Here is a 64669-nt window from a genome sequence, read left to right as displayed (position 1 = left end):
AATTTCCTTATACTCCTTTATAACCACTTTATCCTGTTCTGTTCCTCCTCCATTCTCAGGGAACTGATGACATGTTTTCTGTTCCTGTAGACTATTTTGTATTTTCTGGAATATTATAGAAATGGAATTTTTTTCTATATTATGCTCAGCATAATTATTTTAAGATTTATCCATGTATAATTACTTTGTGATTTATCTATTCTGTAGATATACTAATAATTTATTCTTTTTTGGTATCATAATTCCATAATTTTAAACTTTTATTATTTAAAATTTTGTGTGTTTATTTAAGGAATACAACACAATGTTATGGGATACATATAGATAGTAAAATGGTTACTATGGTGAAGCAAATTAACATATCCATCATTTCACATAGTTACCATTTTTCTTGTTTTTTGTGGCAAGAACAGATAAAATTTACTTGTTTAGCAGAAATCCTAAATATAGGACAATTTTTTCATTTTAAAATATTTATTTATTTTTAATGGACACAATTGTACATATTTCTGAAGTACATACTAGTGTTTCAATACATATAATGTATAATGATCAGATCAGGGTAATTAGCATATTCATCATCTCAGACATTTATCATTCATTTGTTTTGGCAATATCCAATATCCGCTCTTCTAGATATATGAAAATATAAATTCTTGTTACCTATAGTCATCCTATAGTGCTGTAGAACACTAGAACTCATTCCTCCTATCTGGTTGTAATTTTGTGTCCTTTAACAAATATCTCTCTATCCTTCCCTTCCCCCATCCTTCCCAGTCTCTAATATCTTCTGCTGTGTCCTTTATACAGTACAATTTGATAACCTATAGTCCTTTCACGTGGTACATTAGATATCTAGGTTTTTTCACCCTACACATCTGCTACTTTATATCCTCTCACCTATATCTCCCCATGTCCTCCCCCCACATCCCCACTGGCTCCTGGTAACCACTATTTGACTCTCTATCTTTGTAAATTTGACTTTTTGTTTTTAGATTCCACATATAAGTGAGATCGTGCAATATTTGTCTTTCTGTGTCTGGCTTATTTCACTCAGCACAATGTCTTCCAGTTTCATCCACGTTGTGGCAAATGGCTGGATTTCCTCTTTTTTTTTGAGTCGGAGTCTCACTCTGTCACCCAGCCTGGAGTGCAGTGGCATGCTCACGGCCACTGCATCTTTGACCTGCTGGGCTTAGGCAATCCTATCACCTCAGCCTGCCAAGTAGCTGGAACTACAGGCATGCGCTACCACACCCAGCTAATTTTTTTATTTATTGTAGAGACCAGGTCTTGTTAAGTTGCCCAGGCTAGTCTCGAACCTGTGGGCTCAGACAGTCCTCTCACCTCGGCTTCCCAAAGTGCTGAAATTATAGGCGTGAGCCACCACACCCAGCCAGGATTTCCTTTTTTAAGGCTGAATAATATTCATATATATAATTATATACATTATATATAATATTCATAAACCAGGGGTGCCAAAAATGTATATACATTTTAAGAGATGTTATCTATGTATTACTTTTCAAAGTTGAATTGAATTACTGTAGCAGTGTGTAGTATGATCTTCGCTGAAAAGATGGCTAGTCAAGTGAGCACTAGCATCACCCTCTGGCAAGCAGGACAAAGAAAATGGCAGAGACATGGTTTTCGTTGGAGAAGTGCAAGACCATTTAAAAAATTTATTTATTGGCCGGGCTTGGTGGCTCAGCCTGTAATTCCAGCGCTTTGGGAGGCCGAGGTGAGTGGATTGCCTGAGACTGTGGCTTCGAGACCCGCCCGGGCAACTTGGCAAGACCTCATCTCTACAATAAATCAAAAATTAGTCAGGCGTGGTAGTGCGCGTCTGTAGTTCCGACTACTTGGAAGACTGAGGCAGAAGGATTGCTGGAGCCCAGCAGGTTGAGGCTGTGATGGCTGGGAGCATGTCACTGCACTCCAGTCTGGGTGACAGAATGAAACTCCAACTCAAAAAATTATTTATTTATTTATTTATTCTCTTGAATCCATCAACAAGAACTATCCATCCTAAACATACATGAGACCATTTTGAAGTGGCATTTGAAATTTGAGGACAATGACAATGGTGGTATGAGTATGCAACAGAACCTCTAGCACACCTAAAAACCGCACACATTTGTGATACATTTGAGATGCATGGAACTGTGTATTGGGTGCAGGAGGCAGGATCGAAAGGTTTTGTAGAGCAACAAGTCCTGCACTAGTTCATGGTCACTAGAAGTGTCTGGATGCTGCCGTGTCCACTTTGAGCACCTCTGGTAATTGCAGAAGTCAAACATGACTTGTATTTATCTTTTGTTATCAGTATATATTGAGTATTACAATTTTAATCATTTTTTTCCTTTCTTAAAATGTGTATACATTTAATGTATGTATGTATATATGTATGTGTATGTATTACATAGTCATTACCATACATACTGTTTGGGTTATTATATCTTTGTGACATAATTTTAAAAAGGGAAGTGTCATGGCTCCAATTTTGTTTTTCTTTTTCATAATTGTCTTGGCTATTTGGGATCTTCTGTGGTCCTATACAAATTTTAGGATTTTTTTTTTTCTATTTCTGTGAAGAATGACATTGGAATTTTGACAGGCATTGTGTTGAATCTGTATATGGATTTGGGAAGTATGGACATTTTAACAATATTTATTCTTCTGATTCATGAGCATGGAATATCTTTCCATTTATTTGTGTCTTTTTCAGTTTCTTTCATCAGTGTTTCACAGTTTTCAATGTACAGACGGTTCACCTCCTTGCCTAAATTTATTCCTGAGTATTTTTAATGCTATTTAAATGGAATTGTTTTCTTAATTTCTTTTTTCAGTTAGGTTGTTATTGGTGTATAAGGATACTACTGGCTTTTGTATGTTTATTTTATATCCTGCAAATTTACTGATTTCATTTATTAATTATGACAGTTTTGTGGAATCATTGGGGTTTTCTATAGTATCATGTCATCTGCAAATAGAGATAATTTTAGTTTTTCCTTTCTTATTTGCATGACTTTCATTTCTTATTTCTTTTTCTTTCTGATTGCTCTGGCTAGTAATTTCAGTACTATGTTGAACAGAGGCAGTGAGAGTGGGCATCCTTACCTTGTACTGGATCTTAGTGGAAAAGCTTTTGTTTTTTTCTCATTGATTAAAATGCTAGCTGTGAGTGGGTGTTTCATAAATGGCTTTTATTATGTTGAGAAACTTTCTTTCTGTAACTAATTTTTGTGCATGGTGTAAGACAAAGGTCCAATTTCATTCTTTTGCATGTGGAAATTCAGCGTTCTCAGAACCATTTTTAAAGAGACTATCCTTTCCCCATTGTGCCTCTTGGTACTCTTGTCAAAAATCAATTGACCCTGTATATGTTTGGATTTATTTCTGGGCCCCTATTCTGTTCTGTTAGCTTTTAGGAAGAAAGGAGGTTGGGGGGGAGGGAGAAAAAAGAAAGGATGTTGGATTTTGTCAGATGATTTTGCCAAGAAAAATGAGATGACCATGTAGTTTTTATCTTTCATTCTGCTAATGTGATGTATTACATTGATTGATTTGTGTATATTAAACCAGACTTGCATGCCAGGGGATAAATACCACTTGGTCATAATGTGTAATTTTTTTAATGTGTGGTTGAATTCCATTTGATAATATTTTATGGAGGATTTTGGTACTAGTGCTCATTTGAGAAATCAGTCTGTCATTTTCTGTAATGTCTTTAGTTTTGGTGTGAAGATGATGCAAACACATAAAAATGTGTTTGGAAGTATTCTTTATGACAATATACTTTGGAAGAATTTAAGAAGTATTGTGTTAATTCTTCTTTGAATATTTGGTAGAATTCAGCTGTGAAGCCATTTGGTCCTGGACTTTTCTTTATTGGGAGGTTTTTAAAATTACTTCTTCAATCACTTGATTTGTTATTGGTCTGTTCAAGCTTTCAATTTCTTCCTGATTCAAGTTTAGTAGGTTGTATTTTTCTAGGAATTACTCCATTTCCTCTAAGTCATTCAATTTGTTGGCATATAATCGTTCATAATAGTCCTTTATAATCCTTTTTTATTTCTGAGACAACTGTTGTAATGTCTTCACTTTCATTTTTGATTTTTATTTATTTGAATTTCCCCTCTCTTTTCTTAGTTAACTACCTAAGAGTTTGTCAATTTTGTATTTTTTAAAAACCAAGTCTTAGTTTTTTTAAAAGAAGTTTTCTAGTTTTTTTTTCCTGTTTATTTGATTTCTGTTCTGATCTTTATTATTTCCTTTCTTTTGCTAATTTTGGGTTTAATTTTTTTCTAATTCCTTGAGGTGTAATGTCAAACTATTTATTTAGGATCTTTCTTCTTTTTAAATGTAGGCTTTTATTGCTATAAATTTGCCTCTTAAAACTACTTGTGCCACAACCCATGGGTTTTGGTATGTTATGTTACCATTGTCATTTGTGTGAAGGTATTTTTCTAGTTTTGCTTTTGATTTATTCTTTGCCTCATTGGTTGTTTAGGATAATGTTGTTTAACTTGTACATATCTGTTTCAATATTTATCTTGTTATTGATACCGATATGATTTCAATTTTCTTAAATATAAGACTCATTTTGTGGTCTAACATATAGTCTATCCTGGAGAATGTCCCAAGTGCCTTACAGAAAGATGGGTATTCTGTTGCTGTTGGATGGTATGTTCTGTATGTCTGCTAGGTCATTTGGGTTAAAGTGCAATTCATGTCCAGTATTTCCTTACTAATTTCTGTCTGACTGATTTACCCACTGTTGAAAGAGGGCTATTCCTACTACTGTTGTATTGCTATCTATTTCTCCCTTCATGTCTGTTAATGTTTGTTGCGAGTAGTTAGGTGCTCCAATGTTGGGTGCATATATATTTACAGTGGTTATGTTCTCTTGATGAACTGACCCCTTTATCACTAGACAATGATCTTCTTTGTCTCTTGTTACAGTTTACTTTAAGTCTATTTGTTACATAATTTTTAAAGGAAAGATCTGCAACAAGAAAGAGTAAAAATGAGCAGACTAGATACTACATACAACACTGAAATGTTGCCATCCATTTTTAAATGTTACTTAAAAGTTTGCTAAAAGATAGCATTGCCCTGCCTCACAGTTCCATTTCCAGCAGCAAACACAGATGAGAGTTTGTGAATGCTTCTAAATGTATGAGTAGAAGATTTGTAAAAATAGGCATATTTCTTGATTATAAAAGCAATACACGCTCAAGGATACGTGTTAAAGAAAATACAGCAAGTGTAAATATTAGCCATATTTCACAACTCATGGAACTGTGTTCCTTGACTGAACTCTGTCCATGCCCAAGGTCAATGCCCTTCATTTCCTACTCCGAGACCCAGCCCCAGCCCCCCGGAACGCAGAAATGGGCCCAGGCCTCCCTGAAGTGGCAGAAATGGGTCGCCAGGTGGTGCTGCGGAACAGAGCCAGGAGCTCAGTGGGAAGAAAGAAGCGGGCGGGGGAGGGAGCACGTGACCCGGGCCTCGAATCACGTGACAAGGCCCGGAAGCGGCTGCCGGGCCGCCCTGGAGGCTGGCTTAGGGGTGGGTGCTGAAGGCGGGAGGGTGGGCTGTGCTGCCGGCAGAACCGGGCTGGAACCCGACTGCGCGTCCCTGCGCCGACCGTCCGGCCGGCGGCGGCATCCCTCGGGCAGGACCCACGTCGCCCTCCCGCGGCAGATGCTCCAGGTCAGGCTCCGGGCCGGGCTGCGGGTCCAGCTCGCGGCGGGCATCTCCGGGATGGGGACAGGTGGAGACCCCTCGCCCCGCGCACCATCTCCCTGGACTTCACGGGGTTGGGGGCTCCCTGTGCTATGTGACAGGCGGGGAGACTGAGGCCCGGAGGTGGGCAAGATCACCCAGAGACCGCGCTTCCCAGAGAGCTCCGTCCTGCTGTTAAGAGCAAGTGTCCCCTCCGCCGCGGATCTCTGCTCGGGACTTGCCAGTAATGGGACTTTGGGTCATAGAGTATCAGTCCTGCAGGTACCCCGGGAGTCGCCTGGTGCAACCCCCTCCTAGGGCAGTTGGGGAAACCGAGGCCCAGAAAGGGGCCAGGGCTTGCCTGAGGTCACCCAGTGAGTGAGTCGCCGACCTGCGACTAGAATCCAAGTGTCCTGAGCGCCAGCAACTGTTTGCTTTCCACCACGCTGCCTCCTGGAGACTTGACATGCGAAAGGGCACCCCACCTTGCTTTCCTTTCTCTCTCCGTCCTTTCCCTTTTTAGCCGCCTGCATTCTCCATAGCCCGGGGTGGGTTGGCTCTGGGTGTGGTCTCCTGTTGGTTCGTGATTTTTCTGCAAACTCATCGTTCTGTAGGTTTGGTAGGAACCATTCTGCAGTTCTGTGTAAGTCATACCAAAATATGAGATGTGAATCGGAGTGACAGATTTGGGAAACTTGGGGAACTTGGCAGATTGGGGTAAGACCAGCTGTCTGGATGGGTGTTTTGCAGTTATTTGAGGCTTGCTGACCTAAGATAGCAGCTTGTCCATGGAAAGAGCTGAGATTGGGGAATTAGGAGTCTTGTTTTAACGCTGCACTTGGCAACCTGAGGTGACTTAGTTTAGGTTTCTCGGTCGCTGCAGTGATGGAGTTGAATCCCTAAGGGTCCTCTCTGCTCTGATCTGGATGGGCCTGGGTCTGTTTTTCACTCAATTTTTTTTCTTATGTACATTTCGCAACAAGACTTAATCCAGTTGTCCAGGAAGCACTTTCCTGTACTGCACTCATTTCTACATTGCCATGACGTCCTCCTCTTTCTTCCCATCTCTGTATTATGTCTTAGCTTAATACCAACAGATGAAAATGATTTTGACTGTATTAGTTTAAGCACGATCAGGACCCTCTTTTGACTCTGGTCTAGAACCTAGCTTATGGTTATGAACGTGTACATTTAGAACGTGTTTTCTTTACAGATGTTCTTGAAGTCAAGAAGAAAGCAGCACAAAAGGCTCCCACATGGGCGCTGAGTTCAGACTCAGGGTTTGACTGGGAGCGGAGGCTACATGGGTAAATGCTGTTCTGATAACAGTGTTGTCTCTCTCCCTTTGTTTCTGATTGTATCATTTATAATTGCCTGCTCTGGAGTCCTTATTTTCCTTTTAAGTCACTAGCTGTTCATTTCCACCTCATCCTGTGGCAGCTTCAAGTGCTCAGGGGGGTCTTTGTTCCAAAGGCAGTGTAAGGAAGAAGGATTCCATTTATTGGATAATATTCCAGAGGCTACAGCTAGGACCAAGGGATGGAACTGCCATAGGGAGTGGTGTTTGGTGAGCATGAAAACCTTCTAAGAATGAGTGGTCTGCCTCGTTAGAACACGGAACCTGGAGTTCCCTGTCTCTGGAGGTAACCGTCATAGGACAGTTACTTTGGGGACATTGTAGATGAAATTATAGTATTGTAGACAGCTGAACCAGGTAACGTTTTAAGTTTTCTTCCAACAGAGGTTCTGGGACATTCTAGGAGTGGACTTAGTAGATGTCCTCTTTGTGACTGCTTTATTTTTATTTTTTCCTGGCCTCATCACTATTCTCATGTTAAATTCTCCTCTTCCTCCTCCTCTTTTTTTTTTTTTTAAATCACATCTCCCTATCCCCTAGTGAGTGTCTCAGTTCTTGAAATGCTTGACTTCTCTTCAAGGATCAGATGTGTGAACAGACTTCTGCTTCTATTTTTGCTGGGTTATCATAACCCCTTCAGAAATGCATGAATGATGGATGCCACTGACATTCAGGCCAATATTTCCAGTAGAAGAGACTCCCGTTGAGCTTGTTTACCTCAACCCAGGCCCTGGGGGAATCCTGTACTCCTTGGCCTGAGTGGGTTGAGCACACAAAGGTAGCCTGTGTTTAACGGGCGTGGGGTGGGATTGAGGGGGCGTTGTAAATAGGCCAATATAGGAGCCACGTGGTGCTCCATTTGGGACTGGCTCTTCTTTTATCCTCCAGAACATCTTTCTTGGGAGTCGTGACACCCAGGGCCAGTTCTTAGTGACCTTCTCTAGCAGGGGACGCTCCTCTGGTGCTTCCCTTGTCCATGGACTTAGGAAATCTATCTATGCAGGTGACTGAGATGCTGATGGCACTTAGGTCACTATTTCAAGATAGGGCCCTGCCTCAGCTCTCCAGAGTATTAAACAGGGAAAGGACTACAGAGTTTTATAGTGAATTTCTATACAGTAATGATCACAATTGCTACCATTAATGAGGGTCTATTGTGTGCTCAAAAACATATCTAACAAGCATTTGTTTTTTCCTCATATCTTCATGGCAATATTGTGATATAGGTGTTAGGAATGATATCTTTCAGTTGAGGAAACTGAGGCCAAGGGAGATTCATTAACTTGCTCAGAGTCATGCTACCAGGCTCCAAACTCATGTACTTTTTATTGTGGAGAATACCCCCTGAAGACCTATTTCTGCCCCAGGCTCTGAGGCCAGTTCTGTTCCCAGGGTGATTTTAGGGAGAATAGGTGATTTATGACATGGTAGAAAGAACCCTGGTTCTTGGAACTGGGACTCTGGTTTGCTGGATTCTGATCCCAAGTCTTTGACCTGCTAGGGCGTAGACGAATTGGCCTTTCTGTGTGGTCCTTGGTTTTCTCAACATGGGAAGCTGTTGCTGGATCTTCTCTGAAGTCATGACTTTGTCCTAATATTTAGTGGTCTTTATGATTATGGGTAAGAAGCGAGTGTGTTTGCCCATTCAGCAACCTCCGAAGAGGCTGCTGAGGTCAGCAACTGCCCTGTGTCTGGCCCCAGACTTTAGGCAGAAGCCTTGGCTTCATGAAACATGCTTTTACGGTAGGTTAGCCATTTTTAAAACGAATCATGAGCACTTTGGGAGGCTGCGGTGGGAGGATTGCTTGAACCCAGGGTTTTGAGATCAGCCTGGGCAACATAGTGAGACTTCGTCTCTAAAAAAAAAAATTCTTAAAAGAAAATCATGTAGAAGGTGTCCTATATTTTACTTCTCTTCAACTGTCTATGTCCTTGGTCACATCTTTAGAACTCCAGCAACAGAGAAGGGAAGATGCTGCTCCTCTGTTTCATTTACTGCTGCTCTGATTTCAGAATGTTGGGTGGCACTTTTAGTTTGCACACAAGTGTCACCAGTGCATGCACTCTGGCCCTCTGGTCGGAGATGAGGCCTGGGGTTTCCCTACCATATTAAGATCATTTTTTTTGGTAGTGCTTTATATAAATCTGCCTATCACCAGGATCACCTGGGAGGGTGGTTAAAACTAAAATGCTCAGGTAGAATTGGACTAGGCCCAGAAATCTGTTTGATTTTTTTTCCTCTTTTTTTTTGAGTTGGAGTCTCACTCTGTCACCCAGACTGGAGTGCAGTGGCCGCTCCCGGCCACCGCAGCCTCAACCTACTGGGCTCCGGTGATCCTTCCTCCTCAGCCTTCCGAGTAGCTGGAATTATAGGTGCGCGCTACCACGCCCGGCTAATTTTTTGATTTATTGTAGAGATGAGGTCTCGCTGCCCAGTTGGGTCTCGAACCCGCGAGCTCAGGCAATCCACTCACCTCAGCCTCCCAAGGCGTGGGATTACAGGCTGAGCCACCGAGCCCGGCTTTTTTTTTTTCATTTAATGGTTTAGTTAACCCAGGATATCCAAGATATTGTCCTTACAACATATAATCAATATAAAACATTAATTTATGAGATATATCTCAATTTCAGAAGTATAGTTCATTGAAATCTAGAGTGTACACATTTCAGTTTTGCCCAACTGTATTTCTAGTGCTAAACAGCCACTTGTCGCTAGTGGCTATGGTGCTGGATGGTACACCTTTAGCATGTTACCATCTATTGAGTCTTCACCCTCTTTTATTTTGAACAAACCCAGCTACTAAAGAATTGAAATGGGAATCCTGGAATTTCAGAAGTGAAAGTGTACTTAGAAATCAGCTAATGCCATCCTCCCAATTCTATCCCAACACGATTACATAAGCCTGGGATTGGAGTGCAGATTTTTGACAGCCAGGTAACGTTCTCCTGAATCCTGAATCTGCTACTGTTTTAAAGTGGGAATGTTAGTCACTGAATTTATAAAAAGAAAGTCTGGGCTGGGTGCACTGGCTCATGCCTATAATCCTAGCACTTTGGGAGGCTGATGTGAGAGGATTACCTGAGCCCATGGGTTCAAGACCAGCCAGGGCAACTTGGCGAGACCTCATCTCTACAATAAGTCAAAAAATTAGCCAGACATGGTGGCGCATGACTGTAGTTCCAGCTACTTGGAAGACTGAGACAGAAGGATCACCTGAGCCCAGCAGGTCGAGGCTGCGGTGGCTGTGAGCGTGCCACTGCACTCCAACCTGGGCAATGGAATGAGACTTCAACTCAAAAATAAAAATTTTTAAAAAGAATGTCTGACTTTACCTGTAAAACAGAAATCACTACAGAATTCCCCTTAAAAATTATCCACCTCCAGAAAATTTAACACATTTTTTTTGTACAAATTCAAGTTGCAAACACATTTTCTACACTACATCCCTTGCGCAAAGTGATTCCACCTGCTTATTTTTAGTGCCAAGCTAAAAACAGCGCATGTTATGTAGATTAAAGAGCAACTCTTATCTATTAAACGACTATCAACAGATACATCCTTATTTAAATATTTATAATTTATATCCTTAGAAGGAAACGCTATTCTTTTATATATAGTTTAAGTCTCCATGTAAGTCATATATAACTAACTATATATGTTCTTTTATATTTAGTTTATATTGCAGAAACCCTTTCTCTGAGTGGTAGCATAAGCATTATATAAATATGAAGATATTAAACTATATATAAAAGTATAGAGTTTCCTTATGTAAACTGAAAATACGTTATTTGAAAAATTTTTAATTTTAAAGATGTAGGGTACAATTCAGGGTTAAGTATACAAGCAGTCATTGTGCAGATAAAGTTTGGGCCTCACTTTGGTCCCCACGTCACCTGGTTTGAGATCAGGTACACTTATTGACGAAGTATGCCCCCACACTCCCTGCCCTGGCAGTTTCCCACTACTGCCAATCCCTTTCTTATTGTATTATGATAATTGTTCAGGGTCCATTTATGAGTGAGAACATGTGGTATTCAGTTCTTTGTTTCTGTGATAGATCACTGAGTATTACAGACTCTAACTCCATCCAAGTTGCTGCAAAGTTCTTAATTTTGTCCTTTATGGCTGCGTAATATTCCATCATATATATGTACCACATTTTTTTAATCCAGTCTACTTTCAATGGGCAGCACGGTTGGTTCCATGGTTTTGCTATTGTGATTAGTGCTGCAATAAACATGTGTGTGCAGATATCTTTTTTGCAGAATGATTTGAATTCCTTCTGGTTTATTCCCAGAAGGGAGATTGCTGGGTCATATGGAAGGTTGATTTTGAGATCTTTTAGGAATCACCACACTGTTTCCCACAGAGGTTGTACTAGTTTACACTCCCATCAACAGTGTAGAAGTGTTCCCTTTTCCCCGCATCTGCCGTTCTAAAAATACTTTATATAAAAGTGGAGGTGATTATGATTATGGGTGAGAGGTAAGTGTGCTTGCCTGTTCAGCAAAATTTGCCTGCCTATATTTTTATATATGAACTTATAGATTTTATATTTACATGTAAGCTAATATATGAATATTATATATATAAACTAAGAATAGTTTATATAAGGAAAAAGAAGGAAGTATTTCAGTGTTATACAAATAGTTGATATTTTAGTGCAATTTTGGTTGAATGCACACTTGAATTTTCATTTTTCTTTTTTTTTTTTTTTTTGCCACCAAACAGGCAAACTTTTCTTAGTCATTCACTCTTTTGGGTCTTAATATATATCTTGTAGAGATGTTGACTTTGATGGATCACAGCACAGAGATGCATAAGCCCTGCTTGTTGTCCTCAAGAGTCTCAAGGACAAGCTTGCCTTCACCTCTCACATAGTCAAAGCCTTGTTTCAGCAGTTTACAGGAACTATTAAAATCTTTCACAGGGCAGGTCTGCAATTGCTCCAATAGACTGGGATGTCAGGTTTCATCAAAGGGAGCTCAGGGGCAGGTCGCTGTGGAAACTGCCACTCATGGGGACAGGGAGCGAGAAGGGAAGGCGCCTTGGTTGCTGTAAGGAGCCAAAGAAGCAACCGCAGGGAGTGGCTGGGCCCACCCTCTCTGAGGCTTTCGTAACTGTCAGAGAAAGGGCTTCTGCTTGGACCCTCCAGAGATAGTGAGCACACGTTCTTCCAGAACGATTTGTTCCACTTGGACAACTGTCTTTGATAGAAAGTTCTTCCTTATGTCTAGCCAAAGATCTACCTCCCTTTACTTTTCATCTATCGATCCTAGCTCTGACTGGTCTTTGAGGCCCCAAAGAGCAAGTCTGATCCACGTGATAGCTTTTAAAGACAGTTTTGTGCCTCTCAAGTTGCCAGGTAGAACCTTCTCAGGGTTTCCAGCCATTCTTCATTTAGTTGACTTCCCCTTGATCCTAGTGCTGACCCTGTATATATGCATTTTGTCGTGATTCCCTTTAAAATATGCAGCTGAGCAGAATCCAGCCCTAGCGAATCTGAGTGGGCTGTCATCTCTCTGTGATTATCCCATGTCCTGATGCAGCCTAGAGTTGTATTCATCGATTTGGCATCTGTTATTATAGCACTGACTTCTGTTGAGCTTATCATCTGCCAGAACTCCTAAGTAGCATATTCTTTTTTGGTTTTCAATATGCACACAATAAGTCATATCTTATAATGTCCTGCAGTCATTGGTTGGACTTTAGAACTATAGCTATCAGCTTCTTTTTGAACAGTTTTCTTAGCAGCATTCTGCTGTGGGTGACTTCAGTCTCTAAACACAGCATAAAGAATGTTTGAGGTAAGTCGAGCATCTGTGTGCCACAAGGTGGTTTTTTGGTTGGTAGGAGGAACTGGGGAGCCTCTCAGTCTGTATTCATCCCTTCACCTTCAGTGATATAAAGGTGTCAACCTAAAAGTAGGAACTGAGGCACAAAATATAATTGTGAAGAGTTTACTTGAGCCAAAGGGAGGACATACTTCCCAGTGACTTGGGGAGTGCTGTCTTCCGCCTTTGTTACAGCAGGTTTGGAAAGGCAAAAGGGGACAAGGAGGGGGCTGATACAAAGTCGTTTGACAGGAATTGTCAGTCGTCTACAGAGAAGACATTGGTATTGGCTAGGTATTGGCCCTTCACTGCTGAACTATGGGGTATGAGTTACGGTGTTCAGCGTATGGCATTTATGACTTTGTGGCATCAGTTAATCTAAAACCCTCTATAGCAAGTGACCTCAGGAGGTAATTATTTAGCCTAAGGGGGGAGTGAGATGTGACTGTTGTCACATGTTAGTGCCTCTCTGGGCCTGATCATTTAAAGTGGCTCCCATCCCTCAGATAAACCTTTCTCGCAAGATTTACTTGGAAGCTTCTACTCGTCAGATACTTTTGGTATGTTGGAAGAGACTGGACATTAACTGTTGCTTGCATGATTACATTAGTTGATTCCTAGAATGTAGGTGCTAGAGGGGAACTGAGAGGTATTTTAGTCCCTGCCCCCTCCCCCCTCCCCCGCTTTTGCACATTTGGAAGCTAAGAATAAATAACATTGTTCAAAACCACTAAGTAAGCTGGTGATGGAGACAGGCCTAGCACCCAGATCTCTGCCATGCCTGTAAACTCACTTACCAAGTCGTTCTTCCGTCTGCATGGCAAGGTTTCCAACTGCTGCTGTGAAGACACTTCATAGATTTTTCCCTGGTCCTTCAGTGAGTGCAGGTGTCCCAGAGCTGGGTGGCGTCCTGGGGTTCCTCTAGCTTGTGAGTAATGAAGTGTGAGAATTTTTAGCCAAGTGACTCTGGCAGTGAAGGAGGTGGGCTCCTCCCTGGGGTTCCTAGGTCTTTACTGGCTTTCCGCCCAGCACTTTCCTTGTGAGATGGCCCAGGTCCTGGGAGAAAATGGGATCTCACCTGGATCACTCTGGTGCCGGTTTCCAGGAGGCCTGAACTGGGAGTGGACCTGAGGGGAGCCCTGGGCTGCGTGTCCTCCTCTGGCGCTGATCTTAGGTCTTGGGCGGGTGGGGTGTTGCGGAGGCAGTTGGAGAGCCTGTCTCCTCACGAGGTATCTGAGAGCACCTCACACTCAGGGTGGGCGTCCAGCTATTGCTGGAGGAGTCCTTGCAGGCAGGCAGCAATGCCAGTCTGCCTAGTGTCGAGATTTTTGTGTGTTATTTGTAACGTTTAATATACCTTTTCCCCCCACTTGATTGCAGATCCTTGAAGGTCAGGAAGTTGACTCTTTCATTGTAATGCAATACTCCCTCGTAGCAACTGGCACTGCATTGCGTAGATGTTTCCAGATTAGGGCATCAGGAGACATGTTTTCTGCTTTGCTGCTGCCGAGGCGTAGCAGGACAGGTCACCTCATCTTTGGGGGTCAATTCTTTATCTGTAAAATGAGGAGCTTAAAGCGAAGTCTCTTTTAACAGAGTTCTCTAGGATTCAAGGGGCTGACACAACTCCCAAAATGTATCCTTACTGTATATTTTAAAGAAACCCTTTTGAGGCTGGGCACGTGACTCACACTTAAAGTCCCAGCACTTTGGGAGGCCGAAGTGAGAGGATTGCCTGAGACCACGGGTTCGAGACCAGCCTGGGTAACTTGGCAAGACCTCATCTCTACAATAAATCAAAAAATTAGCCGAGCGTGGTGGCACATGCCTGTAGTTCCAGCTACTTGGAAGGCTGAGGTGGAAGGATCACCTGAACCCAGCAGGTCGAGGTTGTGGTGGCCGTGAGCATGCCACTGCACTCCAGTCTGGGCGATGGAGTGAGACTCTGACTCAAAAAAAAAAAAAAAAAAAAAGCCCTTTTGTGGTAGGGCTTCCTGAGAAAGGCTACCCAGGGGACACCACCTTCACCATCACCCAGCAGGAAGAACTTCTTTTCTCGCTGTCTTTTTTTTTTTAACTTAATTTATTTTAATTTTTATAGATTCAGGATGTACATATGCAGGTTTGTTACATGGATATATTGCGTGAAGGTGAGGTTTGGGCTTCTGGGTTCTTATACTCGAATAGTGAACATTGTACTGAATAGGTAATTTTTCAACCCTCATCCCCTTATACCTACCCCCCTTTTGGAGTCCTCAATATCTATTATTTTCCTCTGTATGTCCATGTGTACCCATTGTTTACCTCCTACCTATAAGTGGGAGCATGTGGTATTTGATTTTCTGTCTCTGAGTCATTTCATTTAGGATAATGGCCTTTGGCTCCATCCATGTTGCTGCAAAAGACATGATTTCCTTTTTTATGGCTGTACAGTATTCCATGGTGTATTAATATCGCATTTTCTTTATTTACTCATCTGTTGATGGACACTTAGGTTGGTTCCATGATTTTGCTCTTGTGAATAGTGCTGTGATAAATATATGAGTGCAGGTGTCTTTTTGATATAATGATTTCTTTTCCTTTGTATACCCAGTAGTGGGATTGCGAGGTAAAATGGTTGTTCTTTGAGAAATTTTTATACTGTTTTCCATAGAGGTTGAACTCATTTACATCCCTACCAACATCCTTTTTCTCCACATCATCCCCAGCATCTGTTGTTTTTTGACCTTTGAATAGTAGTCATTCTGATTGGTGTGAGATGGTATCTCATTGTGATTTTAATTTGCATTTCTCTGATGGTTTGTGATGTTGCACCTTTTTTCATGTTTGTTGGCTGCTTGTATGTCATCTTTTAAGACATATCTGTTCATATACACGATGGAATAGTACACAGTCATAAAGTAGGACAAACATATGGACTTTGCAGCAACTTGGATGGATTTAGTCTATCATACTTAGTGATCTATCACAGAAACAAAGAACCGAGTACCACATGTTCTCACTCATAAGTAGGCCCTGAACATTTACCATAATACTATAAGAAAGGGACTGGCAATAGTGGGACACTGCCAGAGGAGGGAAAGGGGCACATAACATCAATAAGCGTACCTGATCTCAAACCAGGCGAATTGAGGATAGACCAATGGAAGGCCCAAACTTTACCTGTACAATGACTACTTGTATACCTCATCCTGAATTGTACCCTACATCTTTAAAATTTGAAAAAAAAAAGATGTCTGTTCATGTCCTTTGTCCCTGTTTTAATGTGTTTTTTTTTTTTCTTATTGAATTGTTGAGTTACTCACAGATTCTGGATATTAGTCCTTTGTTGGATACATAGTTTGCAAATATTTTCTCCCATTCTGTAGGTTGTCTGTTTACTTTACTGATTATTTCATTTGCTCTGCAGAAGCTTTTAAGTTTAATTAAGTCCCATTTTTCTATTTTTTGTTTTGGTTGAATTTGCTTTTGAGGTCTTAGTCATAAATTCTTTGCCTAGGTTGAAATACAAAGGGTTTTTTTTCCAGGTTTTCTTCTCCTAGGATTTTTATAGTTTTTGGTCTTACATTGAAGTCTTTAATTCATTTTGAGTTAATTTTTTTATATGGTGACAGTTGGGGGTCCAGTTTCATTCTTCTGCATATGGTAAGCCGCTTTTCCCAGCACCAATTATCAAATAGGGTGTCCTTTCCCCAGTGTATATTTTTGTTGACTTTGTCAAAGATTAGTTGATCGTAGGTAGATGACTTTATTTCTGGGTTCTCCATTCTGTTTCATTGATCTGTGTAACTTATACCAGTAACATGCTGTTTTGGTTACTATAGCCTTGTATAATTTGAAGTCAGGTAATGTGATGTTTCTAGCTTTGTGTTTTTTACTTAGGACTACTTTGGCTATTCTGGCTCTTTTTTAGTTCCTTTTGAATTTTAGGATTGTTTTTCTAATTCTATGAAAAATGGCATTGGTAATTTGATAGGGATTGCATTGACTCTGTAGATTTCTTTGGGCAGTATGGTCTTGTTCATGGTATTGATTCTTCTGATCCATGGACATGGAATATTTTTCCATTTGTTGTGTCATCTACACTTTCCTTTATCAGTGTTTTGTAGTTATCCTTGTAGAGATCTTTCTTCTCCTTGGTTAAATGTATTTCTAGGTATTTTAATTTTTTTGTGGCTATCATAAATGTGATTGTGTTCTTGATTTGGTTCTCAGCTTGAGCATTACTGGTGTATAGAAATGCTACTACTGATTTTTGTACATTGATTTGTATTTTTACTGAAGTCGTTTATCAAGTCCAGGAGTCTTTTGGAGGAATCTTTAGCATTTTCGAGGTATAAGATCTTTTCATCAGTGAACAGAGATAATTTGACTTCTACTTTTCCAATTTGAATAGCTTTTATTTCTTTCTCTTGCCTGATTGCTCTGGCTACAATTTTCAGGACTATGTTGAACAGGAGGATGAAAGTGGGCATCTTTATCTTGTTCCAGTTCTTAAGAGGAATGCTTCAATTTTTCCCTATTCAGTATGATGTTAGCTGTGGTTTTATCATAAGTGGTTTTTATTATTTTGAAATATTTTCCTTTGATGCCTAGTTTGTTCAAGGTTTTTATCATGAAGGGATGATGGACTTTATCAAATACTTTTTCTGCATCTATTGAATTGACCATATGATTTTTGTTCTTAATTCTGTCTGTGGTGAATTGCATATGTTGAACCATTCTTGTATCCTTGGACTGAAACCCACTTGATTGTCTCACCATCTTTTAAAAATGAGCAAACTTGTAAAAATAAAAAGGAGAAGAGTTTCGGAGGGGAGATGTTGAGAAAGGCCAGGTGTGAGTATCCGTGATGCTCCTGGTCTTCCTCTGAGCTGCTTTCAGCTACAGTTTCTCAATACTCAGGTTGGTAGTAAGAAAAGAGTCCCAGGACAGGGGATAAGAGTTATCAGTGGCCTCCAAAGAGTATAAGATAGGTCTGAGGTCATGGCAAAAAGGAGAATTTCATTTGTTGCTCTAGGAGCTGGTGGGGAGTTTGAGCAGAATGGAATGACCTGGAAGGGATTTCTTGATTGTAACAGGGCTCTCAATGAAGGCAGAGGAAAAAGAAGATACAACAAAAAACAGCCAGATTCCCTTCCTCTGAGAGCTTGCTCCTGAGAAAGATGGGCATATATACAATTTAACTATTGTTCAAGGTCCCATAAATGAGCTCAGAGGAAGGAGTCAATAATTCTGACCTAAGGAATGGGGAGTGCTTCCAGGAAGCACTTCTCTGCATTTTCACCCACTCTTCCCAAGCGGTGCCTCACCTTGGCTTTGTCTACATCTGCTTTGACAAATTTAGAAATTTATGAGTATGGCATCAACTGCGGGCGGGGGTGGTGGTTGGGAGGCAGAAGCCAAGAGAGCTTAGTCCGCCCCTGTGTACTTTGTACTTTTTCATTTCCCTTGGTACCAGGCACTCTCATACTTAATCCATAGTGCAGCTGTCACAGTGAGCAACTGTGACAATGACTGCCTCTGCCCCAGAACCCATCCCAGACGTGGAGCTTAAGGCTCCAGCTATGGGATGTCTTAATGCTGGTCCTGTCCCTCCAGCTGCCATGTCCACGCAGAGACTTCGGAATGAAGACTATCACGACTACAGCTCCACTGATGTGAGCCCAGAGGAGAGCCCGTCAGAAGGCCTCAACAACCTCTCCTCCCCGGGCTCCTACCAGCGCTTTGGGGAAAGTAACAGCACAACGTAAGTAGTTGTCACCTTTTGCCCTCCTGCCTGGGTTGCATGTTCCTAAGTCTCCCTTAGACATTTTTCCTCCCCATTTCATCATTTGCCCCCTTTACAGATGAAGGTGAGGAATAAGGAGCCTGGGCAGTGACCACGCTGGCACTGACCCTCCTGGCCTCCCACTCTCCAGTCTGCTTCTTATTCTTTGTTCCTTTCAGCCATGTTGGTCCCACAAGGCTGGTGCCAAGTAAGAGCTTGGACTTAAGCGTCCAGAGAGGACATTCTCTTAGTTTAGAAGCACATGGCATTGGTGCTAGAACCTCAAATAATCTCCAAGCCCCTTCAGAAGCCTCCTTTGCAGTCTCCTCTAGACTTCCGCTTCTGTCACCAAGTCACCAGTCCATTTGGCTGAAGAAATAGGAACAAGGAGAATAACTTCTGCACTTAAAAAATCCAGGGGTTGGTAGAAAAGAGGAGATCACTTTGCATTCTCCAAGGAGGGCTTAAGTCTTGTCCCTGGAAACAGAAACCCAAGACTCATCCGGACTGTGTTTGGGCCTCTTTGGGCCTCAGTTTCCCCAAATGTAAATAAAAATTGAGATTCTCACTGTGCAGCTGTGCTGGCCGTATGATTTTCTTCACTGGAATTAGGAACTTCAGAGGAAGGTTGTCTTTTCCATTGAGTTTCTAGGCCACCCAAGCTCAGCAGATCTCTGGCATCCAGAAAACCTCTGTGTCCCAGCTTTGCAGCTCTTCTGTTTATTCCTCAGGCTCAGCCATCCCTCTTTCTGTGTTCCCTTGTGGGTTGGAGATGACTTACTGAGGGATCTTTCATGTCCTAGACTTCCTGTGATTGCCCAAGGGGACCCTGGAAGCGTCTCTTGGAGCCCATCGCTGGTGAAGCTCACCCTCCCACAGTCTCTGCTAGTGTGGGGCATTTTCTGTTGGTGAGCGGTTCCTCACCATCACCAGCTGATTTCTCCTCATGAAGATTCCATCTCTGTAGCTTTTCTCTCCCGTGACATGCTTTTGTAGATTTCCCATTCGCTTGCAGTTGTAACTGACGGGAACAGTTGCTCAGAGCAGAGCTGGCTATGGTATGAATCCCTCCTCCCCTCTTCCTACTAACCTTATCCACCCCACGGGCGACCCCAGGCATAAGGAGCTCCACACACAGTGGCATGTGACAGCTTCCCTCAGAAGCCACGCTTGTGATTGTGAAATGCGTCTTGCAAGCTTCTCTCTAAGCAGTTTCCCTTCCAGTTTTGCTACTTGTTCTCAGGCATCAGCTTGTCTATGCCACACCTGCCAGATGGAGTCTGGATTTTCATCTTTGTAGAGACTTCTCTGAAGCTCAAGGCCAGCCAGAGGAGCTGAGGCATGCCTGTTAGCTATTCTAATATCGTTTCTTTTCCACACTGAGTTACAGCAAGTGGTTAACCCCACTTTATTCCCCTTGATGGTTAGAAATTGAACATTGGGATGGGCAAGGTGACTCACGCCTATAATCCCAGCACTTTGGGAGGCCAGGGTGAGAAGATTGCCTGAGCCCACGGGTTTGAGACCAGCCTGGGCAACTTGATGAGACCTCGTTTCTACAATAAATCGAAAAATTAGTCAGGTGTGGTGGTGCATGCCTGTAGTTCCAGCTACTTGAAAGGCTGAGGCGGAAGGATCGCCTGAGTCCAGCAAGTTGAGGCTATGGTGGCCGTGAGTGTACCACTGCACTGCAGCCTGGGTGACAGAGTAAGACTCCAACTCAAAAAAAAAAAAGAAAGAAATTGAGCATTGAGCTTGTATTGGGACATTTCCCAGAGTATACTTTGTTCTGAGGTTTCCTTCCTGCCCTGCTATCATGATACAAGGAGGTGACCAGGAACGCCCATCTGCAGGTGATGGCAGGATGGCAGTCCCGTCACAGGTGTTACTGGTAAAAGTGCTTCACTGGAACTTAGAGGGTTGGTTGAGTGCTCCAGCCTGGGGCATTTATGTAGAAAACACACCAGGTGTGATCAAGATGTAAGTTCATTAGGAGAACCTCGTTAACCCAAAGGAATCTCTGCTATGTAGGAAGTGTGAGGGACAAGGTGTTAAGCTGGGTTCTTTTCCTATTTGTACTTTGTTCCATCCTGTTTTCGAAGGAGCAAAGTACATGGAAGAACTGCTTGGCCTCCTGCACATGCAGGCAGACACCTGGCTTCTAGAATTAAGGGCTCAGTAAAAATCCCTCATTAGAGGGTGCAATAGGCATCCCAGACACTTCCATGATGATATGTTTAGTGAGATTATTTCCTAACCCTTGATGTTTCCAATCTGTTGACTGCTGTGAAGATAGCCTCGTTTGATGCTGTTGGGCAAATGTTTCTCCGTGCTGCCCCTCTAAGTTACGTTATACTAGCTGTTGATCCAGCCTCAGTGCTTCCTTCCCAGGCTGCCAGGCTGACTGAAATGGACTTTCTCTGGGGGATAGGGGGTATCTACTTGCAAAATGTGCTCTGCAAACCATTTGAGGTTCCCAGGACTATTTTAAGAAGTCTATGAAGCTAATAATCTCAAATTGTTGTTTGCCTTTTCACCTGTTGATATTTGCACTGATAATGCAGACACAGTGGTGAGTAAAATTGCAGGTGCCAGAGCATGAATCGAAGCCATGGCACCAGATGACACTGGTCATCATTGTATTTCTCACTGTGCAATGAAAGAAGACAGTTTTGCTCAAGAATGTCCTTGATGCGAGAATCAAATTACTGATATTTTAAAATCACGGCCCTTCAATTTAGGCCTTTTCATGTTCTGTGTGACAAATGGTAAGTACACATGAAGCACTTCTCCTCAGTACCTGACTGTGACACTCACCTCAGGGCCATGACCCAGAGTGATGATTTGAGTTGCCAACTGAACTTGCTGCTTTTTTTTTCAATAGAACACTTTTCACTAGAAAGAATAGCTAGCAAGCTATAGGTTATTCAGAGCTGAGTACTTGGCATACATTTTCTTGAAAATAAATGAGCCATCACTTCAAGACACACAACAGTACGTATTTGTTGCCCATAATAAAATTTGAGCTTTCAAGAAAAATTGGAAAAATGAAGACTTGGATCCAGCACTGTGAGCTCGACAGCTTCCCTTCACTTGAAGACTTTTCTGATGAAACCAGGTGTGATATTAATGACCATGACTTTTTGATATTGTGCAGTGAACGATGTGAGCATTTGGAAGATCTGCGCAACTCAGGGAACCATGACCTCCAAATGACCAAAGTGTGTTGTTAGGAAGTTGTGCGTGGGTAAAAGAGCCATTGAAAGAATAAGATCACTAATGGATTTTAATGTAATTGAGAATGGAAAGTTTAGATTTTACACTGCAGTGAACTTCTAAGAAACTGTCACGTGCTGCATTTTGGAGTAGTGTCAAAGAAAAATTAACACGACTATCTGAAGAGACTATTAAAATACTCCTTTTTCCCAACTCATGTCTATGAGAGAATAAATTTTTTTCATATACTTTAACTGAAACAACGTCTAGGCTCTGTGCAAAGCCTTAGTTCACAATAGATTGAATGTCAAAGCAGTGATTCCAGTTGATTGGGGAGAAAAGGTAAGACAGGGCCATTCTTCTCACAATTTTTTTGAAAATGGAGTTCTTTTTCATGAAAAAAATGTTATTTATATTAACATGTAATGAACTTATTTTTAATTAAATATTTTAAAAACTTACCAGTTTTAATTTTTAATGTAGTGTATATTGGCAGATGTCATCCACATCAACAAAAGCTATTTGGAGTCTTTAATGGTTTATCAGCCAGAAAGAGGTCCTGAGATCAACAAGTCTAAGAACTGCAAATAGAGCATGACTAGAACCACGGAGATTTGCTAGACTGTCCCTTCCCTTTTGGAAAGGTAGTTCAGTCTTGTAGTGAAGACTTTGCAGTCCATGAAGTTGATTTTGTGCTACTCACACAGTACTGGCCAATCTCAGCTTGGAGCCATTCATTAAAAAGAGTCATTCTGGTCAATTGCCTATAATCCTGGCTTTTAGAGCCGAAGGGACCGTCGAGATCATCTCATCCTGGTCCAGTCCTCGCTTCATAGGTGAGACAACTGGCCCAGAGAAGGCAGGTCCTATGGCGGTGGTAGCAGAGCCTGGCCCAGAGGACCTGGTCTCCCATGACACAAGTTCAGAGGCATTTTGGGGAGGTGTCTGGTAGGCAGGTAGGTTTGGTATAGCACTTACCTTTGCCCAAAAGTGGATTAAACATTTGCCGAGATTTAAATTTGATAGGCCCATTATTCTGCCTGCTATCTCCCATCTACTGGCTGCTGACATAGAGTCACTGCTGGCCCCGTGCAGGCCTTGAACTGTGCCCCCAGGACAGTCCAGGAGGGCACTTCCCATCTTCTCACTCAGAGTCTAGGCAGCTTCCCTGATCTTTCCTGAGAAGGTTGGGGACAGTGGGAAGGTAAGAGATTTCCTTCCTGAAGGTAAAAGGGGAAAGGTTAAAGTAAAATTCCTTCCTAGATGGTGTAGGTAGGTCTGATTGATGGCCTTCATGATTAACAAGTATTAGCGGCACAGGGCCTCACACCTGTAATCCCAGCACTTTGGGAGGTGGAGGCAAGAGGATTGCCTGAAGCTAGGGGTTCGAGATCAGCCTGGGCAATTTGGTGAGACCTCATCTCTACAATAAATCAAAACAGTTAGCTGGGCATGGTGGTGTGTGCTTATAGTTCCAGCTACTTGGAAGACTGGGGCAGAAGCATCACCTGAACCCAGCAAGTCGAGGCTGTGGTGGCCGTGAGCATGCCACTGCACTCCAACCTAGGTGACAGAGTTAAACTCTAACCCCCCCAAAAAAGTGTTGCTTGCTTTGAGTTTCTACTGAATTGCAGATTTGAAGAAATATGTATAAGCATAGGTTTTGAGGGATTTAGGTTGTTTGCATGGAAGAATTTCCAGACAATGCCAGGAGCCAAATCCTGGGTTACTTGGGGCAAAGGAATACTGTATTTGACCAACTTCCTATCCTTCTGGAGGTAACAAAGGATAGAAAATTCTGAAGATGCACAGGCATGATGGCTCACACTTATAATCCCAACACTTTGGGAGGCTGGGGCAGGAGGATCAATTGAGGCCAGGAATTTAAGACCAGCCCGGGCAGCACAATGAGACCCTACCTCTATAGAAAAGGAAAAATTAGCTGGGCACAGCGGTGCACATCTGGAGTCCCAGCTACTCGGGAGGCTGAGGCAGGAGGATCCCTTGAACCCAGGTGTTTGAATTTGCAGTAAGCTATGAGTATGCCACTGCACTCCAGCCTGGGCAACAGAGAGACCCCCCACACACACACACTAAAAATAAATAAATAAATACAATACCGAATACAAGACTTACAAAACCACCTCTCTGCTGTCAGTCTTTGCTGAGTTCCCATTCCGTGTGGAAAAAAGAAAAACTCCCTGCCCACCCTCAACCTGTCTCAAGTGGCTACTAACCCAAGTACCACTCCTTGTCATGCCCCACGTTTCTCTCCCAGGGCCTCACTCCAGACCCTTCCCTTTGGTGTCTTCCCCAGTGACACACACAGATCCCGCGCTTCCTGCTGGGCTCAGCTCAGGCCTCTCCTCTGTATGAAACCACATCTGCCTTCTTCCTGCGCTCTGTTCCTGGAGGATCTTTCTATCTCTGGTGGTTATTAAGGCATCTGCTTATTTTCCTTGAGATATTATTAGTTTCTAGAAACTGAGTTTTATACCCGAGTCATACTGATTTTCACCACTGCAGTGAATGCAACGTTTTATAATGGTAGATGGTGTTTGTTGAGTGAATGAATGAGGAAACATGAGAGACTTTATAGTTGCTATGTGACAGGGCCAGTCTGTAAAAATGCTTTCACAGCAGAAAGATAAACTTGGGGACTGTCTGGAAGGGTATCTTCAGTCCTAGAACTTTGCAGCACTCGGCTTTCTTCTCTTTTCAATACAAAGTGCATCAGGGGCTTCCGTCCTCTTTCCTCTTGTGGTATTGTATGACTTTTACTCTGTTCACTTTGTGTACAAGGTTGGAGGTGGGGGGGGGTGCAAAAACCCTAGACTTTACATGTTTAAACTTCGGTGACCTTCAAACTACTCGCTGTTTGATGCATTACACCTATTAAGACGCTTTTTCCATGGCTCAAAACAGTTTTTGAGCTCATCCATTTTGATGCCTTTTAGTGCTTCTGATGTTTTTTGTTTCATCTCTTCCACATTGGCAAAACATTTCCCTTTGAGAACTTTTTTTTTATCCAGGGAAACAACAAAATAAAGTTGTTTGGGGTGCCGGGCCAAACACTTAGAATGGTATGAGTGACTGCATTGTCATGGTATAAGAACCAGTCACCTGTTTGCCACAACTCAGGATGTTTCTTCTGCAGATCGTGATGCAACCTTCTCACAATTTCCACATAAAAACTTTGGTTGACCATTTGATCTGGAGGAACAAATTCTGAGTGTACTACCAGGGGCCCGCCCTCCAAAAGACAATTCTGGGTTTTTTGGGGGGTCCCCCCTCGTATACCTTTCTGTTGCAGGATGTGGGTTTGTTTCCTCTTTATTCTTTCACACCAGTGTTTGTCCTTGGTAGCTGGGTCTGTCATCCTCCTTTGCAGTTTGGGGTCTGAGTGTTTACAGCGGTCGCTCTGTGGTTAGAAGCAGGCTCAGTAGACTCTGAAGGGGCAGAGTGCCTGGAGAGAGCCCCACGTTCCTCTGGTCTATAACCAAAGGGAGGGGTTCTTGGAAACGCCATGGAGGGTGAGGTTCACAGCACAGTGGGTATGAGGGTGAGCCCCAGCCAGGCCACCCAACTCTGAACCCTGGCTCAGCCCTACACCAGATGTGTGACCTTGAGCTGCTTTGTCCTTATAAAATGGATCTTATGGGGTTGTTGTGGAAATCAAATGAGACAGCACACACAAGCCGCACCAAATGCTCAGCAAGCGTCAGCTGACACCGTGGTTAACGGTCCCTTGTCGTCGTCTTTCCACTTCAGATGGTTCCAGACCTTGATCCACCTGTTGAAAGGCAACATTGGCACAGGCCTCCTGGGGCTGCCTCTGGCCGTGAAGAATGCTGGCATCTTGGTAAGGGTCTGCCTTGCTGCAGGGGAGTGTTGTGACATTTTAGGAGGTAGTTTTTTGTTTTGTTTCAAAAATTTACTTTATTTTAAATGGGGAGCCTTTTAAAAATAATTCAGCTGAAGAAAAAGCAAATTCAGACATTGGTTTATGTAACGGTATTTATTGAAGGGCTTCTCTGTGCCAGGCACTGTTCTAGGCTCTCAGAATAAATAAGTGAATTGAACAAAGCTTTCGGCCATGTGGCACTTCCCTTGTGGTAGAGAAGATGAATTAAAATTACTCAAGCAGTTTCTATCAATAATAGGAACTGGCTGGGTATGGCTCATACCTAGAATCCTAGCACTTTGGGAAGCTGAGGTAGGAGGATTAATTGAGCCCAGGAGTGCAAGACCAACCAGGGCAACATAGCGAGACCTCATCTCTAAAAAATAAAAGGTGTCATGGCATGTGCCCGTAGTCCCAGCACTCAGGAGGCTGAGATAGGAGGATCGCTTTAGCTCAGTAGTTCAAGGTTGCAGTGAGCTATGATCGCACCACTGCACTCCAGCCTGGAGACAGAGTGAGAAAGGTTCTGTTTCTAATAATAATGATAATAATAACAATATGAACTAATGAGTTGGTTACAGGTATCTGTCCACTTTCTATACAGTCCCCCAACACCCTGTCCCTAAATGGCGAACTCAGAGAGTCTAATGGTTTTGGTTTTTTGTGTGATTCTTCACCTTGTGTAGACTGCCTATCGAAAGCATTCTGGTTTCTTTTAGAGTTGGAGATGAGCTCAGAGATGTGGGTTGTCCTTGGCTTAGTGCAGTCTTTCTTGACCTGGCAGCACTCTAAAGATAGCTTGCCCGTTCCCCCCACGTCCCTTTGCCCGTCTCTTCTTCCCATAGAGTCACAGGAGCCTTCTGTTCTGCTGTTTTACAACTATCTCGGAAGAGACTTATGTGGGTCCTCATTTGCCACAAGATTCAGTCTTGCTTTAAGCTCAGATAGTGCCCATCTTGCAGAGTTGATCTCCACAGTCACACTTCTCCCTCTAATGCTGGGCCCAAAGTTTTGTCACTGAAAAATGCCTCAGTGGTACTCAAATCCTTTGCAAATCGAGTCTCCATAGGGCCCCCTCCTAATTCTGCGTGCTTGTCTCTCCCTCCTTTGTCGGCAACACCGCCCCAGATGGGTCCCCTCAGCCTGCTGGTGATAGGCATCGTGGCCGTGCACTGCATGGGTATCCTGGTGAAGTGTGCCCACCACTTCTGCCGCAGGTGAGAGCCCTCATGCTGCTGCTCGAATGGCACATCGTCCTTTTGGGTTCTGTCACCAACCCCGGAAGTGAGCACGTAGCTGGTGCACTCCGTCTTTACCCTGGCTGATGATGCCTGCTGGCGACTTTCCCTGGTGACTTTTGTGTCCTTTTTGGGCTCATTGTCTCCTGTTAAGTTTCCTTATGCCTAGGGGACAGATACCACATGCTAATTTTGTGTGCTTTGTAAGGTTACCCCATTGAAATGATTCTAGTGGGTGGTTGTTTTTGACAATGAAAGTAGCTGTCCAGTTGACTGAATACTTGTGAGCCCTAAGTGATTAGATGTGGGACTCAAAGTGGTACCTCCAGGGTGACAGGTGGGAATGGTCGGGGTCTCAGTGGTACCATTTGTTCTGTCACTGTCATTGTCTAACCCACATACCTTGCACTTTCTCTTTCCCTCCCTTTCTCCCAGACTTAACAAGCCTTTTGTGGATTACGGGGACACTGTGATGTATGGACTAGAATCCAGCCCCTGCTCCTGGCTCCGGAACCACGCGCACTGGGGGAGGTTTGTGACTCCCTCTGTGCTTTCAGCTGGGTCCTCCCAGTGTGAGGCCTGCAGATAGGGAGGTCCCGTGAGGAGTCAGTGTGAGGAGTGACTGGAGTGCTTTGGTCAGTGGGCTTGGGCTGTAGCTCTGCTCTGCCCTGGTAAGCTGTGTGACCTTGGGCGGAGTCACCCTTCCCTTCCCTGGGCGTCAGTTTCCTCATCAGAAAAACATGGAGCCTGGCTGGAAAGGGCTCTGAGGGTCATTCCAATTTCATCTCTGACACTCAATGGTCAGAGAGTATATTTGATTCACTCATTTGTTCAACAAATATTTTTAAGCATTTGCTTATAAATAGAACGAAGCTGTTCTAGGTAGGGAGGGGAGGCTTCCAGAAGGAGGGGAGGGGAGCGGAGAAAGGGGGAGATGACTCTGTTAGGAGGTGGGGACTATTTGGAAATTTCTCCTTACGGTAACTTTTCAGATGCTTGGAGGGAAATACTCTACTGTTCGTTGTCTGTATTTAGATATAGAAGATTGATATCATCAAGGACTGAATCCTTCTTTTTAAAAAAAAAATCTGAACCATATTAAAACTATGTTCTCACCAAAGGGAGGCCCAAACTTTACCTGTATATGTTCACTTGTTTACCTAATCCTGAATTGTACCCAAAATCTTTAAAATAAAAAAATATATATATATTTTTAAAACTATGTTCTCTAGAAAAGCTCCTTTTTGTAGTTATAAAGGAAACTTACCATCATCCATAGTCAACTTCATCCTATGATACAGATGTAATTCTTTTGGAAAAATTATTTTCTATGTCTGGGAGAAGCCAGATTGCCAAGTGACCACTATGGGTTGGTTGGTTGTTAATCAGTCCTTCCCTCCCTCCCCTCCCTCCCTCCCTACCTCTCTCCCTTTAAAAATTAGCGTGCTCTTTTAATGTGTGCTCACAGTGAACACTTTTTTTGGAATAAGATAGAGGGGAATAAAGTGAAAAGTAAAAGTAAATGCTGGTCACAGTTGCATGGGTAGCCTTTTGGAATTTTCTGTATATATACACATAGTCTTAATTTTTTGCATGAATTGATCACACTATGTGTACTGTTTGAAAACTTCCTTTTCCCCCTTAAGTGTCTTAGACATTTTTCTCTACTGGCACACACGGATTTGACACATCCTTTTTAACTGCTGTGTAATGCTCCATTTAAGAATGGTTTATGATTTGACCACTTGCCTTCTGATGACCCTTTAGGTTGTGACCGGCTGTTGTTGTCCAACCAGCAGTCTGTTCGGTGCATCTCTTCCTCCGTGTCCTTATGTGAGACTAGGTTGGTTCTTGGATCCAAGTTACAGAGAGAGACAATGAAAAGGTCCACTTCCTGGTCTTTTATGTCAAGGGTTCCCTATAACTTTAGAAAAAAGGTGTGAGGTGGGCCAAGTGGGCTGGCAATGTCACACTCCATACTCCGTGCAGGGATTTCCGACTCATCAACATCCCACACAAGAAGCCAGGAAAGGGACTTGGACACCACTGATGGCCTCTCCTTCACCTTCCTCCCTGAGCCCCAGACCAGGGGCACCTGGTGTGGTTTTCCCTCTTACCAGGGCATGTCCCTCCTTGTCACTTATTACGTAGGGTCTGTGGTGGCTTGGGGAAAAGCACTGTTTAAAACACTTACTGGGTACAGCGTACATGATTCAGGTGATGGCTACACAGTATATCCATGTAATAAGTTGGCACTGGAACCCCCTAAGTCTATTTTAAAAAACAAAACCAAAACCCACTCGTCCTTCTGGGAGTCCTGTATTGATACTATAATGATCTTGCATTCCTTCCTGCTCTATCTCCAGGCACGTTGTGGACTTCTTCTTGATTGTTACTCAGCTGGGATTCTGCTGTGTCTATTTTGTGTTTCTGGCTGACAACTTTAAACAGGTAGGGTCTTGGTTTTTTTTTTTTTCTGAGTTGGAGTCTCACTTTGTTGCCCAGACTGGAGTGCAGTGGCCGCTCCTGGCCACCACAGCCTCAACCCGCTGGGCTCTGGCGATCCTTCCGCCTCAGCTTTCCAAGTAGCTGGAACTACAGGTGTACGCTACCACGCCCGGCTTATTTTTTGATTTATTGTAGAGATGAGGTCTTGCCAAGTTGCCCAGGTGGGTCTCGAACCCGCGGGTTCAGGCAATCCACTCACCTCAGCCTCCCAAAGCGTGGGATTACAGGCTGAGCCACTGAGCCCGGCTGGTCTTTGTTAAAAAACAAACAAACAACAACAATAACAACAAAAGGGAGAGAGAGACTGGCAAGAGATGAATGAAATTTTTGTTCAGGAATTTTTTCCAGATCAGTTTTGATCAACAAAAAGATTAAGGTATTAACACTTTACATAGAACCGTGTCTTCTGCTTGGTTCTCATCAAAAGACCCAGGACATAGAAAACCTCCAGCCATCCTCCTGTCGAGGTAGATATGCTGCAACCCAGCTCCGGCCATTGGGTTGTTACTGGCCAGGATGACTGAAAGACTGTGTTCCCACACCTGAGGCTGTCCTCAGGAGCCTCTTCCCTCTTCCAGCAGGGAATCCATTGGCCTTTGTCGTTGGAGACTTTTCCTCTTCCTTCCTTCCCCTCATTCTAGGTGATAGAAGCGGCCAACGGGACCACCAACAACTGCCACAACAACGAGACGGTGATTCTGACGCCCACCATGGACTCGCGGCTCTACATGCTCGCCTTCCTGCCCTTGCTGGTGCTGCTGGTTTTCGTCCGGAACCTCCGCGCACTGTCCGTCTTCTCCCTGTTGGCCAACATCAGCATGCTGGTCAGCCTGGTGATGATCTACCAGTTCATTGTTCAGGTATGAGCCTAGACCCTCCCCTGTCTTCGATGGAATATATCAAGGAGCAAGACAAGGAAGTGGATATAAACAGTTATGTGTGACTCATGGCATATTTAGATGAGAGGATCTTAACCCCAGCACTGTTGACATCTGGAGCCAGGCAGTCATTTGCTGTGGGGCTGTCCTGTGCTTTGTCAGATGTTCACAGCATCCCTGGTCTCTACCCGTTAGGTGCTAAGAGCAACCACTCCCCGAGGTGTGACACCAAAAATGTCTCTAGACATGACCACACATCCCTGGGGGCAGAATCACCCCAGAGATCACTGGCTTAGACTTTTTTCAATTAGATGGTTAATATGTAGTTATTATATACAATAAGGAAGTAGGGGGAAATGTCAAGATGAAAATAAAAATCAATTTTTCTAACCTGTGTTTAGATACAGTAATTCCTGACCAGCTCCAGTTTTATATGTCCCCCTCAACTTAGTCCACGTGGGGTGTGTTGTGTGGTGTGAGAGAACATCCAGTGTAGACAGGAAGAAGGCAGGCTGAGGAAAACGTGCTTCAACACTGTAGGTCTGTGAGAAGGACAGTGCATGTGGCCAAGCCTCAAGGAAGGGAAAAGAGTGAAAGCAGGGGAATCCAAAAAAAAACATTAAAAAGGGACCAGGCAGGGTGGTTTATGCCTGTAATCCCAGCACTTTGGGAGGCTGAGGCAGGAGGATCACTCGAGCCCAGGAGTTCAAGACCAGCCTGGCCAACAAAGTGAGACCTCGTCTCTACAAAATTTTTTAAAAATTAGCTGGACATGTCTGTAGTACCAGCTACTTGGGAGTCTAAGAAGTCGAGGCTGCAGCGAGCCAGGTTCGTGCCACTGCACTCCAGCCTGACTGAGAACCTGTCAAAAAAAAAAAAAAACTTTAATAAAGATATTTACATTTAATTTCCCAAATAACATAGCAATACATATTCAGTTATAATACAGACAACACAAATGCTCCTAGAATACCACAGCCCCACCCCAGGCTCCTCCCAGGGACCCACTCTGTGTGATTCTATTGGTCTGTCTCATTCTAAATCCTATGATGCATGCACACACTAAGTATATAGAGACATGCATAAAATAAAATGTTTTTTTCATTTTTTAAACATAATTTTAAAAAATTTTATGTGGTGTTCACCTAACCTTGCTTTTTTTCACCTTGAAAATGCCTGAGAGAGCTTTTCAGGTTGATATTCCCACTCTGCTTCTTTCTAATTGTGACATGGTCTCATGGAGATAGATGTGCTGTACTTTATCTACCCAGTTCCCAGTCAGCGCCAACGTTTAGTATTATTATTTTAATGAATGTTCTTATATGTTCCTCCTTGTGGACATGTATACATGCTTCTCTAAGATATGTATATAGGCCGGGCGCGGTGACTCATGCCTATAATTCCAGCACTTTGGGAGGCCAAGGCAAGAAGATTGCCTGAGCCCGGGGATTCGAGACCAGCCTGAGCAACATGGCGAGACCTTGTCTCTACAATAAATCACAAAATTAGCCAGTTGTGGTGGTGCACACCTGTAGTTCCAGCTACTTGGAAGGCTGAGGTAGAAGGATCGCCTGAGTCCAGCAGGTCGAGGCTGCAGTGACCTTGAGTGTACCACTGCACTCTAGCCTGCGTGACAAAGTGTGACTCCGACTCAAAAAACAAACAAAAAAAGGTACATATCTAGAGGTGTGATTGCTGAAGACTATGTACTTTGGGATTCTTTTCATTGCCAAGTTGCTTTTTCTGAAAGCTGTGTCCTAATTTCCTGAGACTCTCATCCACAGTACGTGTCTGTTTTTCTGCCCTCGCCAAAACTGGGCACATCAGTCTTTTACACTTTGCTCAGTCTGACAGTGAATATTATCTCGTTTCACATGCTCTGTTTACCCGTGACCCAGTTACCCACTGATGTGGTTTCCAGGAAAACAGTGGGTCATACAAAGCGAACTTCCTGTGCTAAGGAAATGACATTATGAATTTAGATTAACGTTGTTCTCGGTGAGCACTGACTTTTTTCCTCAGATAAGTGGAAGATACTGACTCTTCTTCTGCAGTACTATTTATAAAACGTAAAATAAATAGCTCTCCGTGTTCCACTTTTTAAGGGACTGGAAGAAAGGCCTGTGAACGCACAATTGATCATTTCCATGATCACATAAAGAAGGGTCAATAACCCAGTATTTCATTTTGTAATTAGTGCTCTCAAGAGTGCCCAGGACACTCTAGTGGACGTTTAGTGATGGGGTGAAGCCACCTCCCATAGACAGAAACACATGCTGCATCGAATTCTACACCATGGCATGCAGTTGGACTGTGGTGGTTGCCATGACCAGAGGGCTGGGATGAGAATTCAGATTCCTGTAGCGTCTCAGTCTCAGCTGACTGATAGTATTCATCCAGAGCACTGTCTGCATGTAGTGCAACCCGCATCCAGGGCACTGTCCACATGTAGTACAACCCACATTCAGAGGGATGTCTGTGCATGGAGGCAGCCCTGCTGATTTCTTGAGAGCAGTTCTGAGCCTGCCTCTGGCTTAGCCGGAAGCTGTGATCAGGTAGTGCGGCCTGCCTGGGTACAGCATGGGAGGGAGGCTTGCTGTGAGTCAGCATTGTCACTGCCCACAGTGGGGTCACTGTATCATTTCAGTGTGGTCTACAGCAGGCCGTGCTCTATCCAGGTCATTTTCAAGCTGTGCCCTCTGCTTTTTGTTTCTGTTGTTCTGTTTTGGTGTTTTGCCCACTTACCATGTGGATTCTTCTACTGTTCAATGTTTCTGAACATTTCCCCTAACCCTGAGCATGGATGTGACGGATACTCCTGCTCCTCAAACACATGCCATCTTAGGAGGCAGACCAGGGTTTCCACCTGATTAGGTGTCCCCATGCCTTCACGTGTGGAGGGACGAATGGCACCATTCTGGGCAGAGTGCCTTGCCTGGAGGGGCTCCCAGTATCTTATCACTCACTGTGCTTCTGAGCTGCGTTTCTTTGTTTTGTTTTTGAGATGGGAGTCTCACTCTGTCATCCAGGCTGGAGTGCAGAGATACAGTCGTGGCTCACTGCAGCCTGGGCTCAGGCAATCCTTTTTGCCTTAGCCTCCCAAGTAGCTGGAACTACAGGTGCATGCCACCACACCTGGCTAATTTTTTAATCTCGGATTACAGGCGTGAGCCACTGTGCCCAGCCTGGGATGCATTTCTACACAGTTATAGTGACTCCCCAGTTGGAGTACATCTTGTAATCGATATGCACATTTAACAGCATTTTCTCACAAAGCTGCTATTATTAGAATTGACAGTACAATAAGTCCTCACTTAACGTTGTTGATCAGTTCTTGGAAACTGCGACTTTAAGTGAAGTGATATATAAGGAAATCAGTTTTTTTCTTATCAATGTTACAACAAAATGACGTTGAAGGAAATGATGGTACATCATTTTGCTTAAAGTTGCAGTTTATTGCATGCCGTTAAGTGAAGACTTACTGTATTGTAGAATTGAGGAGATATGTTGATAATGAGCCAATTTTAGTTTGTATGTTTCTTTGTAAATTAAACCTTTCCCATTTAGTTGGTTGGGTTGTAAGTCAGCAGCAATCTGTAAGTCTGTAGAATTATACGTTCCTCTGCTGGCCTCATTCCCACAGCCCCCATAGACATGCATTGTGAAATCCCTATCTGATCCTTCAGCCTGATCTGATATATGAACTGGGCTAGATTTGTCTGCTAACTGACAGGTAGCACCTATTCCCAGGAACTGTGTTCCATTTGTGACTCAGGAATAATTACGGGCAGTCTCACACTCAATTCCCAATGTAGAGCAGAAATACTTCTTAGACTGTCTTCATTTCAGGTATTGAAATGCTTCTTATAAAGAAGTCTAACTGATTTCATGGTGCAGTCATAACTTGCTGCAGCCTCGATCTCCTGGGCTCAAGCAGTCCGCCTGCCTCAGTCTCCCCAGTAGCTGGGTCTACAGGTGTGCGCTACCATGCCTAACTAATTTTCAAATTTTTTGTAGAGAAAGGATCTTGCTGTATTGCCCAGGCTGGTCTCGAACTCCTGGACTCAGGTGATCCTCCTGCCTTGGCCTCTCAAAATTGTTGGGACTCAGACATGAGCCAGCATACTTGGCCTCATTTTTTAATTTTTTCAAAAGGCTATAGTTGCTTTGAAATCTTTCAGAGAGAAGCCTGTAACAGAGATTAATAATAGATCTCCTTTTGTTTGCCTGATATTATTCTGACCCCATTAGAGCATGCCTCATATTTGTCTAAATACCTATATAGTTAAATAGATTTTAAAGCATTGTAAAAAGCAGTTTTAAAATAAACTCTTATAGTAACCTAAGCAACGTATGTGCATGGTTTAAAAAACCAAATTCAAAAAGGACAGCAGCCTTCGAATCCCTACCCCCCCATCCTGCTCATTCTCCAGTCTGTTACTGGAAACTGTTGTTCAGTGGAGGATTTTGTGACCACACTTCCTGCTTCTACTGCCTTATGTTGTTCCTGCAGTTAACAGTTGCCTATTTTTGTTGTTGCCTGTTTTAAAAAAATGCTCTTTTTGCTATTTTTTCCAAATGTTTCAACACTCCTGTGATATTTTCCAAGTACTCAAGTTCATTGATAAGAGTTCTAAAAACAGGCTGGGCTCAGTGGCTCAGCCTGTAATCCCAGCACTTTGGGAGTCCAAGGTGAGTGGATTGCCTGAGCCCACAGGTTCGAGACCAGCCTGGGCAACTCAAGAACTTGTCTCTACAATAAATCAAAAAATTAGCCAGGCGTGGTAGTGCGCACCTGTAGTTCCAGCTACTTGGAAGGCTAAGGTGGAAGGATTGCTGGAGCCCAGCAGGTCGACACTGGGGTGGCCGTGAGCATGCCACTGCACTCCAGCCTGGGCGACAGAGTGAGACTACAACTCAAAAAAAAAAAATTTTAAAAAGAAGAAGAAAAGAAGAAAGGAAAAGAGTCAATCGCAAAATCCACCATCTTCCCTCCCTTTGTGTGTGGGGTGTTTATGTAGTTGTATCATAGTGAATATATAAATCAAAAGCTTTTTTTCTCACTGGTATTTCATGTTTTATACATTTTACTTAGTTAAATTTTTACTTTTTAAATGTTGCATCATATTCTGTGGCATAGCTGGTGTGTGGTTAATTACTTAACTGGTCTCTTATTTGGGAGGATGTTGGTTGTTTCCAATCACTTTGTTATGTAGCTTTGCTCAACTTTTTTTCATTTTTTGATTCTTTTCTGCTTGGATTATATTTCTGGGATGGGATTAATTACTGAAACAGTGTGACTCTTTGTATGCAAGCTCCAACATGTGAGTTGTTTATAGTACATTGGGCTTGTCTTTCCCAAAAACAAGTAGGAAAGAGAAAAAATAGAGGCTAAATCTCCCCAAGTAATCTGTCGGGTATCAAGACTTTCTCTCTCTAGAGAATCTTGGATTTATTAACAAGTGTGGCCTTTCTGATTTGGGGTTCAAATTTTGAGTCTCTGTATAGCCTTTTGCTTTGTTCTACTTTCTCTGTTTCAGAGGATCCCAGACCCCAGCCATCTCCCCTTGGTGGCCCCCTGGAAGACATACCCTCTCTTCTTCGGCACGGCCATTTTTGCGTTTGAGGGCATCGGGATGGTAAGAGTTGAACTGTGATTTGAGCCTGTGTTCTCTGATCCCTTGATGTCCTTGAGTTCTGCTTCAAGGAACCACTGTTAGAAATTATCCCCTGAGTCTTACTGGCCAGTTAGTGAATAGTGTTTCAGGGGTTCCCTTGAAGTTTCCCAGCTCCACTTTTTGAAAATAAATTTGTGCAGTTTTGAAATGTTTACACTCAAGACCCCTCCACTGCATACTTGTCTCCTGTGTGTGCAGTAGCAGTACTGCAGACAGTCCGGAATGTGGGGTCCAGGGTCAGGTGACTTTGGGGTGAGTCCTGGCTCTGCCCAGGTTGAGCAAAGCCCACCTCCCAGAGCCTGTTGTGTGCTCCTGAAAGGTGGGCTATTGACTCGTAGTTGTTCAGATTGAAGGATATGTGGGACTCATGGTAAATGTTTAATGCATTTTTGTTAATAGTGTTACTGATTTTATTATTGAATCAATAAATGTCTGAATAGTTTCTCTGCCCTGGAGCATTGGTGTGGTGTGCTTTCTACATGTATGAATGAGTGGCCCTGCGTCTCTCCATCCTTGCTGTGATTTTACCAAACTTTTCCTAAAGAGGAATCTGCCACTCATTTGAACCTAATTTGATTTGTGCTTGCATTTTTCATAACAAAAGATACAGAATTCTTCTCTGAAGAAGATTAGTAGCTCTCCTGGCCAAGGGCTTGGCTGTGGGCAGACCCTTCTCCTTTCATGGAATTTCTTTTTCTCCCTGTTTGATTTCCTTAGCACCATATGTACTTTTAAGAAAACCCAGAAGCTTTTTGGTCATAATCCCAAGGAATCACCTAGATGGTGTGGATGGAATGGGTGTGTTGATGGAATGTGTTCAGGCTCGGACATCACGGGGTGGGGGGTCTGGGGGTAAGGGGAGACTTTTGGAGTGATTGTGTGTAAATCATAGATTGTCCTGAGGTTTTAAACCCTTCCCTGTGCTCTTCTTGGGTCTTGCCCAAGACTGTCTCTTTCACTCACTGCTGCTGGGGGGGGCGGGCTGGGAGGAGGGGGGAGGAACGACATATTTCAGCAGTGAGAAAAATGTCCCAAGAACTCAGGCCTTGACGAAGGGGTTGAAAAACTATAGAAAGATGCCCAGAGACCCTGGGCTCTTAAGAGGCATGGTACTAAATTTTTATCCATTTCCCCTAGCAACACAGTAGAGAAATTGTTCTCTGCATCATTTTATTAGCCAAGAGATCATTGACCAAGTCATTCTGTAAGCATCATCATCTGTTACTTCAAGCTTTCTTTGTTTTCCATTTTTACAACAGAGCAAGAACACTGCTATCTTGACTCTTAGTTTGGGATTGAAGGGTACTCAGTGTGTCAGGGTCATGCCAGGCTGCACGCCGTATATTTACTATACACTCTGTGTCCCTGCAACTGTCCCAGGCCAGAGAGGACATGGAGGAGGTGGGCACCCTGCCCCCAGTCTCTTCGTGCTCCTAATATGCAGGAAACTGACGGATGAATTTGGAAGCTGTCTCCAGTGGGTGTGGATTAATGGAAATTTGAGCCCCTGGAGCTGGTGGGGGGTGCAGGGCCAGGTGGAATTACAGGGTGGGGCACCCTGGGAGCCCGGCCTGTGGCAGGATCACAGCATTCATGTTCACAGCACAGATGTGTTGTCCCTTGTGGCCACAGGTGCTGCAGCAAAATAGTGTGATGACAAGGTCAGAGAGAGTTTGCAGGCAGCTAGACATTGCCCAGTGTTGCTTTTCCTCGCTGGCCGTGCCGGATCCAGTTGATGGCAGCCTGCAAAGGTCTTCTGTGTGACACCCACTGTTTCCACTCCTAATGGCCTCCTTGGCATAAGGGGCCTTTCCTTTGCTTTCACCAAAGTGAGAGTGTCTCCTGTTATGCCAAAGGAGACAGTAAAGATTGCTGATTTGAAATGGGAGTCTGATAGAGACAGAACAACAGACACTCTTAAGGGGAGAGGGAGGAGGGGGACAAGGGTCGACAGATGACCCGTTCAGTACCATGCTCACTCTTTGGTTGACGGGTTCAACAGAAGTTCATACCTCACCATCACATAGTGTACCCACTCTACAAAACTGCACGTGTACCTTCTGAATGTAAAATTTAAAAATAAATGGGAGTCTGGAAGTGACTTTGTAAAGTACCCAGGTCTCGAGATCCTCTAACATGGAGGTTTAACTTGTCTTTCCCTGCCCCTGTAGAGGTCAGTTTTCCCTGACCTAGCTTTTGCATTCTTCAGACAGGCTAGCAGGAAGCTGTGATCTCAGGTGAGGTGCCAAGTGGGCATGATGTTAGAAGGCCTTCTGGTTGCCGTGCAACTGTGCCATGCCAGGGGCAAAGGCCTTCCCAGTCCATAGGGATCCTGAGCAGAACAGAATTGGCCTGGGCTGGGGGTGCGGGACTTGTGTCCTGCACAACCTCACCCTTACTTTTTGGTACTTCCTGGGAGGCAGTAACTGTGGAGTCCCTTCTGGTCCTGACAGTGTAACTTCTGATGAAATAACTTCTTTCTGTTCATTTGTCTGGTAAGGAGCAGATAGGCTTTTGGGGAAACCTGGGGATAAAGAAGTTACTTTTCTCTGATGATATTGGCTTTTGGTTGGCCACTAATTTGGCTTCTTTCTGTGCTTTCTCTTGTCTCTCGTGAAACCTCTTATAGGTTCTGCCCCTCGAAAACAAAATGAAGGATCCCCAGAAGTTTCCACTCATCCTGTATGGGGGAATGATCATCATAACTGCCCTCTACATCAGCCTGGGGTGTCTGGGGTACCTGCAGTTTGGAGCTAACATCCAAGGCAGCATCACCCTCAACCTGCCTAACTGCTGGTAGGTGGCAGAGGGCGGAAGCCTGGGGCCCTACATTTTGTCAAGAATTGATGGGTCACTTCACTCTAGCAGCCATCTCCAGCCACCGCCAGCCCTCAGGGCCACCCTGAACTTCATTCTGTCTGGATGGGTAACTCCCACAGAGGCTTCTGCTGAAGCCATTGTCTGATCAGATGACGGATAGGCCATTTCTCCTTTTTTATTTTGATGTTTCCTTTTTGAACATTTCCTTCCTTCCTTCCTTTTTTTCTTTTTTTTTTTTTTTTTGAGTTGGAGTCTCACTCTGTTGCCCAGACTGGAGTGCAGTGGCCGCTCCCGGCCACCGCAGCCTCGACCTGCTGGGCTCCGGCGATCCTTCCGCCTCAGCCTTCCAAGTAGCCGGAATTACAGGCATGCGCTACCACGCCCAGCTGATTTTTTGATTTATTATAGAGATGAGGTCTCACTGCCTAGGCAGGTCTCGAACTCGCAGGCTCAGGCAATCCACTCACCTCAGCCTCCCAAAGGCGCGGGATTACAGGCTGAGCCACCGAGCCCGGCCCTTTTTTTCTTTATTTTTCTATTACCCAGGCTGGAGTGCAGTAGTGCAGGTCATGGCTCACCACAGCCTCGGCCCATGCCAAGGGAGTGCAGGAGTCCTTTGCACCTCACTTGCATTGGTGGATGTGTCCTAGGGAAACTCGATCCTTCCACTTCAGCCTGCCTCCCTGGTAGCTGGAACTACACCACCTTGCCTGGCTATTTTTATTTTTATTTTGTAAAGATGAGGTCTCACTATATTGCCTAGGCTAGTCTCGAACTCCTGGGCTCAAGCAATCCTCTTGCCTCAGACTCCCAAAGTGCCGAGGTTATAGGCATAAGCCATATGTCCAGCCAGCCATTTCTTCTTGGAAATCCTGAGCCCAAAAGGGCCCAGTGTCCAGTCCATTCACCTTAAACCAAATAGACAGGCAGAGGGGGACAAACCTGGATTTGGTTTTCTGTGTCAGTGTGTTCTCCCTGGCAGTCACAGTCTGTGCAGCGGAGCCTCTGACCATGCCAGGGGGGTGCAGGAGTCCTTTGCACCTCACTTGCACTGGTGGATGTGTTCTAGGGAAACTCGGAGGCATATGGAAAGGCTCCTGAAAAGACACAAGTCTCGGCATGTGCTAAGCAGCCATGCTGTTTTGAAGATTAACAATCTCATTGTGGAGAGCAGCTGTGAGTAGACGCCGAGAAGCTTGCAGAGTGCCCGGGAGCAGAATGACCTTTCAGTCCTGCCTGGATGTGCTTTTTATTCTATTTTATTTTAAACCTACAGCAGCCAGTATTCCCAGGCAGTCTCCTACCCAAGTACTAACCAGGCCTGGCCCTGCTTAGCTTCCCAGATCAGATGAGATCAGGCACGTTCAGGGTGGTATGGAATAGACCTCAGTGTGCTTTTTAGAACTCTGGTCACTGAGACTTTGGTGGGGTGAGATTGAGGATGTTGAGAATAATTCTTATTCAGTAGTGTCAAAGTCTACCAAGGGACACCCTCATCAGCAGGGTCTGGGGATTCCGTTTGCTGCACAGTCAGCCAAGGGAGCCCTGAAATGGGCCATTGCTTTCAAAGTCTGTCTCTGGTACCTGCTTTTACTTTTTAATTATTTTAAAATTCTTTCTAAGCCTATTCATAATAACTTTACCTATTTAAGGCGTACACGTGCTATTTCAGTACATGTGTACCGCGTGTAATGTTTGAGTCAGGATCAGGGTCATGGGCATATCCATCTGGTGCCTGCTTTACATTTCCAAAGGTCCTGCCCTTCCAAGAGGAACACGGCAGGAGGCAGCTTGGTGTAGCTGCTACCTTCCTCCGGAAGATAAAAAATCTGACCCTGAATTGTACCACACATCTTTAAAATAAAATATTTTAAAACATTTTAAATTAAAAAGAAGAATCAGGAGCGTAGCAGCAGCCCATGTGATCGGAGCATAGGCGAGCATCTGCCTTCTTTCCTGATACCCCAAGCCCAGCTAGCTGCTCTGATCTTTCTGCCTCTATTCAGGGGCAGTTCATCTGGCTGTCCCTGCAGGTGTCACTCTCCTGTTTCCAGACTCCACAGCACTGCAGAGGGCTTTGGGGCTGCTCTGAGTTTAATTATAGAGCCAGCAGCTGGTTTTTCCAAAGACTTTTTATTATTTATTCCTGGAACAAGTAAGACCTTTGACCAAACTCAGTCTTTCCCAGAGTGTTCTGCATATAGCATAAGAACATCTTCTGTGCTTTAAGGCCAGCCACAGGGAAACTCAGTGTACATTATGCACACACTATGACTAGATGACCACATTTAGACAGATTCCCAACAAGGGAGGCCAAAAGTTTCTTGCTGCTGAACATGTCTGACTTGAACAGAGCTTTGCTTAGAGGCAGGGTAACTCTTTAAGGGCCAAGTCAGTACTGTTTGATCACAGACTTTTTCCTATCTGTGCAGTTGGGGCCCTGGGGTGATAAGCTAGGGATAGGCCACAGAGGGTGAACAATCTTGGAGGCTGCTTCATGGAGTGGTGGGGGGAAGGGGCCATCGTGGAACGTAGAGGATGATTCTGCTCCTGTCTCTTGGTCTTGTGTGGTCACATCAGATTCTTGGGCACGCAGGCTCGGATGGGAAGGATACAAGTAGGCTTGCTACATTTTAATTGTATTTTTAATTTGTTTTATTTTTGAAAGCATATGCATCCATATGCCAATGGCAAAGATTCAGATTTTCAGAAGGTGTACAAAGAACATTAAATGTTCAGCCTTGACCTCCACCCCAGTTCCCAGTTTTATAATTTTCTGTTTCAGAGGCAACCAGATTCCCAGTTTCTTATGTTTGCTTTTGAGAAGCTTAGGGTGGTTTTTCTCTCTTTTTCTTCTTTCTAGACAAATTATAGACTCTATAGATACTGTATTGCTTTGTGCTTGTTTCACTCATGAGATAGTTCTACTTTGGCACCTAGAGTTCTGTCTCATATGTTGTTGTTGTTGTTATTATTATTATTATTTTGAGTAGGAGTCTCACTCTGTCACCCAGGCTGGAGTGTAGTGGCACGCTCATGGCCACCGCAGCGTCGACCAGCTGGGCTCATGTGATCCTTCCGCCTCAGCCTTCCAAGTAACTGGAACCGCAGACGTCTAGCTAATTTTTTTTTTTTCCTGACACGAGGTCTCACCAAGTTGCCCAGGCCGATCTCAAACCCTTGGACTCAGGCAGTCCTCTCGTCTCTGCCTCCCAAAGTGCTGGGATTGCAGGCATGAGCCACTGCACCCAGCTTGCCTCATATATTTTAAGAGCTGTGTGGGATCCTGTGATTTATCTCAACCACTCTTTGTTGGTTAAAATTGACATTACTTTCAGTCTTTCCTTCTTCAATAGTGCTGCAGTGAAATATTATGGATGTAAGCTCTTGTGCCTGTGGTCAAGTCTGTCTGCGAGATAAATTCCTAGACATGAAATTGCTGGGTCTGAAGGCCATGTGCCTTAGTGACTGTGATAGGTGTCGCCCAATGGCCATGGGCCTGTTGTACACGCTGACTGACCATGAGTACCGTGCTGAGCAGGCCGTGAACGTGTCCCACCCTCTCGGCAGGCTGTACCAGTCGGTGAAGCTGCTGTATTCCATCGGGATCTTCTTCACCTACGCGCTGCAGTTCTACGTGCCGGCTGAGATCATCATCCCGTTCTTCGTGGCCCGGGCACCCGAGCACTGCGAGTTAGTGGTGGACCTGTTCGTGCGCACTGTGCTGGTCTGCCTGACATGTGAGTTGGAGGCAGAATAACTGCCTTGCCCCAAAGGGCACGCATTCCCTGGGACTTGCATGAGAGAGCACGTGTGTCATGTGAACCCTCCTATGCTGAGGGAGCAGGAAACCTGGCAACGGTCTCCCTTTCCAAGGTGAGGCACTAAGTATAGTGAACTAATGGAATTAGTGCCTCAGGTAGGGAGGTGACCTAATTACACATGAGGGATTCGGGAGTGAGGACAGACCTGTGTATGCTGAGGGACACAAGAGTAAGGATCGACCCATGTATGCTGAGGGATTTGGGGGTGAGGATAGACACGTGTACACAGGGACACAAAGGTGGAGACAGACCCATGTATGCTGAGGGACATGGGAGTGAGGACAGACACATGTATGCTGAGGGACGTGGGGGTGAGGATAGATGTATGTACATCGAGGGATGCAGGGATGTGGAGAGGTACATGCACGCTGAGGGGCACGGGAGTGAGAATAGACACGTGTATGTGGAGGGATACAGGGTTGAGGATAGACTCATGTACACAGGGATCCAAGGTGAGGACAGACATGTGTACGCTGAGGGACATGGGAGTGAGGACCGCCATTTATTGATAGACAGGGTATGACGTGCTGTGCAGACGGTCGTAATTCAGATAAAGACATTCAGCGTCCATCCCATGGGAAACAGGTAAGCTCTAGGAGCTATTGAGCCCGTTTCTGAAGTAGGTACAGGTAACTTTGTAAAGGGCGCATGTCAGTTGGTTTTTTCAACCAGTTGTTTTTCCAGGGTGAGAATTACTCTGTAGGTTTTATCTTGAGCCTCTATGACCTATTCTAGACATTTTTTGATGTCAGTCTTACCAAATATGTTTCAGAACACTTCTGTTGATTAACCCGGGTGCTTGATCTGTCTCTGTGTTTAATTCTCCTTCCCTCAACCTTGTGCCAAGGTGGAGGTGGTGGGTGAGTTCAAAGATAGGCTCTCACCTTTTTTGCTATTGGTTGAAACTGGTGTAAATTTTAAAAATAAAAGTAACTTTTTGTGTGTACAGTTTCTGGTAGACTAGAAATATCCTAAACAAATTGGTCTATAATAGTTCATTTAAATTTCTAGAAGATTTGTAATTGCTTTCCAAATTGAAATGCTTAAAGCACAGATTTCCCTTTTTGGCTCTATGGTTCTATTTGGCTTTCTTTTTTTTTTTTTAAGTTTTTTTTCTTTTGAGGCCAAAAATTTATTGCTTATTATATTGACTTTCCTGGGAATTTTCTTCATGTACAAAGTCTGAGCCTCTGTCTCTGGAATAAAGATGAATCTGTATGATTTGCTTTTTTAACCAGAGTTGAAAGTTTTAGGGATGAAAGCTGTGAATGTGGTCCAGCATTTGCTTGCCATCATGCCCTCAGGCCCTCTCCTAGACCAGCCTGTAGAAACAGCCCACGTAGCACTAACACAGGCCCAGAGCTGCCAAAAGCCAGGCACTGCTCCCAGAACGACAGAAAAGGAAGGAGCATGCCGTAGTGGGCTTTTCTAGGAAATCGCCTAAGTGTGTGCTGGTAAGATAGGGTGCTTGAACTCTAGATTTTAATCTAGAAGTGTGTATTTCCTCCCTGGATGGATTAGCTCTAAGTGTTGAGAAGACAGCTTCCACATGGACATGGTGTCAACTCGGAGGCTCACTTCTTGAATCCACAGGGTGCATAAAGGATGGCGATCGCTTAGATAATTTGCTTGTTTTTCCAAGTGGGTCCTCCAGCAAAAAGTAGGTCTGTCTAGGTAAAATGTGCTGCAACTGACTAAACAGCTCCTGCTCCCGCCGAACTGGGGCAGTGGTGTGGGCCTGTCTCTCCCTCCCCGTCCTCCTGGCTTAGCCTCCCTGTGGCATATGTCACACTTCCTGCCAGGTTTATTTCCACTGCGCCCCCAGGAGGCAGCAGCCTCTGAGTCACAGGCCTTGCGCTATCCTTAGATGCCTCTTGGTTTTCGCCTCACTTTTCCTGGCTCTGTCTGGGTATTGTGTCTCTCCTCTGTGGCATGATGTTCACCGAACACGCTGCTTTTGATCTCCAAGGGCATGTGCTGGCTTTTTCCTTTTCCTGGGATCTGTTATGACTTAGCACCATGTTGCCATCCTATTAGAGAAGGCAGCCCCTTCATCTCAGCCCCTGGCCTCTCTTACCTTCCCTGGAGACTTTGAAGTTATTGTGGGACTCAGCAGAGGCATTTTATGGTAGCACCAACTTAAATGTATTTATGTGAGTTCATTTGCTTTTTGCTTCTCTGTTCTTTTAGATCTTTTGACGCAAGGTTGATTGGTATGTGATTTTAGATCTTTGAAGTAGATGACTTTTTTCTATTATGCTCATAAATTCTAACGACAGCTTGTTTTATTGCTGTTTCTGGTGTTTTCCTACCCTTTGTCCAGTTTTTTTCTCCTTTTCCTCACTCTCGAAGGGGAATAGGTGGTATTTGGTCTAGCCTCTTTTCTTTCCCCACTTGGAATTCAACTTTCTTATCCCTCTACCCCATCCCCTAAAGGATATTATGGCAGAGGCTCACTTTGTGATGCTTCCTTTTGGACCGTTGAGAGGAGAGGAGGGGGAAACATGCATTTCAGAGAATGATGCTCATTTTTTTGTGATTTCATTTGGGGCAGTATTTACTGCCAGCCTGTATTTTTGGCAATGCAGGCTTAGCAGGCCACCTTATGTCCAAACCTTGTGTGGAAAAGGCAGGAAGAGGCTGGCCCCACCCGAGGCTGGAGGTGTAGGATGACTCATTTTGTGGACTCCTTGGAGGTTGTAACCTGTCCTTCAGTGATTCTTACTAATTCTCTGTGGCATTTGCCATGCGAAGCATTGTACTGGAGTGAGGTATGAGAACTTCAGAAGCCTGCTGTTGAAGATGCAGTAACATAAGCCCAAGTGAGCTAAGAGACCTGTTCAACTGGGAAGGCGTGCTACAAAACATTGCAAACAGCAGCTCTCTCAGGGCACGATGCTTTCATGTCCAGACGGAGCAGCTGCTCAGCACCTTTTTTTTTCAAGTTGGAGTTTCACTTTGTCACCCAGGCTGGAGTACAGTGGCACGCTCACAGCCACCACAGCCTTAACTTGCTGTGCTCAGATGATCCTTCTGTCTCAGCCTTCTAAGTAGCTGCAACCACAGGCATGTACCACTACACCCAGCTAATTTTTTGATTTATTGTAGAGACGAGGTCTCACCATGTTGCTCAGTCTGGTCTCAAACTCCTGAACTCAGGCAATCCTCTCGTCTCTGCCTCCAAAAGTGCTGGAATTACAGGCATGAGTCACTGTGACTGGCTAGCACCTTTTGGCCATTTACACGTATTAGTGGTGCAGCTCCAGTGAAGCAAAACAGCATCACTAATTAACTGTGCAGCTTGGGGCCCTGGGAACCCTCACAAGGCCTCAGGTTCCTAATGTAAGGTAGGAAGGATACCTGATCTCTGAGGTTTCTCCCAACTCCAAAATCCTGTGGTTCTATATAGCTACTTAGGACCTGATTTTAACTTTCGACAAAAAATACTGCTCTAAAGAAAGTACATGTAAAAACATTTGGGAATAAAATAAGAAAAAATTCCCAGTATCCCACTGACTTAACAAAGTAATTTTTTTTTTGAGTTGTAGTCTCACAACTGTCACCCAGGCTGGAGGGCAGTGGCATGCTCACGGCCACCACAGCCTTGACTTGCTGGGCTCAGGCGATCCTTCTGCCTCAGCTGGAACTACAGGCATGTGCTACCATGCCCGGCTAATTTTTTACTTATTGTAGAGACGAGGTCTAGCCAAGTTCCCTAGGCTGGTCTCGAACCCATGGGCTCAGGCAATCCACTCACCTCGGTCTCCCAAAATGCTGGGATGACAGGCTGAGCTACCGTGCCCAGCTATACATTTTTTTTTTTTTTTGCATTTTGTCTTCTGTCTCTTGATCCTCGTGGGTGCATTGTAAATACAGTTGCAACTATAGAATACACTTGACTTTGTCTCCAGTAGAGCATGGTGGCTCACTCCTATAATTCTAGCACTTTAGGAAGTGAAGGCAGGAGGATTGCTTGAGCTCAGGAGTTCAAGACCAACCTGGACAACATAGCAAGACCTCATCTCTACAAATAATGAAAAAATTAGCCAGGCATCGTGGCAAGTACCTATAGTTCCATCTACTCAGGAGACTGAGATGGAAGGATTGCCTGAGTCCAGGAGGTCAAAAGCTATGATGAGCCATGATTGAACCACTGTTTCTCCAGCCTGGGTGTCAGTGAGACAGACTCAAAACAAAACAACTTTGTCATGCACACTTTATTTAGTCTTATGTCCTGAGTATACATGTCCTTCATTGATACTTTCATAACTGCATGATATTCCACTGTAGTTGGAGTCTCACTCTCTTGCCAGACTGGAGTGCAGTGGCTGCTCCCGGCCACCACAGCCTCTGACCTGCTGGGCTCTGGCGATCCTTCCGCCTCAGCCTTCTAAGTAGCTGGAACTATAGGCGCGCGCTGCCACACCCGGCTAATTTTTTTAATTTATTGTAGAGATGAGGTCTCACCAAGTTGCCCAGGTGGGTCTCGAATACTCCTGGGCAACCCCCTCGAGTCCACTCCTGCCCTGGGAGCTTTTCCGTCCTCTCAATAAATCCCGCTTTAAGAAAAAAATTCATACCCCACTAAATCAAATTTTATACCTGTCCAAGACTATTGTTAATTTTTTAATTTTAATTTTTATTTATTTTTTGAGTCGATGTCTCACTGTTACCCAGGCTGGAGTACAGTGGCACACTTGGCCACTGCAGCCCTGACCTGTTGGGCGCAGGTGATCCTTTCACCTCAATCTTCCAAGTAGCTGGAACTGCAGATATGAGCCACCACGCCCAGCTAATTTTTTGATTTATTGTAGAGATGAGGTCTCGCCAAATTGGCCAGTCTGGTCTTGAACCCCTGGGCTCAGTCAATCCTTTCACCTTGGTTTCCCAAAGTGCTAGGATTACAGATGTGAGCCACTGTATCCGGCTATTGTTAATTTTAAAGGAAGATTTCTAGACATGTAAAAGTAACACTGTGAGTTTTACCAGCATAGTTCATAATAAAATGGAAAGGGCTTCCCATTGTGGGAGCCATAAATGTCCAGGGCATTTCTGTGAGCACAGCTGGTTCCTTTAAGTACCTTTCTGCTCTCATGTGCATGTCAGTCAGTTCCTTCTGATGCTGGTCCCAAACCACAGGCTCCAGAGTCCCGGTCAGTGCCTTCTGTGAGTTTGACCGTTGACCATGTATTGCTTCAGCAGTTGAAGGTTGTGTTCTCAGTGCCTCTCCACCAAGGGAATAGGTTGCATAACTCCATTGGAGCTCTCTTGACTCATTCTGTGGTCTAGCTTGGGATGTTCCCATCCCCCCATTTTCTATGGGCCATGGCTGAACTGCCAAGAGCCCTGTAACTGCCACTGGGAATGGCCAGCTTCCTCTGTGTATGGGTGAAGTTTCTGAGGAGGAGGGAGTAGAGAGCATGGGGAGAGGGGTGGCCTACTTCCTGAGATCTCCACTTTAGTGAATTTCTCTTCCCAAGACTTTCACTCATGAATAAAGACATTCAGTGCCAGGAGGGTCTTAGTTGCCCCCTAATCACTCTGAGTGGTTGATTGCCGCTCCTGGAATGAGCAAAGGCCATTTTCCATGGGGGCACTACAGATACCCGTGGTGTTGGACCGAGGCCTGTTGCTGCTCATTTGGCTTGGGCATCCTTCTCTTGCCATCTCCAGGGTCAGGCCTGATTTAGGGTGCAGTGGGGGTATCTGGTCCAGTTAGGACAGGAAGAGGAACTTCTCTTTGTAGCCTTGTGGTCCAGGCTTTACGAGAAGAGAAATGTGTGCTTCTGTTTAAAAACTCTGTTAAGGATATTTTTATGAGGTTTGCTTATCTTACAGAGTAATAAAAGCAAGAACAAGTTTTTAGATTAACCTCATGATGAAGTGGGAGATCTCTGTCCAATCTGAGGAGAGACTCTGGCCCCACAAACTTCTGTTTCTGTTTCCACTTGCCTCCCCTTACAGTGGAACAGATCTCTGTTGATACAAGGTGGGGAGACGACAGACTCTCCAGCTGGGAGGGGCCATGTAGGGCTGACTTTTTTCCTGCTGGGGGCTTGCTTCTCAGATAATAGATGCTTCCCCTCTCCTGAGTGGGCTTCAGCATCATGGAGACACTCCTGTGGCTGGTGGCTGGTCCTGGAGGGATAACCTTTAGGGGTACAAAGCCAGGAGGGCGGGAAGTCACCTTTTGGCACCATCCCCTGTTCTAGGAAAGGAGCCCATGGCTCCACTGTGCTGCCCTCAAACAGAACATGTGCCTCCCAGTTATCAGTGAGATGAGAGACATATCCCAGAACGTATTCCCCAGTGACTCGAACTGGACTGTACAGTTCCTTGTGGTTTCAGAGTCGGGCGAGACTTCAGGGACCAGTGGTATTCACACAAGTCACTGCAGTCACCACATTCCCAGGGAGACAACCTAAGGTTCAGGGGGTGAGCAGATTTGCCTGGGCCACACCTTTATAAAGCATGGCCTGGTGATGACAGTCACAAACACTAAAGCGTTTATTTATTTATTCATTTATTTGTTTATTTTTATGGAGATGGGCTCTCACTATGTTACCCAAGCTGGTCTTGAACTCCTGGGCTTAAGCAATTCTCGCACCTCTGCCTTCCATAGTGTTGAATCACAAGTGTGAGCCACCGCACCCGGCCCTCTGAAGCATTTAAGATGTGCTTTTAGAACTTTGAGTTCTTTACGTGAATGATCTCATCTGACCATTTAGTAGTTGGGGAAATGAGTCTTCTAGAGTGCAAATAAGTAGCCACCGAGTGGTGGAACTGGGATGAGATCCTGGGCATTCGGAGTCCACAGCCTACACTCCCAAGTCTCTTCCATACCACCCTCTCCCTGGGGCTCAGTTTCCTGATTGCTGCCTCAGGCAGTTGCCACCTGGAGCCATCACTGTGAGGTTGACATTAGACAGAGGAGACCCAGACCCCAGAGAGGACCAGTGTCTTAGTCCGAGTCACACAGCAGGTCAGCTCTTGTTGAATGTTGGATAACTCAGGATGAGCATGCCATTTTGTCATAGCCTACAACTGCTACCTCCAATTTTCCTCCAGGCTTGACCCTCATGGTTTAGAGGATGTCACCAACTCTGTTTGGATGTAGCTAAGGGCTGAAACAATGTATACTCTTTGTATACTTTCCAAAATCTTGAGCTCTGTGGAGATGTCAGTGGTTGATCCATAGAAGGACTGCTGAAGGATCGCTCCAGGGTATAACCCTGACGGAGGCAGATCTGAGAATTGAGATCTGCCAAGGGACACTAGGATGAGTGTGTCAGGGAAACTTCCCCTGTTTCCAGCAGTGCTGTCTGGTGCTGGCTGGAATGACACAGAGGCTGGTGGCACTTCTTTTTTTGTTGTTTTTTACACAATGGATTGCTTTATTTCAGTATGCATCCACTCATCCGCACTGAGTGGTCCTGAACAGAACATGGGAGCGCGGCTGTGCGGAGTCGGCCCCCAGCCTCAGCCTGATGTGCACATTTGTCCATCTTCTCCCTGCTGAGGCTGGTGAGAAGCAGCAGACCAAAACCTGGGCATGCCCTGCGGTCAAGCTTCTCCTGTTCCACTTGTCAGATTCCAAACTAGACCCTGCTGGGCGGCAAGGCTGACTGAGCGAGAGCCCTGTTAAAACTTCTGCCATTTAAAAAAAAATGTAAAGAAAACAATTCAGAAGGGTCGTGTGTGGTTACAAGTGTCTTCTTCTTCTTCATGCAGTCTCTCTCCGAGTCTAACCACCAAGGACTCTAGGAGCGAGCAGGTCTGAGGAATCCTGGTGACTATTCTTTTCACCTGTCAAAACCTGAGCTAAAAAACCCATCAGCTGACGATGACAGCAGAGGGTGGTGGCACGGCTGAGGGCCCCAAATTCATTTCCCAGGCTGGTGGAGCATGAACAGATATGGTTCCAGGACTAAACAAGGGAGGTCAGACTTTCCAACCTTACCTGATGGCTTCTGGCCACAGCCAGGAAGTGCCATGGTAAGTGTCAGGTGGTGACGGTGCAGAAAGGGACTTGCAGAGGAGGGGGGAAAGCAGCACCCTTCGAAAGGTGGCGGAGAGATGTGGAAAGCCCTGAATTCCAGTCTCTGGGGAGCAGTCTCAGGGGAGGAGCAGGGTTACAATCTATGCTTTGGCCAAGGGCGGGGGTGGGGGGAGCATGGGAACAGGATGATGGCTTGGCGGGGGCGTCATTTAAAGAAGAAAACCAGCCGGGCTCGGTGGCTCAGCCTGTAATCCCAGCACTTTGGGAGGCTAAGGCGAGTGGATTGCCTGAGCCCACGGGTTCGAGACCCTCCTGGGCAACTTGGCGAGAACTCTACAATAAATCAAAAATTAGCTATACGTGGTAGCGCACGCCTGTAGGTCCAGCTACTTTAAAGACTGAGGCAGAAGGATCACCAGAGCCCAGCAGGTCGTCGCTGGGGTGGCTGTGAGTGTGCCATGACACTGCAGCCTGGGCAGCAGAGTGAGACTCCAACTCAAAAGAAAAACAAATAAAGAAGGAAACCAAGGGCACAGGCAAAGCACCCCACACCCAGCAGTAGTCCCATAGGCTATGACCTGAAACCTACACATCTGCTCTAACAGGCCCCTGAGCTCAGGCCATTGCTGGGAGGGCAGGAGGTGAGGAGGCAGAGACCCTAGGCCGTGTAATCTCAGTAGCAAGGTGATTGTGTGATGTGTCGTTTCACAGTTGAGTTAGATGTGCCCCACCAGTGGTGATGGGAATCAATTTAAATAGACTTTCTTGATCCCAGAAGTTCAACTATGTGGACAGTGGTTACACTGGACAGGGTGATTTGTTACAGCACAACGTATATATTTCAAATGGACAAAAAATTAGTATCATTTACAGTATCTTAAGATACATTGCCTTTGAATGGGAGCTTCCTTTCCAGTACTTTGAGGTCTACAAAACGTATCTAGAAATTTACTACTGTGGAAAATGAAGACTGCATCAATGGCGTGGGGAAGGTACCGTGGCTGGTGGGCCTAGTTGCCGTAACACCGTCCGTCGGGTGACTGGGGGAGAGTTTCACGTTCTCCTTAGACAGCATGAGGCGTCGCAGCTCCTGCATGATAACCTCGATGCTGTACGAGTTCTGCCACTTTGCTAGCACTGATATGACTCTGGGGTCCACCACTCCATTAGAACTATTCACTCCATTCATATTAGTTTTTGTTACAAATCTTACAAAGGGGGGTGCTTCTGAGTATTTAGGTCCACATTCTATTTTAAGGCTGTATATTTGGTTTTGAAAAATTGTTCTTGGAGGCCCAGTTATCACCCCTGTCCATTTTGTAAGTGTCATGTCTTCGTCACCTTCTAGACCCTAACTGTGCCATCTGCTACTCCTTTCTGGCCTTCGAGTTCTTCCAACAGTTGGAAATTGTGAGGAACTTTTACTCCGGAGCCCGTGGTGGCTGCCATCTTGCATTGCTGTCGCTCGAAGGCCAGCCCCCACCGACCCTGGGCCCCCAGCTGGTGGCACTTCTAATGCAGTGCACCATCCGTCTTTGCTGGGTCCTCCTTCCTCACTCACCCTGGTTATGCTTCAGATGTGGGAGCCACTGGCTGTCCCAACACAGGGATGTGGATGTGGAAGCCACGGGGCGTCATGACACAGGAATGTAGATGTGGTAGCGCACTGGGTGTCCCACCACAGGGACGTGGATGTGGGAGCCACGGAGTGTCCTGACATGGGAATATAGATGTGGTAGCCACTTGGTGTCTCAACACAGGGATGTAGATGTGGGAGCCACGGGGTGTCCTGACACGGGGATGTGGGTGTGGGAGCCATGGGGTGTCCTGACACATGGACGTGAGTGTGGCAGTCACAGGGTGTCCTGACACGGGAAGGTGGATGTGGGAACCACTAGGTGTCCTGACAGAGGTATATGGTCACTGTGGGGGTTTTGCCACACATTGTGGGGGTTTTGCCCACACAGGGCAAAATACCCTGAAATGGGGATTCTCATGGTATCTTTCCAGACGAAGGATTTTTTCCCCTATTTGGGGTCTTGTCAGTCAAGTAGAGACGTTTGCTTTGGAGGCCTCTGTGTGGTAAGAAAGTGAACAGCTGCTCAGAAGGGCTGCTCCTCCTCTTCCGCTCATTGGCCTCCTCCTCAGCAGAGACAAGGTTGCCCTAGAATGTCATTTGGTTCCTTCTATGCAGACGTGTGGCAGTCACGCCCTATAGCAGGAAAAGCCAGAAGCCAGGAGCCGGAGCCAGAAGATCCAAGTTCCAGTCCCAGTTCTGCTGACCGTGTAGTTGACCCTTAAATTAGTGACTCCATATCTCTGAGCACTTCCTAGGGCTTAGACTGGATAGTGTCAGGTTGTCCTCAGTTCTCAGCTCTAAGTCAGACAGATGCTGAGTCTGGTGAACTGTGGGGACCGTTCCCGTTCCAGGTGGTCTTGACAAGCGTGTCCTCTCTCTGCAGGCATCTTGGCCATTCTCATCCCCCGCCTGGACCTGGTCATCTCCCTGGTGGGTTCCGTGAGCAGCAGCGCCCTGGCCCTCATCATCCCGCCCCTCCTGGAGATCACCACTTATTACTCGGAGGGCATGAGCTCCCTCATCATCGCCAAGGATGCCCTGATCAGCCTCCTGGGCTTCGTGGGCTTTGTGGTGGGGACTTACGAGGCCCTCTACGAGCTGATCCAGCCAAGCAACGCTCCCGTCTTCATCAATATCACCCGTGCCTTTGCATAGGGACCCGGCACCTCTTTGCACCTACGCACTCCAGCCTGTGTGTCTCCGTGCCGGTCCCCACAGCCTCAGGTGTGGTTCAGGCTCTGGAGAAAAGCAGCATGGCCTTGCAGGAACCCCTGTACCTGGCACCTGGGTACCCTGGGTCAGGGAAGGCTGAGGGCAGGGGTGGGACAGACACGAAGGAGGTGCCACCAGGGACAGGGTGTCGTTATTTATCTGATCCTATCTTAACTGAGAACATTTCACCTCTTTCCCTCACCGTCTCCTCCCTCCCTCTGAAGCTACTCACCTAATTCCTCCTGTAGCACAGCTCACTTTATTTAAAAAGTATAGTGTCCCCACCTCATGTTTTCTCCTTTCCTGGGCCAGTCCTAGACTGACCAAGCAGGAACTCCCCCTCCTTATAAAGCCAAACTTCTTCCTCCTCTCTCTCCCGAATATCATACCTCTGTGTTCTTCCTGTTCAAGCCTCCAGGGTGGCTGGACCTACCTGGTACTCTAAAGCCAGCCCCCTCGTGGGAGTTTTTAATCTTGACTCCTTGGCTTGCTGTGACCCTAGGGTGGCAACTTCTCTCTGGATTCCTCATTGTGGGTCACAATACCATATTCTTAGCTGCTTTGGTTTTAAAAGTTGTGAAGTGTTGCCTAAACGGAAAATATTTATATTTTATTTAAAATTAGCATTTTGTTTTTAGAGTCTGTCTCTGATCCTGGGTTATTAGCAATGGGTTCTTCCTCAGTGAGCTTGTACTCACTCTGCTTCTCCTGCTGGAAGGGACCTGTCTGCAGGAGATGTCAGCTCAGGGCCTCAGCATTGTTGGCCGAGGACCCAAAGCCTTTAATCAGGGTCATCTAAAGTGTACCTCTGTGGGAGGCGTGGGTGCTGCCTCCCGTTGACCAGCCTGGCTTCACACTGAAAAGGTAACAAAGGAAGTATGACAAGGGCACTGGGCAGGGAAGGGTGGCTGGACAGGCGGTGTGGAAGGTGGGGGTTTTGTGTGTTCAGGCCCATTTTCCAGCCTCTACTCTGGCAAGGGAAGGGGTCAGCAGCCCTTGATGTCCATTGGACCAGGATGATGCGCCCCCTGTCGCCACAATGGGAGGTTGAGATCAGTGTGCAGAGAGTGTGAAATTAGGCTCAGAGAAGTCACCGCAGCTGGTCTGACACTATGCACGGTGCTTGGTTGTTTACAATTCGTGGGGGTTAGGGCAGACCTGGTGCCCTGCCCCCTGCTGCCCCCATGGCCTGGACTTTGAAAGAACCACTGAACACTAGCCATGAACCCTGTCTGTCCCCAGCAAGAAACAGCCTCAGGGCCAACTGGCGGCAGGATCAGCCTTCAGATGTGGGAGCAGACCTCAGAGGAGGCAGAGGAAGGGGGACACGTTGCCTTGTCCAGCTGCCTCTTCTTTCCTCCTGGTGTGGGAGGTATTTCAGAAGGGCCCCTCAACCCACGTGTTGGCACATGTGTATGTTTGTAGGTAGGTAGCAGAGCAGGCACCTTCTCTCCACTCCTGCTTGCTGGAGATTCAGCTCACCTGGAAGTTGGTTAAGGGGGAGCAGCAGAATGTGTCAGAGATTTTGCTTCTGTTTCACCAAAGCTCGTATGGCTGTGACCACCTCACAGCCCCAGCTTTTTTTTCTCTTCTGTTCCAAAGCCACTGGAGCCGGCTTCCAGGCAAAGGGACAGGAAAAGGGGACCATCATTGCAGTGGCACCTAACCTACCTAATAATTGAACAGCTTGGGGAGATGTCATAATTGACATGTTCTCCCTGAGGAGAATGAATGACATGTTGACCCACCCTTTCTGTTCCTCGGTGGCTCTTACCGGTGCTTATGTGACCAAGACTCTGGCTGGGAGCAGCAGAGACCCTGCCCTCCAAAGTCTCAGGCTGAGAAGTTGCCAAAGAGGACCCAGAGCTATCATCGCCCACGTCCAAGCTGGAGCTTTGGTGGCCCAGCTGTCAGCCGACTTTCCTCCCCCAGCAGTGCTGGGCGTTGTTTCCAGTGAGAAGGTGGCTGCCGTTGAAGGGGCATACCTGTGTCGCCCTCGGCTTCCATGTGGAGGCTTCTGTGTACTCGGAGCAGCTCGAGGTAGGGCTGTTGGGTGAGTTCTGAGAGTGGGTCTGTGATGCTGGGACCTGAGGACTAGATGATATAGTACAGCTGGGTCCCCTGATCTCAGCTCTCAGTGCTGTGCAGGTCACTGCTGGCCCTGAAAACGTGGGGTGTAGGAAAGTGGAGTCCAGCATTAGGACTTCCAGAAGCTGATTTGGCAAGGCCTGTTGGCTCCCGCTACACTGCCAGCCTGATTGCATGACTCCTTCAGAGACCCAGGCCAGGCGGGTCCAGTTGGAGGGCTTTTCTGCCCTGTGCTGGGGCACAGTCGATCTAAGGGCCAGCCAGAGGGTAGTTGTGGGGGAAGCTCTTCCTCCTCATCTGCTGTCCACAGGGCGTCTTGAGGCAGAGCACCCCTGCCCTTTTCCCAGTGCTGCTGGTACAGCCTCCCAGCCCTTCTCTGTGCCCCCACCAGTGCCTGGTGGCAAAGCACCAGGATCAGTAGGAATCTCACCATGGAGGGACACCGAAGGCTTCTGGAGAGGAGGCTGCCACAAAGGCGAGATGCCATTGTGCTCTGTGTCCCCAATTCCCAGGAACTGAGGGCAGCTTTCTCAGGTCTGTGGCTCTCTCTTCCAGGCACCGCTGCTGGGAGTAGGTTCCAGCTCCCTGTGGGTGGTGCACCTCCTCCCCAGTGCGGGTGCCTGCTGGGAGGAGTGTGACCTGGCACCTTCTGTCTACTCCACCTAGACCTCTTTGCTGCTCCCAAGTGGCATTATTTATGTTGTACTGCTGTCTGGCCGCCAGTCCCTGGCCAGGCGTGTTTGAATGTGCAGCAGGTATAGCGAGACCACCTTCCCTGGCACATCTGCAGCTGGGTTCACTGCTCACCGTCTGCCCCCATGGAAGGGGAACTGGTGGTTTTATCAGTAGTCTGATAGTGCTAATTCCCAACAATCATGCTAGAAAAATCCTTTTCCCTGCCCTCTTCTTGAGTCCTCTGGTCTTACTTTTCTCAAGTGTCTCCCTTCCTAGATGATCATCTCTGTTTAACACTAATGTTCGCCTCGTGTGTTTCTGGAAGTGCACGTCTCAGTGTTCGTGTACAGCTCTCTCTGGGCATCGCTCACAACAGGGGTCTGTATCAGTGGGCTTTAGACTGTAGCTGGTCAAACGTTAATCCAGGCCTCAGCATTGGCCCCAGTAGGAACACAATGCTGTCTCCTTGAAGAGGAGACACAGAGTCCTCGTGGCAGGACTTGATTAGGAGATTGGCTGCAAGTCTGTCTTGGAATTTAATTTTCCAAAGAACATGACAAACCTCTGAGACCATTAGGGAAAATGGAGGGTTTGTCTTTGAAATCACAGTCGATACCTTTAAACAGGTAGTCCAGCCAGTTGCAAGGCGGTTTACTTCGACAGCGCCAGTCTGTGTCATTCCTTCCCTTTTCTTTTATACCCCAGAGTCATTCCCTGGCCAGAGGACACACGTGGTACTGCCAGGAGGTCACCAGAGTGAGGCAGGGGGAAGATGAGTGTGGAGGGTGCTTGCCATTGCCAGGTCCTTTGGTTTTAACCAAGGGGATGCTGTCGAAGCTGCTTCAGTGAATAATGCAATCGGGCGACTCAACTGTAAAACATGTGGATGGATGTGTGAATAAGGAATGACATGAGCCGCAGCCTGTCCTGATCCTCAGGCAGCACTGCATGTGATGTGCCACTCGGTTGTGTATTTCCAGCATGTTTGTTAGAGATGTGGGTCCTGCCAGAGATTGGGGGCTTCATGTTGGGTTCTGCACGTGGATCATATGTTAAATCTTCCTTTTCAATAAATGAATTTTATTTTTTACTTTTGAGAGGTTGCAGTCTGTGTCTTTGTGGGTTTTCTCTTTATGTCACTCAGATCCCTTGACTAGATCTTAGGCTGACTATTTCTAGCTTATGCCAGCTCACATGGGAGAACACGAACAGTGGAACCATTCTCGGAATTAAGAGCTGCCCCAGAAGAAGGGTCTGGGAGTTTTGTTTGTTTTTTAAAGCTCTGTTGGACAATCCTTCCCCCCTCGTTTCTGGTCTCCTCCTGCTTCTCTTGAAAACTTGAATAAGGATGATCGGCCCCCTCTCTGTGCAATGACACCACATGTCAGCTGTGGTGGCCAGTGTTATGTGTCAACTTGATCATCAAAGAGACTTTCTCAAGTATGTGGATGGGCCACATCCAATCCATTTAAGGCCCTTAGAGCTAAGCTGAGGTTTTTCTGAAGAAGAAGAAATTCTATCTCAAGACTGCAGCATTAGCTCCTGCCTGGGAGTGTCCAGGCTGTGGGTCTACCCTGTGAATTTCAGACTTGCCTGCCCCGCCGCCATGGAAGCCAGTTCATTGATCTAGTCTCCTTCTGTCTCTCTTTCTCTCTCTCTCTCTCCCCACCCCCGTATTTATGTATGTATACATACGTATGTATGTATACACACACAAATGTATCCATTTCTTCTGGTTCTGTTTCTCTGGAGAACTCCGATACAATGAGTAATACCCCATTTTCTTGAAATGTGGAGATTGATTTCAGGAGGGGATGGCGGGAGAGATGACGCCTTCCCTTTTGTCTGTTCTCTCACTCCACACACCCTTCAACACAGAAGACGTCTATGACCCCAGAAAATTGCGAATTTCTCCCCACCAGCAAGCGAGCTGGGTATCCTCCAATTTAATCCTGACACCGTCTACCTGGAGATGGCATCAGATCTCACCGGTTGAGGGCTCAGCCCCTGAGACTGCCCCCCTTCCATGACCATTGTAAGCCCCATGTTGTTTTTCATGGGCTTCTGACCGACTGGCTACAAATCAGGGTTCCCATGCCCCCCCCACCTTGGGTTTGATTAATTTGCTAGAGCAGCTCATAGAACTCAGGGAAACACATTTACCGATATATTATACAAAGGATACAGATGAGATGTGTAGGGCGTGGAAAGTATGGGGGGGAGGGCCCTCCCCTGCGCGCACCACCTGCTGGGAACCTCCACATTTTGAGACATCCGGAAGCGTCCCAGAGCCTGTGCTCTTGGGCCTTTTGTAGAGATTTCACTGGATAGGTGTGATTGGCAGCCATATGGAATTATGGTGGGACAAAAAGAGTCAGATCTAACACTAGTGGATGGAAACCCAGCAAGGCCTGTCTGTTCAGACTCCTCTTGGTCTCATGCGGTGTACCTTCCCCCAGGGCATGGGGCAGGACCCTTCTGGAACCAGAGTCTTACAAATCACAGTCAGACGAGGTCAGCTTTTCTTTGTGGCCAGCTCCAACAAAGAAAGGCAGGAAAGGTTAGAGTGTATTTTTAGTTTATCCGGCTCATCTTTGGGAGCAATGTCTTTGGCAGTTATGAGGACCTGTGAATGAAAACCAACACACGTGTAACAATGTCACAGTCACGTATAAGAGAAAAACAAGACCACCCCTGAGCTGCCCCTTGGGTGATTCCAAAGTGAATCATGGCTGATTATTGAATCACACGTTTCAAAGTGGAGCCTTCAAGGAGCACCAAGCATAACACTCATGGAAGTGGGGTTGGGCCAAGTTCCCAGCCTGAGGTGGCCACAGAAGAGCAGAGTGCGGCAGCTGAGGGCCTGAGACTCAGAGCCGTGACATTCCAGATTGAGGGCCTTGTGCCCAAGCTGGACTCAGAGGAGATGAGCCAGAAGAGGCATGAAGGTGTGATCTCCAAGTGAGATATCCTCATCTGTGAGCCCTGCGGCAAGTCACTCTTTTTATCTTAAAGAAATTGGACGGCACCTGAAGGTTAGATGTCACGTTTGAACACATGAAATGAAGAACCTGGCTAGTTTCTTCTACAGTCTGCAACTGACTAGGCCCAGAAAGGTTAAGAGACCCTTTGATTGAACGGAGGTCATACAAATTCTACTTGTTACAAACAAGTGTGACTCTGGTAACGGACTTTCATAGCCAAAATATAAAATGATTTGACAGTAGTGGGAATCTGCCAGGGGAGGGGCACACTTCATCAACAAGGGTACCTGCATAATGAACATTTGTATTCCTAACCCTGAATTCCCCACATCTTTAAAATAAAAAATATATATATATTTTTGAGTTGGAGTCTCACCCTGTCACCCAGACTGGAGTGCAGTGGCACACTCCCGGCCCCCCGCAGCCTCGACCTGCTGGGCTCTGGCGATCCTTCCTCCTCAGCCTTCCAAGTAGCTGAAACTACAGGCGCGCGCTACCACGTCCGGCTAATTTTTTATTTATTGTAGAGATGAGGTCTTGCCAGGTTGGCTGGGTGGGTCTCAAACCCGCAGGCTCAGGCAATTCACTCGCCTCAGCCTCTGAAAGTGCTGGGATTACAGATTGAGCCACCAAGCCCGGCCGAAAAATTTTTAAAAAATGATTTGAGAAGTATAAAAAGATGTCTTGTGGCTGAAGTGGAAGGATCACCTGAGGCTCGGAGTTCAAGACCAGCCTGGGCAACATAGTAAGACCGCATCTCTACAAAACTGAAAACAAAAGATTTGTGGTCATGGTGTGCCCTTATACCTGTGATATTTGGCCTCTGTGAATGTTGGTATGATGGTAAATAATGCAAAACTCCATTTTCTAATTAGTATTCATTATAAGTCTGAATTATAAGTCTGAAGTGACACCATCTTGGCAGGTATTTCTGTTACCTTCTTCCATCTGGAGTGGATTTGTGAAGAGTCCCTTGTAATTAGTTATGTTTTCTAGAAGTCAGCACACAACCACGATGACTTTTACACACAGAATCATTAGTATATTTATTTTAATAAATGCACCAATTAAGAAAAATATCCTAGCACTTTACCAAGAGAGGAGAATGGGAAATATATTATGACTATTATGACTATTTTCTTTCTTTCTTTCTTTTTTTTTTTTTGAGTCAGAGTCTCACTCTGTTGCCCAGGCTGGAATGCAGTGGCACACTCACAGTCACCGCAGCCTCAACTTACTGGGCTTACACTATCCTTCTGCCTCAGACTTCCAAGAAGCTGGAACTACAGGTGCACGCCACCATGCCCGGCTAATTTAATTTATTGTGGAGACAAGGATCTCACTATGTTGCCCAGGCTGGTCTTGAACTCCTGGGCTCAAGTGATCCTTCCGCCTTGGTCTCCCAATTTGTTGAGATTACAGGTGTGAGTCACCACACCTGGCCTCTATGTGTGTATTTAGTGGGTTCACTTGACTAGACCCTTGGCCATTGGTCTCCCCCCTATTTTTAAAAAAATGGTGTATCATTTATATATAATAAACTCACCTGTTTTTCAAATGTACAATTTCATGTGTTTCACATACAGTTATGCAGCCACCACCTCAACCAAGATGTAGAATGTTTCTTTTGCCCCCAACTTCCCTTGTGCCCCTTAGCAGTCACTTCCAATCTCACTCTACTCAGCCCTTGGCAGCTACAAATTTGTTTTTCTGTCTCTAGGTTTGCCTTTTCTAGAATGTCATATTCATGACACCATTAAGTACATAGCCTTTGTGTCTGACTTCTTTCATTTAACATAATCATCATGCTTTTTATATTTGTCCATGTTGTTACATGGACCAGTAGATGGTTTCTTTTTATTGCTGAGTAGAGTCCATTATATGGATGAACCACACTTTGTTTATATAATTAATTGTTTTACAAATGTTCAGTAAATGGAACTATATATGCATCTTCTTGGGATTTTCTCCTTTCACTCAGTATAATTTTTTGAGGTTCATCCATGCTGTTGCATGGATCAATACTTTGTTTTGTTTTATTGCTAAGTTGTGTCCCAATGGTACTGATGTTTAACCATTCACCTGTTGAAGGAAATGTGCCTCGTGTCCAGGTTTGGCCATAACAAATAAAGCTGCAGTTAGCATGTGTGCAAATGTTTCCATATGAAAGTAAGTTTTCATTTCTCTGGGATATATGACCAAGAGTGTAATTTCTGGATTGTATGGTAAGCCCATTTTTATTCTTTGAGTCGAAGTCTTACTCTGTCGCCCAGCCTGGAGTGCAGTGGCACGCCCACGGCCACTGCAACCTTGATCTATTGGGCTCAGGCAATCCTTCCACCTCAGCCTTCTACCTTGGCCTTCCAAGTAGCTGGAATCACAGACGTGTGCCAACATGCCTGGCTAATTTTTGCTTTATTATAGAGTCGAGGGCTCGTCAAGTTGCCCGGGCTGGTCTCGAACCCCTGGGCTCGGGCAATTCTCTCACCTCGGCCTCCCAAAGTGCTGGGATTACAGGCAAGAGCCATCGCGCCCAGCCTGAATTCCATTTTTAGTTTTTAAAATGAACTTCTGGCTAGGCTCCGTGGCTCAGCCTGTAATCCCAGCACTTGGTAGGCCGAGGCGAGTGAATTGCCTAAACCCGTGGGTTTGAAACCAATCTGGGCAACTTGGCGAGACCTCATCTCTACAATTAAAAATAAATAAATAATTAGCCAGGCGTGGTAGTGTGTGCCTGTAGTTCTGGCTACTTGGAAGGCTGAGGCGGAAGGATCGCCGGAGCCCAGCAGGTCGACGCTAGAATGGCTGTGAGTGTGCCACTGCACTCCAGCCTGGGCGACGGAGTGAGACTCCAACTCCATCAATCAATCAATAAAATAAACGCCTAAACTATTTCCAGAGTGGTTGTACCATTTGATATTCCAACCCGTAATGTATGAATGATCCACTTTCTCTTGGACTTCGTCAGCCTTTGGTGCTGTTACTGCCTTTTCCTTTAGCCATTTATCAGATCCTGTGTGTGTTTTGTTAGGTGTATATTTAATTTTCTTAGGAACAATTGTAATCAGTAATGTGTTTTTATTTCAGTTTCTGTATGTTCACTGGCAGTACATAGAAATGCAATTGAAGTTGTGTGTGTTAATCTTGTATCTTGTGACCTTTGTGTACTCTATAATTCTGTAAGTTTCTGATTAGATGTCTTGAGATTTTCTTTGTAGACAACCATGTTGTCTGCAAACAGAGATTATTGTATTTCTTCTTTTCTAATCTGAATGTTTGTTTTTGTTTTGTCTTTTTACAATGGTTTGAACTTTCAGTACTATGTTGAAAAAAGAGTGGTGAGAGTGCACATACTAGTCCTGGTCCCTGACCTCACAGGAAAGCTTTCAGTCTTTCACTTTAAGTATAATGTAGGCGATACAATTTTTAGACATTCCTTCTATTTCTACACTGAGATTTTTTTTTTTTTTTGAGTTGGAGTCTCACTCTATCACCCAGGCTGGAATATAGTGGCACATTCACAGCCACCCCAGTGCCAACCTGCTGGGCTCTGGCTATCCTTCTGCCTCAGCCTTCCAAGTAGCTGGAATTACAGGCGCGTGCTACCATGCCCAGCTAATTTTTGACTTATTGTAGAGACGAGGTCTTGCCAAGTTCCCCAGGCTAGTCTCAAACCCATGGGCTCAGGCAATCCACTCACCTCAGCCTCCCAAAGTGCTGGGATTACAGGCTGAGCCACCAAACCCAGCCTGAGATATTTTTAAAATCATGAATGAATATTGAATTTTGTCAAATGCTTTTTCTATAGCAATTGATACGATTATACCATGTTTATTTTTCACCAGTTGATATGGTGGATGATATGGATTGATTTTTGACTATTGAACCAGCCTTGCCCACCTGGAATAGATCCTACTTGGTCATGATGCATTATTTTTATACAGTGTTAGCTGTCTTCTGTGTTTTACTCACCCTGCTATTTACTCTGACAGATGTAGAATACAGAGCGGTGCCTTTTAGAAATGGGCAAATTGCGTGCACAGCTGCTGTTTTAGGCACAAGTGCACCTTTGCCCCAGGCTGGCTTCCGCGGCTGTGGTGACACACAAAAGGCCACACGTTTCCTTAGGACACGGTTTCTTAATCTCACTAGTGTTGATATTTTGGGCTGGGCAATTCTTTGTTGTGAGGGTTTTTCTTTGCATTGTAGGATGTTTAACACCATCCTTGACCCATCCACTAGATGCCAGTTGCACCCTGCAAGTTGCGACAATGAAAAATGTCTCCAGACATTGCCAAATATCCCCTTGGTGGAGAGTGGGCAATGGGGTGGAAATCACCCCCCCCACCCCGTTGATCTGGAGTACTTTTAGCCCCCTTCCCCCATAACTGGGGAGGAGGTGTCCTTTCATCTTGGCCATAGGCCAAAGGTAAATAAGTATATGGATATGATACTACATGAAGGGCTTTCGGCTGTGATGGCAAATGTCTGACCTCTCCTGAGCACTTTCAGTGCCAATTATGCTAAGCACAGTGCCCATAGCCTCTCAACACTCAACCCAGGGAAAGTGCTGCTGACATTCCCACTTTGCATACTAGGCATACATGGTTAAATAGCTTGTCTGAGATCACAGGTGTGCTTAGTGGTGACTCCGGGTCTGCCTGTCCTCAGACCTCCTGAGGTTGCCCCTGGGATCCATGCCCCTGCCACCCAATCCCATCATCTCTTACTTCCCCTCCTTCAGTGATCACAGGACATGTTCTGGGCCAGGTCTGGTGATCCCACCTTCCTATCCCAGCCTGCTGGCACCCACTTTCCGTCAGTCACCCACCCATCAGATGTACCCACTGTTGCCTACCTTTGGGTTTTTCCCTTAGCTCACCTAGCTCTCCTTTCTGTGCTCCACATTAAGGCCCAGCTCAGACAGCGGGGCCTCTGGGGATCTTCCCTGGAAGTTTGGTCGGAATTTATGACTTCCTCCTCAGCAGTGCTGTCCCTCCCTTCTCTGGCAAGCTTTATTCTTGCCTGTGCTGGACAGAGGTGATGACGTGGCTGCTGTCCCAGATAATGAGCTGCCGGAGGGTGCTACTCAAGTCAGGAGGCTTTCCCCTCACTGCCTGCCCATGAGACTCCGTGTTGATCTGGAATGGTTCGGTCACTAAATTCAGGGTGGTCATCAGTGGCTCCCTGGCCTGGTGAGTAGGTGGTATTTATTTTGAACTTTATATCAATCTAACCAAGTACTGTCCTTGATTGAACCTTATAGGTTTATTGAAGAATCTTGAGAAAATTTGTTAAGATCGTCTTGTCCCAGCCGGGTTGGTGAGAAAATTCCTGGTCTTCACTGGGTGGGACAGCCATCACCCTTCTGCAG

At 45.4% G+C, this 64669-nt stretch overlaps 1 protein-coding gene and 1 pseudogene across 1 annotated transcript; one reads left to right on the top strand and one right to left on the bottom strand.

Moving 5' to 3' along the window:
• The first annotated feature begins 5597 nt into the window (after positions 1-5597).
• On the top strand, positions 5598-53926 carry SLC36A1 (solute carrier family 36 member 1). The gene is made up of 11 exons (XM_008067771.1): positions 5598-5718; positions 18524-18671; positions 25680-25770; positions 26941-27029; positions 27486-27581; positions 29417-29501; positions 30200-30418; positions 35977-36075; positions 38744-38910; positions 42505-42674; positions 53220-53926. The coding sequence occupies exons 2-11, from the start codon at positions 18529-18531 to the stop codon at positions 53489-53491; spliced, it is 1431 nt and encodes a 476-aa protein (XP_008065962.1). The 5' UTR covers positions 5598-5718; positions 18524-18528; the 3' UTR covers positions 53492-53926.
• Positions 51768-52206, bottom strand: LOC103270264 (annotated as a pseudogene).
• Positions 53927-64669: the final 10743 nt, after the last annotated feature.

The sequence above is a fragment of the Carlito syrichta genome, unplaced genomic scaffold, assembly GCF_000164805.1.
Source record: "Carlito syrichta isolate Samal-C Ts95f unplaced genomic scaffold, Tarsius_syrichta-2.0.1 Scaffold107891, whole genome shotgun sequence".
NCBI lineage: Eukaryota > Metazoa > Chordata > Mammalia > Primates > Tarsiidae > Carlito > Carlito syrichta.
Note: the sequence above shows the minus strand (reverse complement) of the source record. Positions and strands in the feature narration are given on the sequence as shown.

Bases quoted from the DNA above. Each gene is read 5' to 3' on its own strand.
- SLC36A1 (XM_008067771.1), top strand. From the start codon at position 18,529: ATGTCCACGCAGAGACTTCGGAATGAAGACTATCACGACTACAGCTCC. The intron at 27,030-27,485 runs GTGAGAGCCCTC...CCTTTCTCCCAG, and splicing joins GCCCACCACTTCTGCCGCAG to ACTTAACAAGCCTTTTGTGG. The intron at 38,911-42,504 runs GTAGGTGGCAGA...CCCTCTCGGCAG, and splicing joins CTCAACCTGCCTAACTGCTG to GCTGTACCAGTCGGTGAAGC.